The 72089-nt window shown below is 45.1% G+C and overlaps 1 protein-coding gene across 2 annotated transcripts; it reads left to right on the top strand.

Annotated features, from left to right (window-relative positions):
* Positions 1-25237: 25237 nt before the first annotated feature.
* On the top strand, positions 25238-50264 carry Slc14a1 (solute carrier family 14 member 1 (Kidd blood group)). 2 transcript variants are annotated; one of them, XM_036205100.1, is made up of 10 exons: positions 25238-26077; positions 29320-29471; positions 32591-32747; positions 33196-33385; positions 35401-35529; positions 37543-37735; positions 39911-40058; positions 40256-40390; positions 46721-46770; positions 48508-50264. In XM_036205100.1, the coding sequence occupies exons 2-10, from the start codon at positions 29325-29327 to the stop codon at positions 48679-48681; spliced, it is 1323 nt and encodes a 440-aa protein (XP_036060993.1). In that variant the 5' UTR covers positions 25238-26077; positions 29320-29324; the 3' UTR covers positions 48682-50264. The 2 variants fall into 2 exon arrangements, with proteins under 2 accessions (XP_036060993.1, XP_036060994.1); XM_036205101.1 differs by lacking the exon at positions 29320-29471 and having other exon boundaries at positions 25860-26077.
* Positions 50265-72089: the final 21825 nt, after the last annotated feature.

Genomic DNA, 72089 nt, shown 5'->3' with positions numbered 1-72089 from the left:
CACCCTCCTTTCTGTCCAATAATATGTAGTCACCAGTTGGGACACCCCCCCACACCCCCACTAAGATGCACAGAACTCATCAAAGCCATGTTAGTTTATACCATATACCCACTGGGGGCTCTTTGGGAACTCTCTCTGGGAGAAACTTGCTAGTCACCCCTTTCAGTTATTTAGTGGAGCAAAGCATGATGCCAGGAAATGTTGATTCGCCTTCAAGGCTAGAGGGCCTGATCCCTACCCTGCTCTACTACTAATGAGGTCCGACTGCCTCAGCCAGTTCTCCTCCCATCTCAACCGGTTTTCTTGACACCAGGGATTTCTTTAGGACAAGGAAGAACACCAGACTCCTTCTGCTGCAAAAATGTTTGTTCTTTTCCACCTCCGGTAAACTAATCAACTCAGCATAAGCAGCAAGGAATTGTCCTGAGCTGACTTACTTATGGGAGGGCTCCCAGAAGAGAGAGAGGGAAGTGTTCATGTCGTGGAAGTTTATTCTTGGGCAAGGGAGATGCCCTCCAGACGTGGGGCTAGAAACCTGAACTCATTGAAAATGCCGTGTACCCTTGTTGCACCATAGAAATATTTCCAGAAGCATTGTAAGGTCAAAAAGTGATTTTTCCAACATCCAAACCGGTATAAACAAGCATCTTTTGCTTATATAATATTCAAAATCATACTCTCATTAAACTTGAAATTTGCAAGTTGATATCTGGGTTTTCTTAAACTAGAACTTACCTACATGCTCATATAGAGTATACTTGGGAAGTTTTCAGACCCAAACATGTGTCTGGAAAAAGGAGATAGGGGTAAGAATGATCAGAAGAAAAGTCGATTATCTTGTTGAGAGTTATGCAGAAACGGCCATGCACACTGCTTCCTATGGTGTGGGTACAGATTAACAACACCCATCACTTCTCAGCATACAGTCTTTTAGCCTTATGCACCAAGACTGGTAACCCAGCCCTTCTTGAGTGGTCAATCACTTGTTGCTCTGAGTGTGGCTCCTGAGTGTGACTCCTACTGTGCTCCTGAGTTATGGTCATCCTTCATAAGAAACCACTTGGCCCAGAATTCCAGCCTTTCTCCAGAGATGAACATATTCTAACACCAGTGAGATAAAACCTGTGTTAATATTCTGATCCACCCACGTTGGGTGCCAGTGTTATGAATTAGCATGCAGGGGGAGGGGAAAACCCTGAGGGAAACATGCTGGGCAGATACAGAGCCTGGCTGAGCAGATACATGCCATGTGGACATGGTGGCAGTGGTGGAGGCCAGTAATTCACAACCCAGATGCTGCATACATGTGGAGAGTTTATTATAATAAAGAGATGAAGGAAAGAGATGATAGGAAAGAGAGAGACAGAGAGAAAGAGAGAGATCAAGGGTGTGCACCTGGTGGGAGGAAAAGCAGGAGAGAGAGAATGAGGCTTTTACATCAGGATGCAGGGCAGCACCAATGGGCAGGATTTCAAGGGGGAGATCAGAATATTAACATTACCCTCAATCTCTCTCTCTCTCTCTCTCTCTCTCTCTCTCTCTCTCTCTCTTTCTTCTTCTTCTTCTTCCTCTTCTTTGTCTTCTTCTTCTTCTTCTTCTTCTTCTTCTTCTTCTTCTTCTTCTTCTTCTTCTTCTTCTTTGTCTTCTCTCTTTCTCGCTGTCTCCACATCTCTTTTCTTCATCTCTTTATTATAATAAACTCTAAACATGGATGCAGAGTCTGGAGTGTGAATTACTGGCCACCGCCACCAGGCCCACATGGCATGCATCCACCCAGCCCGCCGCTGCATCTGCCCAGAATGTTTCCCTCAGGTGTCCCCCTGCATGCTAATTCATAACAACCTCGACACACACCTTTCCAGTCCAGCATGGTGAGGTGCTGAGATAACAAGGGGTCAGGGGCTGAGGAGATGGATCAGTCTGTACAGTACTTGCTGCACAAACATGACAGCCTGAGCTTAGATTCCCAAGCACACATATAAAAAGCTAGGCATGATGGCATGCACCTGCACCCCTAGCTCTGGGAAGGCAGAGATGGACAGACTCCTGGAGCTAGAGGTCCGACTAGTCTTGCCAAATTGGTGAGCTCCAAATTCAGCATATAATGATAAAGAAAGGCACCCAACTTCAACCTCTGGCCTCCATGTGCACCCACCCACCCACACACATGTAAATATACATACATACATTGAAGAAGACATTTAGGTGAAAGTGAGAAAACTGACTTATAAATGCAGAAGTAAGGAAGAACTACATTTTACCAAAATCCACTTTTTTTTTAAAAAAAAAAAAAAAAAAAAAAGCTAGTTTCTATATCTGTATTTTCATTTGCTGTATGCCAGAGACCCCAGCCAGCTTTTACCTTCCAGACCCCATCCAACCCTTTATGGCTTTTCCAGGAAAAAGGGGGCTTCTCCAAGCAGAAAAGTCCTCCGCCAAGGAAAAGGAAATGACTCACACTCCAGAGCTACCTCTGAGTTTGTGATCACACCTTGAGGCCAAGAAGGTCTCAGGCTGTATTTTAATGACCATGGAGTTACAGTTCTCTAAGGATCAAGCATTCAGGAATTTCACCCAAAGGCTGTTTATGCTTGAGGCTCACTCAGCTGCCCCTCAACCATCACGTGGTGATGTCTAACCATTAAAGAATGGGTCCCTGTGTGTTTCCACCAAAGTTTTATAATCTGATTTTAATAAGAGTAGGAACCCCTCCATGCATATGCCATGCTGATGACTGACCACTAATAAAATCCTTCAGCTGTTCTGAGTATTTCGCTAGCCTCACCTATAAAGCAAGCTGAGTTGGCCCAGAATCCCAAGCAAGGTGGAAACAGATGAGGTGAAAGAAGTCCTATGAAAATATACAAGGTCTACGGGATCCCAAAGTGCCCAGTCAAGTCTGGCACTTCAATTAAGCATGAAGCTGGAGCCAGCTTCACCAACTCCAGAGAGAAAGTTGTGCAAATGAGCACATCCTTCTCTAAGCCATTCAACAGCGTCATCCTGAGCACTTGAAAGCAGTCCTGGTAAAAGTTTTAAAGCAAGACAAATGGCAAATCCCACAAGTCTGAGCATACACACAAAGCAATACCATTTGTAAGCACATGAACAAACAAAACAGCATACTGGAATAAGGGAAAGGAAACAGTAAGGTATAGGAATAAAAAATATACATGCCTTCATTCGTTCATGAGAAAGTCCTTGCATGAACAACAGGGTTTATTTGCCCAGGTCTAAGGCTCATGATTAACTCAAGTCTCTCAGGGGAAAAAAGTTTACTTGGGGCAGACACTGTTCTATTTGTTGTTGATTCCTTAAACTAGCCTGTTGGAGTTATGTAGTAGCTCTGAGTTGTTATTGATAATTGACTAACACACATCTCCACTGCCTTGCCTTTGGCAGCATCCATTTATCTGTCCTGGATAGGATTTGAACTCGGTTCCACACACAACAAACACTAATGTACACATACAAGACTTTCCACCAACCCAGCCTATTGACTCTCTTCTAGAATTTAGTGCCTGGGACCAAGCAGTCGTGGCACATGCCTGTAATCCCAGTACTCATGAGGCAGAGGCAGGTGGGTCTCTGTGAGTTCGAGGCCAGCCTGGGCTACCAAGTGAGTTCCAGGAAAGGTGCAAAGCTACACAGGGAAACCCTGTCTCGAAAAAAAAAATAATTATTGCCTGGAACTTTCTTCCAACACTTATGTGTGGTGTTCAGGGAACAACCTGCAGAACAGTCCATACCAACTAACCCCAAGCTTGTCATCAGTTTATGACCAACAACTGTGAGCCCCTGTGCAGTGTTCCACAACCATCCTTTCCTTACAGATCCCCACAGTGGGGTGTGGCTCAGTGGTAGGGTACATGCTTCCCTTATAGGTGCTATATCAGGGCCAGTTGGAGTCCAGTGTGTGTTAGAATTATTGAAATTGCATACTTAAATCGTAGGCAGCCTCCCAGGATTTGATATGATGGTAGAGGTGTGGGAATGGGTCTTTCTACTAGTTCTCAGGTCATGGATGCTGTGGACCTGGAGTCACACTTTGAGAAACTCTCATGTAGATTTACAAATGAGATGCTGCCTCCAAAAAAACCTTTCCCTTTCTGATGCACACTGTGATGTATTGGCTGTACACTGTTGTGCACATAAGAATTATCTGAGGAGCTTCCTAAAAATATAGACCCCTGAGCCTCTGCCCAAAGATTTGGGATCAGCAAATCCAGATGAAGGCAAGAATCTGAACTTTTCTATAAACTCTTGAATGATATGAATTGTCATTTGAGATCCCTGCATAGGTTTTATTAGATAGATTTTAGCATCATCCAGTCCTGATGGACAAGATTTGTCCTGGACTAGCAGTAGGCATTGTCACAGCTGTGTTTACAAAGCTCCTGGGGTGTGCTCCTGTGTGTACCCAGGCTGGAAAGCAAAGGTAGGTTCTGGTTTTCCTGGGCCCTAATCTGCTTCTAAAAGAATCACTCCTGGAGACTGTTATGAACCTCAGTTCTCATCCTCATGAGGCAGAGTGAGGAACAGAAACACTGGGTACCAACAGGCAGGAGGAAGTGAGAAACTTCCAAAATGAAGTCTCTTCCTCAGTAATAGTTGGGGGCTAGCTCTGCACTCTAACGGAAACCAAAGAAAAATGAAACCACTAACCAGAAACATCCGGCTCAAGAAGCCAAACAGAGAAGCAAAGTTTTGCATTGGCCCCAGGAGTCTGCTGAGCATGCCCACTGGCCCTAAAGGAAAAGTACAGGAGTGGGGTAGTCAGCAGCCCCTCCAGCCATACTCTAGGGGCACAGCAGGAGCCAGAGGAGGACATGGCAGCCACTGAGACACAGCAGATGCACCCGAGAGCAGGTAGGAATGGAGGGCTGTCCCAAGGGTGTAGCTAGAGGATGGGAGGGCTGTGGAGGTGGTGACAGTGGCTATAGGCAAAGGAGCTCACCCTGTGGACACAAGGATGCAAGACGTCCCACGTATGCAGGGGCATAGTTTGAGATAAGAAGGAAAAGCAATGGTGAGAAGCAGGACACGGGAGACAGGGGAAAGAACAAGAGCATTTACCTCTGGCCTTGCAGGACCAGGACAGGAAGGGGGTTGTTGTTATGATGGAAGAGTGAAGGGGTTCCGATCAGAGAGTGGGAGATGCCTGGTTCACTGAGCTCCAGCAGAGAGGAGGTTGGGTTCCAATCCTTTCCCCAGCACTTAACTTCTTGAGGGGTCTGTCCAAATCACAAGGCACAATGCTGCAGAGACAGTTTGTCGTTCAGTGACCGGCCTGAGCAGGTACAGGGGAGTGTCAGGGGACAAGGACGCAGGCAGCTCTTGTGAGGAGCATGTAAAACTCCCTGTGTTCAAGACCCAGCATGGCCCCATCAGGATCTCTAGGGTGTGCCCTGGTGGGAATGGTTTTCAAAGCTCCCAGAGTAGGCCCATGAGCAATCTTGGTGTTATCAGCATTGGGAGGGTGTCCTCCAGTGGGAAGAGCCCAGGCAGCATGATTTTTTTAATGAAAATATTTTTTTCATGCAATATATTCTGATCATGGTTTCCACCCCCTTGTCTTCTCCCAGTTCCTCCCTACCTCAATGTATAAACAAAAGACCAGTAAGATATTTTATGCTCAAACAAAGCATTGTAAGACAGAAAGGGAAAAAAGACCATTGGGTTCATTCTGTGTTGGCCATCTACTGCTAGGCATGGGGCCTACCCTAAGTGTGGCTTGTCTACCTAGTAAGGCTCTCTTGAAGAAATTAATTTTTCCTTTGTGAGCAGTTGTCAAGTGGAAATAGATTCTTAGCTGTGGTGATATATTATGTACCCCAATACATTGTATACCCTAATAAACCTATCTGGGGATCAGAGGACAGCGCCAATCACTAGATTAGACATAGAGGCCAGACAGTGGTGGCACACATCCTATAGTGATAGTTTATTTGTACTGAAATGTGATTTTATTTGTATATTAATAAAGTTGCCTTGAGGTCAGAGCAAGCCATAGCAGAAGCTGGGTGGTGGTGGTGGTGGTGGTGGTGCACACCTTAAATCCCAGCACTTGGGAGGCAGAGCTAGGTAGATCTCTGTGTGTTCAAGGATACAGCCAGCATGGCGACACACGCCTTTAATCTCATTACCAACTATAGAAGACCTGGAGGTCTGTACAGACATGCAGTGATGAGGAAGTCATGTGGCTGGGTTTACAACCAATGAGAAAGCAGAACAGAAAGTCTATATAAAAGATAGGACATAGGAAGTAGCTCTCGGGTGGAGAGGAAAGACAGAGCAGCAGTGAAGGGTAAGGTTTTCAGCTCTTAGTTATTGCTCTGACCTTTTGACTTTAAACTCTGCAATTGGATCTGTGTTTCTTATTTAACAAGATGGTTACATTACATTTGGCACCCAACGTGGCAAGAATTCATTAAAAAATCACTTGGCTTGGCTTGGCAGTGGGTCCAGCTTCCTGCCTGGGCGGGCCTGGCTCCCTAGCTCGGGCCTAGCTCAAGCCTAACTCGGGCCTAGCTCGGCTTAGGACTCAGGCCCAACCTGCCTTATCTACAAGCGGTTACCTCCACAGCTGGAGTTACTTGCTTAAAAAGCCAGTGCTACGAACAACTCAGGCCTGCGGGAGCTGCCGCTAATTGCAGTAGCTACACACAACTGCAGATAGGCTGCTTTTGGCTGAAACGCCAGCGCACATGGTCGGTCAGCTTAAGGAAGCCAGAACTCAGGCTCGACTCAGCTCAAGCAGGAACACGTGGTTGGATTCAAGCTTTTAATCAGAACGTGGCTATGCTTTCCCTCTCTCTCTCTCTCTCTCTCTCTCTCTCTCTCTCTCTCTCTCTCAATTCCCACCTCAGATGGATAGGTAGCTGTTTTGAAATTCCCTCAGATTTCTACTGTTCTATGCAGAATTGGTAAGTCAATTATATCAGATATTTTAAAGGAAACTATTTAAAAGAGATTTTTTTCCACTTTAAAAAAAATGGGTTTTATGTGTACATTGGAAGAAAACTGGGCTTTGTTTGAAATTTTAGGAAGTCTGATAATGGAACAACTGAGACAGAGAGAACAGAAAATTCAGGAGAAACCATAAAGAAAAATTTTTGGCAAACTTCTATAAATGAACAAAGACCAAAATTAACAATAAAAATAAATGGTGTTTTGTTGTCTGGTCTGGTAGACACAGGTGCTGACGTGACCATAATTGCACCAGAATTTTGGCATCCAACTTGGCCTCTTCAGGAGGTAAATGTTCAACCATTAGGAATTGGAACATTATCTCAAGTGAAACAGAGTGCAAGATGGCTCGAATGTATAGGCCCAGAAGGACAGAGAGGCAGATTAAAACCATATGTGGCTAACATAGCTATGAACCCGTGGGGTCGAGACCTGTTACAACAATGGAATACTCAGATAAACGTCCCTCCAACCTCAGAAATAAATCATAAACTAGCACATGTTTCTGAGAGTAATATTTGAAGGTATTATTTTAATGAGTGGTCACCAGCCATCCATATTATACAAGAACAGGGCACAAAAACTGATGATCTTCCAAAGACACCAACAGCTCTACCTTTAAAATGGTTAACAGACAAGCCTGTATGGGTTCATCAATGGCCTTTAACAACAGAGAAACTCCAGGCTTTAGAAGAGCTGGTAGAAGAACAGTTAAATGCTCAGCATATTGAAGAATCTACCAGCCCTTGGAATTCTCCTGTATTTGTTATTAAAAAGAAATCTGGTAAATGGAGAATGGTAACACACCTTAGAGCAATTAACAAAGTAATTCAGCCAATGGGCTCTCTACAATCTTGAATTCCTTTGCCTACTCTGTTACCTCTCATAGTTATTGATTTAAAAGACTGTTTCTTTTCACTACCCTTACAAGAAAAAGACAGAGAAAGATTTGCTTTCACGGTACCTACTTACAATAATTCTCAACCAGTTAAAAGATTTCAATGGAGAGTTCTCCCACAGGGAATGCTGAATAGTCCAACCCTGTGCCAATATTTTGTACAACAGCCCTTGGAAGTGATACATAAAAAATTTCCTAAATCTATAATTTATCATTATATGGATGATATTTTACTAGCTGACTCAAACACAGATCCAACTGCAGAGTTAAAAGCCAAGAGGTCAGAGCAATAGCTGAGAGCTGAAAACCTTACCCTTCATTGCTGCTCTGTCTTTCCTCTCTGCCCGAGAGCTACTTCCTATGTCCTGTCTTTTATATAGACTTTCTGTTCTGCCTTCTCATTGGTTATAAACCCAGCCACATGACTTCCTCGTCACTGCATGTCTGTACAGACCTCCAGGTCTTCTATAGTTGGTATTGAGATTAAAGGCGTGTGTCGCCATGCTGGCTGTATCCTTGAACACACAGAGATCTACCTAGCTCTGCCTCCCAAGTGCTAGGATTTAAGGTGTGCACCCACCACCACCACCACCACCACCACCACCACCACCTAGCTTCTGCTATGGCTTGCTCTGACCCCAAGGCAACTTTATTAATATACAAATAAAATCACATTTCAGTACAAATAAAATATCACTATAATACCCTTAATCCTATCACTCAGGAGGCAGAGATCTATCTGGATCTCTGTGAGTTCAAGGGCACACTGGAAACAGCTAGGCAGTGGTGGCATACACTTTTAATCCCAGGACTTGAGATTCATGTCTTTGCTTGGGAAGGACACATGCCTTTAATCCCAGGAAGAAATATGGCAGGATATATATACAGAAAGGTATATAAAGCATGAAAAAACAGGAACTCACACTCTTTTAGTGGAGGATTTTGTAGGGGTAAGAACTAGTGGCATGCTCTCTGCCTCTCTGATCTTTCAGCTTTCACCCCAATATTTGGCTCCAGGTTTTTTATTAATAAGACCTTGTCTCTATAGAGTCTTACCTAGGGATGAGAGCTGGTCTCTATAGATTCTTATCTAGGGATAAGAGCTTGCCTCTACTTCTCTTGGTGCTGGGACCCATTCTGGCTTGGATCAGTACTGGCCCTGTACAGGCAGCATAATTTTTGTCATGGAGAAGTTGTTCCTATCCCTGGGGTCAGAGGTGGCCTGTGACTATTGAAGTCCTAAGTTCTGGGTCTGGGCATTTAAACTGGGCTTCTGGATCCTCTGAAAGACCAGCTGAAAAGCAAGAATGTTGGTGCACACCTTTGATCCCAGCACTCGGGAGGCAGGGGCAAGATGATCTCTGTGAGTCTGAGGCTAGTCTGGTCTACAAAGAGAGTTCCAGGCCAGTTAGGGCTACGTAGTAAGACCTTGTCAAAAGAAAGAAAGAGACAGACAGACAGACAGACAGACAGACAGACAGACTGTGGAGCCCAGTGAGATTAAACCTGCTTGTAAGCCCAGCACCAGGAGGCAGGGGCAAGAGGATACATGTGAGTTCAATGTCAACCAGGGCTACATAGTGAGATCACATTTAAAACTAAATTTAAAAAAATAAAAAATCATGGAATCCTATCTACTACGCTCATCTGTGTGTTGTATTTGTTCTTAAGCCTCCTGAAAGATGTCGGTGCCCAGATACACTTCTGGCAACCCTGGCCTAGAGCAAGACAGAGAACAAGACAGGATAGAGCTGGATCCTAGGCTGGCCCTGAGCCTTCCACCCTTCAGTTGCTCCTACAGGTGGCTTCCTCCTCCTTGACCTCAGCCCCAGGCTCTGGATGGGAACAGTATTAGTGTGGGCAGGAATGGGTTTCACATGTTCTGATTCTCTGTGCTGTCCCTAAGGACAGTAAGAGAGAGAGAGCCATAGAAAGAGAGTCATGGAGAGAGGGAGAGAATGTGTGTGTGTGTGTGTGTGTGTGTGTGTGTGTGTGTGTGTGTGTGTGGAGAGAGAGAGAGAGAGAGAGAGAGAGAGAGAGAGAGAGAGAGAGAGAAAGAAAGAAAGGAAGAGAGCCAAGCTGGGTGGTGGTAGCACACGCCTTTAATCCCAGTACTTGGGAGGCAGAGGCAGGTGGATCTCTATGAGTTCAAGGCCAGCCTGGTCTACAAAGCGAGTTCCAGGACAAGCTCCAAAACTACACAGAAAAACCTTGTCTCAAAAAACCAAAAAAAAAAGAAAAAAAGTGCCATAGAGATAGAGAGTGCCATAGAGATAGAGAGTACCATAGAGATAGAGAGTACCATAGAGAGAGTGCCATAGACAGTGAGTGTGCCATAGAGAGAGTGTGTGCCATAGAGAGAATGCCAGAGAGAAAGAGAGAATGCCATCTTTTCTCTCTCTCTCTCTCTCTCTCTCTCTCTCTCTCTCTCTCTCTCTCTCTCTCACACACACACACACACACACACACACACACACACACACCCTCCAGAGAGCTCCGTGTTCCAGGGGCCCATCCATGTTCCATGTGGATGCACTTGCTGGTCTGAATGCTACTGGTCTTTGAGGCTGGGCCACAGGACACTGTCGGTGGGCGTGTGGGGTTGCATGCTTTGTCAGCAGGTGGGAGCAGGTAAAGGCAGTCACCTTTGGATTTATTTTCAGAGCTGGTTGTGGGGATCCCATTCTTTATTGGGTATTGAAAATCCATCTTTAGAGGCTAAATATTAAGCAGTGTGTGGTGCTGTTTAGCTTGTGTTTTCTTTCCTGTTGTAAAACTTTTGGCCAGAACACAAAGACATGGGTTGCATTGTGACGTTTCCATATATGTGCTGTATTTTTATATTATTGCTATATTTTTTTCTTATCTGACTCCTTACTGCACTCCTCTATCCATCTCCTGCTTCTCCACCCCGCGACAAATAGCCCTCTCTTCTCTTTTAAACCTTTTCAGGGTTTATTTTTAACTTATGTGTATGTGTGCATGTCTCTGTGAGAGTGTGTGCATTTGAGTATGAGTGCACGTGTCCAGAAGAGGACCCTTGGATCCCATGGAACTGGAGTTACGGGGGATTGTGAGCTGCCCAGCATGGGTGCTGGGCCAAACAAGTCCTCTAGAGGAGCAGCAAGGCCTTTTAACCACACGGCCATCTCTCCAACAGTTCTCCCTTCTGTTTCCACAGGTAAACAACATTGTTCCCTCCTCCCCAACCCTTTGTACCTCTTCCTACACACACACACACACACACACACACACACACACCAACATTTGAGGGAAATTGTGTTCTCCTGAGTGTGGTTTATTTCATTCTTTCAATTAGCATAATAACCTCCAGTTGTATCAATTTCCCTGGAACTGTCGTAACTTCACTGTGTTATTTTGGTTTAGTTTTTGTAAGTGCATTCCAAAGCCACTTGAATCATAATCACTCAGATATGTTCAAAACTACAAATTCCCGGGGCCTCTTCAAACCAAGTAAGCCTGGACTCTGGGGCTAGAACCCACCCCAAACTGCATCCTCAATTCTCTGATGGTTGCTACGTACGTCAACGTTTGAGACCTGTAAATCCTTCAATTCAGAAAGAGCCCCCTCCCCACATCTGTAGAAAGATGAGGACAGAGGTAGCAGATGCCCAGGACTAAGAAGGCTTTTACATCACCTAACCTGCCTCTGCGCTGCCCCTTTGTCTGTGTTGACACATCCTAGGAAGCACCATGCAGCCATTGGGCTCAGGCATACAGCATGCACTAGAGGGCACCAGAGCACCTCCAAAAGCTATTTAAAGACCATTCCTCGTTCTCCTCAGCATCTAGTCCCCACTTGTCCCCACTTCACTGACGCAGTGGTTCTCAAAGGGACACTCGACTGCATGCGAGCGCACACCCGCTAAGAAACACACTCGTTAACTTGGGGATGAGGAACCTCCCCTCTGCCTTCAAGCCCTTATTTCTCTTCCCAAAAGGAATTCACAGACCTGTAAGTTATTTCCACAGTGAAATGAAGTGAAGCTGCTTGATCAGCTCCCAGCCAGGCTCCTAACACAAGGCAGTGGTTTGCACTGCTGAGAAACCAGAAACTGGGAATCACAAAAAGCAGTTTTTAACATTTTTATTATTAGTTCATTCTATGAGGACAATTATCATAGGTAGTCTAGTGGTGGTGACAGGGAAGAAAGTGGTAGCGTTGGTGGTGGGGAGGTGATGGTGACAATGTCGGGGCCGAATTGTAAACGGTGGAAATAGTAATGGTACCAGCAGAGGGCCCTCCTGACTGAAGGAGAAAGCCCAAATCCTTGAGTTTGACAGACAGGTTGTTCTGGTCCAACTCATGTTCATGTTCATGTTCATGTCCTCTCTCTCTCTCTCTCTCTCTCTCTCTCTCTCTCTCTCTCTCTCTCTCTCTCACACACACACACACACACACACACACACACACACACACACACACACACACACCAGATCTCTCCCTCATTAGAATACTGTTGAGCCTCAGTTCCAACACACCTTAATTTTATTCTTTTATTCTTTGCGTCCCTGTCTTCCACTCTCCATTATAAACGCTTCTCTATCTTCGGTCAATACCCAGCTCGTGGGTAGCTAGCATCTTTGATGAGTACCTTCCTGATTCTCAAGGCAAAACTGATCACCTTTCCACAACACATCCGTACTGCTTGTGTTCAAGCCACCTTTAATTTTTTTTCTAATCTGGCTTTTAAGAGGCTGGCCGAACTCCTTGCTCATCAGAGATGGCCTTTCAGTTGACCTCTCCAATGCCATTTTAGAAACCTGGCAGATGCCTCAGGCTGACCCTCATCACAATCTCACATGCCCACCGTGAGGCTGGGCAGCAGAGCAAGAGGCAAAGTGTGCTCCAGCCTCAGACAGCCTATAGCCAAGGTTTCTGTTTTGTTTTGTTTTTTACAGTTTATTAAAGTATAATACATATCCAGAATGGTGAACCATGTAAGTGGAGCCCTTTGGCAATCAATTCCCCATAAATCAACATACCTGTGTAACCACCACCCAGACTGAGGAACAGACCATAACCAGCCAGATGTCCCTCAACAACTGTACTTACAACTGTGTGTCTATTTAAACTTATGACGTGAAAATGAGCTATGAGGTTTCACATATGTCAGTAGACATATCAGAAGTTACAGAAGTCCAAACACTCTCCCTAACTGAGGGAAACTGCTAGCAATGGCTGGAGACCAGCATGGTGATGTGGGCATTGCAGCGGGGGTTCATGGAGGTGAGACTGAAACCAACTGCAGATGGCGATCTGCCACCTTCTGCTGGTCTCTGGGCTAGGGACCTCATGGGTGCTGTCTCAATGGTGCCATTGCGGTGCCCATCCCACTTTAAAGCAAAGGAAGTCAAGGGTAGTAGAACATATTCTACCTGACATGTTTTTATGCTAAGAAGTCCTGGTGCCAGGACTTCAATCACCTATGGACTTTCTAGAAGAAGCAGCATAGTCATAGATAGGGATGGGGACAGTTGTCCTGGAGCACTTCCAGAAGTGACAGAGTTAAAAACAGAAGAGGAGGGTAGAGATCAAGCCCTGAACACAGTCAAGGCTTGGGTAGCCTTCCGTCTACAGTAAAACATCAACTTATAAAGAAATGGTTGGTTTTGACTCATAGTGCCAGAGGTATCTTTAAGACGTACAGCAAGGCCAATCACCATGGGGTGGGGGTGGAAGCAAAGCTGCTCACCCCACAGTGGCCAGAAAATGGAAGGAGAGGAGAAGGGACCTGGTTCCCAACAGCCTGAGCAGACCCTCTACAACCTAACTTCCTTCTCCTGGGCCCCACTGTCTAAGGGTTTCACATCTCCCAGGAACACCATGGCCTCATCTAGTCTTCAACATTTCTAGGGCCTTTGGGGTGCATCCAGAGTTCAAACTACAGCAGTGGGCTTCTTCCATTCTTCCCATCGCCCCAAGCAGCTTCTTTGCCTTTCTTATCCTTCTATGCATGGTAGTAAGCATTCACCGTGGAGGAGTCCAGAGAGGAGGAATGAGAGGTGTTTCTTCTGCATTTCTGGGATGCTTTGATGCTGTGTGGGTGTTCTGTAGTCCTCCCACCTGGTATTTTGCGTTATAGGAAATGTATCATTTCTGTTATTGATACATCCTCTTAGCCTCCAGGATCCCACCAGTGTTTAGAATGATGCCCTGAGCACCTGCAAGTGAAACACAGCCCTTCACCCACACAAAGCTGGAGGGCAAGCCTGCATTGCTGAGTGTATACATCGCCCCTAATCTCAAGAGGCTCAGTATTTCAGGGAGGTGTGCCAGGCAGCATACTGCCCACCTGCCCACCTTGAGCTGACCTTCAAGGTGTTTTAATGAGGCTGTCCAAGCTAGCCAGGAGCCTCGCTGCCTTCTGCTGTTCAGGGCTGTACACCTGGAAGCAGAAGGCTGAGGGCGCTCTGCCTCCATTCCTCACTGTACAGTTCACATGTCAACTGTTTCCTTGGTTTTTCTTTGTTTCATTCCATTTGCTTTGTTGAGACAGGGTCTCAACAGCCCAGACTGGCCTTGAACACACTTTGTAGAAGACAGTGACCTTGAGGTACTGGTCCTCCTGCCTCCACCTCCTAAATGCTGAGATTATTGACGTGTATCACCAAACCCAGCTTGTATCAACTTTTTAAAGAGGAGCTTATCTTGCCTAGTATGTGTGAGGCCCAAGATTTGATCCTAGCATCTTCACAGAGAATAGGTGGCAGGGCATTATCTCCTGAAGAGACAAAGGAGCATCGTCTACCTCCATCCCATCAGGAAATGAGCTGTGCGACCAGCACTCAAGTCACTGTGTCAAGGGGTGCTGAAAAAGTCTCTAATGAGTGGCTTATTAGCTCATTCCTCCTCCGCTCTTCATCTGCTCCCCCACTGTTCTCCAGAGACACACCCTGCTCCCCTCTCCCCTGTCGTTCTCCCCAAGTTCAGTGTATGCAATCCTGAGTCTTACCCAGACCAAAGTCATGCATCGCTAATCACATTCTGGGTTTACACCTGCCTGTCCGGGCGTCTCAAATCATCCCCCCAAAACAGACTGCCAGCTGCCTTTGCTGCACTCCATGTTGTCATTCTATTTTTTATAAAGCGGGATAGACTTAAATTGAAGTGCACCTATCACACATACACACCCTCATGAATATTCGTGAGCCAACTTGCCCCAGGGAAGCAGCATCTGAATAAAGAAACAAACATTGAAAGCACCCATGCTCACCTTCCCTGAACCTTGGCTTCAGGGAGCTAAAGCCTGGTTTTGAACTTGGTGTAAATGGAGTCCTACAGTCCCCACTCCTCTGTGGCTGGCTGTTCTCCTTCAAATGGTGAGATCCACTCACACCACTGTGTGGAGACGCAGGCCTGCTTCTCTTGCTGTCAAAATAGCATTATTTCACACTATTGAGGGGCACTTGGCTTATCCCCCCCTGTGGCTTTTATGAACATGTAGGTACTGGTCACTGCTATGTATAGCCGTGGGAAGGAGCTGCCTGGCCACAGAGCACACAGAGGCTGCCAGCTGTTTCTAAAGGCCACTCTACTTCCTCACCAATATGCAGTCCCACTTTGATTCACCCTTCCTGTAACCCGAGTATCAATAGTTCGCTTCCTCCCCAGTTATCTCAGATGTACAGCTCTTTCCCCTGTACCGGCTTGCCCCCAGGGCTGTGGACCACTCCTTCATTACACAGAACTCCACAGCTCCTGGCCCCCTGGCCCTTTAGATCCAGGTCTGTTCACTCATCCTGTCTGACATTCCCCCAGAAATCTGGTCAGCAATCAAACTGACGCCACCTCTCTTTTCACGATTGGATGCTTTAGTCCGTCTTCTGGCAAGTCTGGGATGTCAGCTCTGTTGGCAGGAAAGCAGTCGTCTCTATTAGCAGCCTTTCAGCCTCACTCCCAGCCCACAGAAGAGAGTCGGTGGCAGCAGCTTCTCTGAAAGCTTGTCCCAACATTCCTGTTTTCACAGAAGCCTCAAGTTGTAAAGAACTGTTTTAAAAATCCTAATGACTTGGCCAAGTGTTCTGTGGCTTTTTAAAGTAAACCTACTTCTTCGTTAGTGGTGACCGGGTTTTGATCTGAGGGGGATGGGGGGCAGTAACACAAATTTCAGGTCCCCACTTTCTAAACTACTTTTCCATGAGATAAAACTCCTTGTCAGGTACAGCTGCCAAGCATCTTCCTCCAAGAGAAAAGTTCGAGAACTCCTATCATTGTAGAGAGCCATGGAAATGGGGGTGGGGTGAGTGGAAAGGTGGGGGTGGGGGATAAATAGCAAACAACCTTTTTCTGCTTTCACACCACATTTTATAAGGCAAATTAAACTGTCATGGTTGATGCTTGCTCATAGTTTATTACAGTTATTACACAAGCAAATACATTGTACGAAGGACTCCTAGGCATTAATATTAACCATATTTTGGAATTTAGCAGAATTTTGCTATTTTAAATATCCACCAAAGCTCACGTTTAGGCCTTTTCTTTTCTTTCATATGCAGCATTTTGTTGTGTCTACTTTTAATTTGATGCTGTTTTTCAAGGGCATCAGGGGAGGAAGAGCTCTGTACCTGGTCATAATGTTGTCTCACATGGGTGAATGGCCCATATATGCCTTCGGTAAATGCAGAGGGGCGTTGCTTTCCTGTGGACACAGCAGGGACAAGATTTGTGCGCCATGACTCACCCCACACACGCTGCAGGTTGATTCCAGGCTGCCAGTGACCCCGCATGACCCTACATTACCCTGCTTTTCCTCGCTGCCATCAGGTCTCCCATGGAAGGCTGTCCCCTCGACTGCCACCTTCATGCAGTGCAACTCAAATGTGAAGTCTACATCTTCGGTGTCCCTCCACCTCTTCAGGCATTGCTTATAAAGAACTCTTTAACCCTAAATCATATCAGTGCTTCATTGGTATCGTTGAAGAAGTCTGGACCTCTCTGTTTTAAGCCTGGAGAATGGGGTTCCTCTTTGATGACATTATAAATCCTGCAGAGATCGGTTCCACACACAGACTAATCACTGATCATATAACCTTGGTTTTGACACATGCGCACCTGTATCTCCTTGCTTTACCAGTCACAAGAGCTTGTCTTACCCGCCTCATCTGCCAGGGGCCAGTAGGATGGAAATCTAGGATAGAACAAATGATGGGAGAGCCCTGCAGGTGCCCTCCAGCTGACACAAGGGCTGAATTCCAAGCACTAAGAGGTAGTGAGCTGGCCAAGGCAATCCGAATTTGAAGCCACAACTAGGCTACAAAGGGAAGAGAGGTAGCTGTACCCCCACACTGAGGCCTTGGGGACTCCAGGTCTCCTGGGTTTGGTTTGGTCTGTGTTTAGTAGCTGGGATTGAGACTATCTTATATTAGCTCCTTGATCTACACCAAGGAGGCCCTGCAAAGCAGGCTTCCTTTCTCCCTGCCATCCTCAGAATGGCCTAGGTATCCCCAGAACTGGCTAGTCAACACCCCTGCTGCTGGAGGCTCAGCCCTTCCCAGTTGCGGGCCAGTCCTAGAGGCAAGCCAGAGGCAAAAGCACAGTGGACGGCTGTGAGGCTAGATTACTTGTGCCTTAAACTGGTTGACCTGAGGCAGGGGCATGGCTCCCCAGACTACACGTCCTTGGCATGACGCTGTAAGCCCTTTCCTTGGGCCTGTGATTGGGAGAAGTCTGCCCCAGGCACACTGCCCAGAATCTCATTCTAGCCCTTCAAATCCCCAGAGTCATTCACACATTTATCTCAGTGACTCAGCAAACCAGTCCCTAACTGTCAGTGGACTAAGCAATGCGTAAGACCAGTCCAGACTCTGGGAAGCTTGCAGGCCAAGAGGCAAGCGTCATAAAGCAAAACTGTATAACTGTAAATACTTATAAATACAATGGTGAAAAAGCAAGACACTCTGAGTGGCTTAGGCCGGTGATTGCAGCTTTTCTCATCCGTCAGTCTTAATGGGAGACATGAGCCTACCCCTGCCCTCAGTGTAAGGGGCAGCACTTGGGAAGACAGCTGCTCTTTGCAAAGGGATACTCAACACATCTGTTGCTGTAATGTAGAGCTGGAGAGAATGAGTTCCATGAAGTTTAGGAAGAGGTTTTAGCCAAAGGTGTGATATACTGAAATAGGGTAGGAATTACTGCAAAGACCCAGGATTGAGATGCCAAGAAATACAAAATATTGGCCAGGCAGTGATGACACATGCTGTTAATCCCAGCACTAGGGGGGCAGAGGCAGGTGGATCTCTGAGTTTGAGGCCAGCCTGGTCTACAGGGTGAGTTCTAGGACAGCCAGGGCTACACAGAGAAACCCTGTCTGGGGGGGTGGGGGGGGGAGAAAGAAAGAAAGAAAGAAAGAAGGAAGGAAGGAAGGAAGGAAGGAAGGAAGGAAGGAAAGGAAAGGAAGGAAAGAAAGAAAAGAAAAGAAAGAAAGAAAGAAAGAAAGAAAGAAAGAAAGAAAGAAAGAAAGAAAGAGAAAATAAAAACCAAGATTAGAAGCCACATAATGTGTTTGTGGAGATCTCAGAGCCCCTGGAAGTCACTATTGCAATGCAGGTGTCAGGCCCTTGGATGAGCGTGACACAGAAGCCTCTGGAAAGACCATAGGCACTCCCACCAGGCTCCTAGGGCTGGAGGAAGCAGCCCTGCTCCTCTTCATGTGAGTGGCAGCTTCCGTGACCTGTGGTAATCTCTCTTGGTGATTGATGGCCCTGACGCATGCACCAAGCCTAACCAGGCAAGGGCGAGCATCATGGGGACTTGATAGCATCTAATGGGATGAGGGGATGAAGGGTTTTGCGTATGGCACTGCCAGCTACAGGCATGGCCCAACCAAAGACAAGATGTTCCCAGTGCCAATTGGCATGACTCACTTGGACTCACTGGAGTGTCTCTAAGCAAGACACTGGAATATGTCAACTGTTACCACTCCAGGAGCCTAAATTGATTCTCCCACTGCCCCCTACCAAGTATGAAGGAACTAAGATGCCTTAGAGCAGATTCCAACTTTTTCTTTTTTTCTTTTTTTTCTTTTTTTTTTTTTGGCTTGGTTTGGTTTTTCAAGACAGGGTTTCTCTGTGTAGCCCTGGCTGTCCTGGAACTCACTCTATAGATCAGGCTGACCTGGAACTCAGAGATTCACCTGTCTCTAACTCTCAAGTGCTGGACTTAAAGGTGTGTGCCACCCCTGCCCAGCTAGATTCCAACTTTCACAAGTACTCAGGTGCCCTGGGGATCTGGTTGAAATGCAGGCTCTGATTTGAAAGGCTTCCGGGGACTGAGAAGGCCATCAACAAGGTCTGGGCCTGAAAAACTGCTGCTTGGCCATAGACCACACTTTGAACAGCAAGAGTTGTGAACAATCTTATCCAGGATGAGTGAAAATAAGCCTTCATTCCTGCTTCAAGGGGGGGGATGGACAATGATCTACCTTTTTTTTTTTTAATTTTTTTTTTTTTAGCTGAGGATAGAACCCAGGGCCTTGTTCTTGCTAGGCAAGTACTCTACCACTGAGCTAAATCCCCAACCCATGATCTACCATTTTATCCTCCCTCCAAAGCCCAGGCTAGCCTCAAACCTGCTTCAGCCTCCTTCAGTGTTAGGATTATAAGGTGTGTGTCACCACACTTGGCAGCAAGCACTCTTCTGAGCCTCAGAATTGACATATGATGGCATCATTGGCAGAAATAAGGAAGCCAGAGACACAGACTGTTTTAAGGAGGAACTAATAAAAGTTACCTTTGCTCAAATGCCTTATGCGCTTTGACCACTTAGAATCTTTGCATTTGGAAGAGTGGGCATCCTTAATCTCCATTAATCTCATAATAAAGTTGAAGTTCATAAAAGTGAACTAATTTCCCCTGTCGTTTTATTGCTGGCGGGAATTTGAACTTCGTTTGCCAAACTTCAGATTCCCTCCTGCCTTCCTATAGCCTAGGTCCCTGTTACACCATGTGAGAAATTAAGGTTAGGTAAATTCAGACCCATGTTCTCAACCTGGCCTACACAGTGAAATCACCAAGACTTTCTAAGTGCTTACACCCCAAACCAAGGTGGGGGGGAGTGAGATATCTTTAAAGCTGTCTAGGTCATTCCAATGCACAGCCAACCCTGAGAATCACGGGTTTCGCCAGGCTGTAATAAGTGAGGCAGCTGAGAGGCTGATGGATGAAGTGCTGATCTTGTCAGAGTCCAAACTAGTACATCTCCATGCCTACCCTGGGACTCCGTCCAGTGCACTAGCTAAACAAAGTGATGTTGCAGGAAGAAGCAGGACGGGAGGAGGATGGGAATGGGGTTGCCAAGGGAAACTGGAGAGAGGAGCTGAGAATTCAAGACAATATGAGTAACAACACACATTTAGGAGCTGCAAGATTCAGAGCAGTTGAGGAGTTTGCCAAGCCTAAATCATTAAAACGAACAACCCTCCACTCATCTATGAAATCTCCGGCACTTGGCCCACAGGACACTGTGGGTGATGAGAGAATATATGGGTCAAGAAAAATGGTGTGGGTCTAACGGGAAAGTTTGCAAAACAAGCACAGAAGTCACATTGGGACTGAGCAAAGGGATGATGGCATGGGCCTTTACCTCACACAGCCCAACCAAAGCAGAGTGAGAGCAAATAGCCTCCCTTAGGGAGCCGTGCTTTGAGATTTTATTTCTAAGACTGGGATTATTTTTAAATAACAAGATGGACTAGACCAACTATATGGGAGCAGGTAAAACAATGTGTTTGAAGGGAAAAAGAAAAGAATGAGCCTCCTCTAGGGACTTCGGGCATCAGCTCTTGTGTAACTGAGTGGCGGAGCTGAGTGTGTAACTATCTCCTCCACCAGAAATCTCAGCTATAAACTGAGAAGAGTCCCAGTCGCCCTCACACGCCCTACCACTTCCCTTTCTAACTCCACATGCCCCTTCAAAGACTGCCAGTGACTATTGTTTAAAAGTGAGTTTTTCCTGTTTAAATATTTGAGATAAAAAGCTATCAAGAATTTGTTGAGCTTGAATGGTAGCCAAATCTCTTTCTAAGATTATAAAGGAAAATGTGAAGTCAAAGAAGCCAAAACTCTAACTGGTGTTGGGCATTCCAAGTTTTCCATTACTGTAACAAAATACCTGAGGCTGGGTGTTTTATAAAAATGCAAATCACCAAAGAAATAAGTGACCAGTCCAAGAACTAATGATATAATGATTGGTCCAGTTTCAAGCAGGCTGAAGGGCAAGAACCAGAATCAGTTGCCTAGAAGTTCTACTTGCTTTGGCCTTAACACCGGTCTTGGCTCATGTCAACAGTAGGGAAGAAGGAGGAGGAGGAAGATGAGAGAGAGGAGAGGAAGATATTTCCAACAACCATGAAGGGTCCTTTAATTCAGTCGGTACATCCAGCAGCTATTACGCCTACAGCTGGAATTGCCTCCATGGCTTCAGTCTAACCCACATCCTTCCCATTCGAGCCAGACCCTGGTGATCCCAGGTGCTCAGAGAGTCCCATCACATCTTCTCTTTCCAAACCAAGTAAAGTTTCCTCAGCTGAGGTACAATATCCTTCCTCATGTCTCCCACGAGGAACCATCCCAGTGGCTGGTGAGTTACCTCAAGATGGAGTTCTGAGAAGTTGTGGGCTGTCACTCCCGTCCCTCACTTTCCAAAGCTCTGATCCCTCTCTCAGCTCTGTCTAATCAGGTTGAAGACATTCTCTCTCTATCCCTACCCTTTCCCCTCTTGCTCCTCATTGAGAAAGAGCAATTTAACCAGAACAAACAAACAAAAAGCATCAGCAGGACATTGTTAGTGAACATGTCCCCTTTGTCAAAGGTACCCCAACACTCCTCAAGACACTTTTGTGCCATCTGCATGGATTGTATGTCGTGCATTTGTACACTTGTGCAACTTTCATAGCTTTAAGCGTGAGCCAAAGACACTAAAGACCTACTTTAAATGCTACTTGCAAGTATCTGAGGAAAGCTGCAGGTAGATAGAACTGAGGTTTCTCTGTGTTCTGATTTGTGCTATTTGGAGCTAACTGCTGTGCTGTACTGAAGAGAAAAAAAAAAAAAAAAAAAAAAACACCACCTGTGGGTCCATCAGCGTCCCAGCCACCAGCATGCTCCTCTAGCAGGGGCATGGGCAGCCAGTGGAGGCTACAGTGAGACCTTTGCACTGTGAACCTGCTGTCCCCAAGGCACCATGTCTAGAAAATACCTTCCACAATGGGAGCCCACGTGGCGTTCTGGATCAGTAATCGATTTAACTCTCATCTAATGCCTTTTTGCCTGACTGTTTACCAAGCCCAGATATCCTTGGATCCACACACGCCGCATCGGAATATTCCACTGCAGTTTTGCTTCTCTTGAGGGGTGGGGAGAATGAACGAGAAAGAATGTTCTTCCCTGCCCTTCAGGACAGAGGTGCTCGGACACAGAAGAGCCAACAGGCATTCTCTGCAGAAGCCCTGTGTGCCCACTGCCCCACTACATAAGCAGACTGTTGGCAAAGTTAAACTGCCTGTGGATCGATATCAAGCAGTGGCCGAAGGAAAACAGTGCTGGGCTAGGTTCTGAACCAAAGGAGTATTTAGAAATACGCGTCTATGTACGATATCATAGGAAAACATTAAACTCCCTCTGGCCAGTTTTCTTCTCCCCTCCCTCTTCCCACTTCTTCATCTAATCCTTATCCCCTCTCACGTTAGATATAATGAGCTTTCCCAAAATCATTCTGGAAAGAGAGATTGTCATGAGCACACAGAGCTGTTGCGTCCTAATCTTGCTGTCCAACCCCTTCCAGCCCAGGTGAGATTTGGCAGCATTTAAAGGGTGGAGAGTATTTGAGACAGAATCTCATTATGTAACCCAGGCTGGCCTCAGACTCACAATCTTCCTGCCTCAGTGTCCCAAGTGCTATGGTTGCACGAGTGTGTGGCCACACCCAGGAAGCACTTAGAAGGCAATACCAGAATAGTTGCCAGAGGTGTGTGCTTTAACCTGGCCAGCAAGAAATAGGTTGTTTGGGGCTGGAGAGATGGCTCAGAAGTTAAGAGCACTGACTGCTCTTCCAGAGGTCCTGAGTTCAATTCCCAGGAACCACATGGTGGCTCACAACCATTTGTAATGAGATCTGGTGCCCTCTTCTGTGTACATAATAAATAAATAAATCTTAAAGAAAGAAAGAAAGAAAGAAAGAAAGAAAGAAAGGAAGAAAGAAAGGAAGAAAGAAAGAAAGAGGTTGTTTTAAGTTCATGAGAAATTCAGATAGATTCCGGCATAGTGTGAGTAGGAAAAGACTAAAGAGAACTTTCTGAGGCAGAAACTCCAGGAAAAAGGAGAGCAGGAGAGCTCCATGTGGCTTGTTTTTTGTAGCCAGAAGGAAGAAAGGAAGGTGGGTTTAAGATGGGAGACAGGAGTGATACTCGAGGGCTCTCGGGGGAGAAGGGGTGGAAAGGTACCTATGGAGGGGTAGCCAGCACAGCGGTGGGGTATTAGCACTCTAGGGAGGATGCTCAGCTCCTCAGGCATGGAAGGCACCTCCGGAAGCACTGAGTTAAGGCACTGAGCTATGCGATGGAAGGGAGGTGTCTCGAGACACCGGGAAGACACCCAGGCTCCCAGCGGTTCCTGGCTCTCTCTCTCTGCTTTTCGGATGGGCTCTCCCCAAAGCCATAGCATCTGGAGCCAGCAGGCTCTGATGTCTTGAGATCTTGCAGATGAGAAGTTAACAAACCCCAATGGCTGCCCAAAAACTTTAGTTTTGTTTGGTTTTGGTTTAGGGTAGTTGGTTGTTTGTTGTTGTTTTGTTTCATTTTGGTTTGTGGGGACAGGGTCTCTCTATGAATCCCTGGCTGTCCTGGAACTCGCTATGTAGACCAGGCTGGCCTCAAACTCACAGAAATTCACCTGCCTCTGCCTCCCCAGTGCTGGGATTAATTGATATGAGTCACCACACCTGGAAACTTTGGAGTTTTGAGATTGTTCTCAGAATTACACCTAGCCTGAGGACTAGAGCAGAAAGAAAGAACCGGGAAGGGATTCTGGAAGCCAAGCAAGTACTGAGAGATGGATAGGCAGAACAGGGCACTCCATGCATCAGGGGCAAGGCTTTACATACATCATCCTTCACGATACTTCCTAAAGAACGTAAGTCACCCCACTTCACAGTGAGAAGTCCGAAGTTCTGACAGGATGACACATCTAAGGTAACATTGGGACAAAACCAGGATTCAAACTCAGGTTTGGTTGCCTTGGAAACGCACATCCTTTGTATTGGCTGACTCAGGGCTGCATTTTGTGACCTGCACTTGAGGTGTGGCTTTACAGGGCTGGAGAAGAGGCCAGGGAGTAAGGGAGAGTGCAGGGGGAAGTGACTCTGTCCGAAAGATCTGAGACTTGCTCACTCCAGTCACCCAACCTGATAACAGCCAGAGAAAGCAGGCTGCATGCATAGGTTCTGGAAGGTGCAGCTCCAGCATGCACTACACCATGACCATGATGACGGACTTCATGAATGAGTTCAGCACACACAGGCAGAAGCTGGCGACAGTGAACAGCACTAGAGCTGCTGACAGTCCAGACCTCCATTCTCTGAGCCTTGGTCTCCTCACTTGCCAAACAGGAATAACGACTCCATTTAGCGTTTTGCTTGGTTTTCTGTTGTTTTGTGGGGTTTTCAGGGTTGTTTGAGGATTTTTTTTTTTTTTTTTTTTTGGGTGGGGAGGATTGTTTGATTTTTGCAGTACTGGGACCTAGAGCCTGATAGTTGGAAGGCAAGCGTTCTCTCTACCAGTGAGCTACAGCCCAGCATTCCACATAGGGATTTTGAGGTGATTGGATGGAGCATGCGTGCCAGGTGTTTAGCACAATGCTGGCAAGCAGAGGAAACACTCAGCCCCTTTTAGGTCATCCTTATCATTTTTATCACTATCATTTATCATTGTTATTATGGTCCATTATTATTATTGTGGTCCATTTGCATAACGAGCACCAGAAAAAAGAAATAGAATGGTTTCTTTCATTCCCAAAGCTGGCCCCACACCAGCAGCAGGGTGACTAGAAGGATTCATTTTCTCCTTGTTTTACCAGGGAGGGTGGGGGGAGAGTTTAAAGAGAGATTTGCCTGAATCTCAAAGTTCTCCTAGTGAACCTGGGCCCACGGGATCCCCACCCCCACCCCTGGGATTAGCCCCAGGCCCTGGAGAGGCCCCCTACAGAGAAGGAGCTCGGTGGTCTGGCACATGTCCAGCGGGTGGAGCCCGGGACAGTCCTGGGCCGCCTGGCGGAGGGCCGATAAGGAGAATCCGCACATCAGCGGGTGTGCAGGGGAGACCCTCTGGGAACAGGAAGGGTTTTTTTTTTTTTCCTCCCTAATTCTTTGTTCACAGCGGTGCCCCCGACGTTACTGTATTTCTGCCATAGTGGAACAAGACACAAAACTGAAGTCGAAGAAGAATGGGGAAGAAAAGGACTTTTCACTTCAGTGTGAGATTCTGCTCTGGATGTTTGTCTGCTAACACTTTAAAGCCTGTGCATCCATCCTGGGCTCATCACCTGCAAGAACAGCCAGGGAAGCCTTTGTGGTTTTGTTTTTTCCTGCACAGGCAACAGGTAGCTAGTTTCTAGAAGTAACTTGTGTTCACCTGTGCCTACTCCCTCCTCCACTGCCCTTGAGCCTTGCTGTCCTTATCCCAGGGCACCAGGGTCAACTCCAAGACACTTCCATCACAAGAGCAGCCACAGCGCTCCCAACCTGCACCGCTGTGGTTGGCTGGTTAAATGGCAATATGGGAATCCATTTTGGTTACAAATCTTTCCAAAAACATTTCAAGGTGGGGGTAGGAAATGGCATAGAAGAGGAAAGGTGAATTGGAGTTTGGTTGTCACTAAGTAAAGATCCTGGGATGCCCTGGAGACACGCCAAAACCGTTGGCACCTTGGCACCGTGTCAAGAGAAGAGACTTGAGGTACTGAAGCCAGCCGTCCCCTCCACCCCCCACCCTGCCCCGCCCCCGCCCTGTGGCCCTGTGTTGTTCTGGCTTTGGTGGCTTAAGTGGGAGGAGAAAGCCAGTGAAGTTCACAGACCTGAAGAGCAGACCGTGGGTATAAAAGGGTGAGGTCCTTCTCCTGCAGCACCTCTCCCTGCTGAGAAAGCCTGGCCACTCTTTATCAGGCACTGCCTTCTGCCACCAGGAAGCCAGCTGGAGGGTAAGCACCCCTCAATTCTGCTCATTCTAGTTATTCCTTGTTGAAGCTTGTCTTAGTCCTCTCCGATCTTGTCCCCTTTTCTTCTTAAAGACAGAACACAGGTTTGAACTTGGATGTGTCTAACTCCTGAGACTATTCCTCCTATTTATTATTATTATTATTATTATTATTATTATTATTATTATTATTAGATTAGATATTTTAGTGATGCAAGCTGATGGACTTGACTGCAACATTGATGCACAGACTGTATCTCGACCACGCTTGCTTCCCTTTCTGCTCTCTTGCCCACTTTTACCCTCCTGCCTTCCCATCTCCGACTCTGCCCTCTTTTAAGTGGTGAAATGTGCCTCTAACTGTTGGAACTGAATAGTTGGGGTTCTGGTAGACTAGAAGGCTATTCACCACAGTCCTCTTCCCAGAAACTTAAAAGTAATGCCTGTGTTATGATTCCTGGAGAGGGTGGAAACTGTGCCGGGCTGATGTGGAAGAGAGCTCCCACAGGGTGCCCACTCTGTATACTGAATGGCCCTGACTAATCGACAGGAAGAAGTTTCATCAGGCTGTGCTCTTAAAAAAAAAAAAAAAAACAACTAAGTAAAACTGGCGACTGCATTTTTATGACTCACAAGAAAATGTGGGGTAGTGGGAACAGCCCTTGCCAGTTACAGGCTTAGGGTTCTTGTGCATGTGCTGTCCTGCTGAAGGGAGTGTGCTTGTGTGCCCATCAAGAACTCTGATCAGTCACAAATGTAGCCAGAGATTTGGTGGCTTCCTGCAGCGCTCTGTCCCTGCACAGTTCAAGGCTTCGAGGAGTGGTGTCTGCTGTAGAGGGAAGCATTTTAATCAGGAGGCAGCAATACCTGACAGGCTTCTTTGTTTCCGATCACAGCTCTAAGGAGAACTGAGCCACCATCCCTGCCATGGTGATTGAAAACAACCTCAAATAAAAATTAGACAGAGTAGCAAATAAATGTCAGCGCAGGAAGTCTTTTTATTGTGACAGAACACAAAAATGTTTCAAGAAATTCAGATATAACGCTGGATATTATTTGAAGGAATACTCGAGGCTTGGAAGATTGAGGGCTTTCAAGGCCTCTCCAATTGTACCGATTGCTAATACATGCCTCAGTACAATGCGTTTCATTGTGCATAAGAAAATAGGGAAGACGGTTGAAGTGAGACCTTCACATTTGTCTCAGATTAAACACTGAGCCCTGCCTCGTTCCACTGGTGATCTGGGCTCTCAAACAAGCTTTCCAACTCCTGCCAGCAGGTCCGCCGTGTACAGCTTCCAGAATATTCTTGAAGGCTAGCTTGCAGCCTTGTCAGTGATGCACGAGAGAGGCTGGCTTTGAGGACTTGCTGGTATTATTTTTCACGGACAGTAATTGGTCCCAGAGAGGGCACAGAACCCCTTCTCTATCACTGTCTGACCCGGTGGCCCAGAGTTACTTCTTGGTGACTGTGAATTCGGTCTGCTGTGGCCTGCCACCCACTTCAGACCCTACCATGCAGAAGCTGCTATGGCCATTGGTTGAGTTAAACAAAATCCCAGGTGACACTAACTTGCCTGGTCCCAAACCGGAAGACAGAAGTACAGGACTTTATGCCTACAGAAGCTGGCGCTGCCTGCCACCAGCCGGGTAGAATGCAGAGGCACCACCATGGTTTTGTGTAAGATGAAACCATGGGGTCTCTAAACCCCACCTTGCTCACATATTGGTCTCTCCCTGTCTCTAAGAAAATATTGATGGCTCTGCGAGCTGTGTGCGGAGGAAGGCGGAGAGGACGGGAAGCAGTGGGCGCTCCTCCTGAGGAGGGACTGTGACCCTCCCCTCATGTTTCCCTTTCCTTTTGCTTTCAACCCTTTCGTCTTTTTCTCCTTTCTTGTCCCCCACTCCTTAGCATAGCACAAGGGCCTCGCCATGGACTGCTTGATGTTGCTTCGTATCAGCCAAAATTGCAAACACCAGTACTAGCCAGATAGCTTACTGTGACTACACACACACACACACACACACACACACACACACACACATATACACATACACACATACACACACACATACACATACACACACACACACACATACACACACACATACATACACATACATACACACACACACATACACACATACAAACACACACACACACACATACACACACATACACACACATATACACACACACATACACACACATACACACACACATACACACACACACATGCATACACACATACACACACACACACATACATACACATACATACACACACACACATACACACACACACACACATACACACACATACACACACACACACACACACACACACACACACACACACACACACACATTTTCCATAAGGCATGTCAGAAATATTTTCCACGACTGTGGATTCCTCAGGTCACTTTGGTAAAGTTTCCAGGTTTCAGACAAAGTCAGTAGAAGAATGTGAAGATAAAATAAATGAAAGAAAGAGACAGATACCACACAGAACATTCTAGAACTTCTGGGGGAAGACCTGTCTTTGCATGCAACAGAAAGGAAGGAAGAGGTGGGGGGGGAGGAGAAAGAGAGAGAAGGGAGGGGAGAAAGAGGAAATTATTGAAATCTGACACGCCTGTTAAATTTAACAAGGATTGTTCCTTGTTAACAGACAGGTGATCGATATTTAGTAATTATTACTCAGGTGTAAGGGAAATGGCATGTATCAGTATTTTAGAACGAGCTTCTGCTCTGCGTGGGAAGCGTGGATAGTGTTTTATTGCAGGAAGCAGAACCCAGGAGCTCTCTCTTCTCCTGTGTCATATGGAACATGACTGAGACACTGCTTGCCTCAGAGCTGGTCCCCAACACAGAGCATAACAGCTTCCCTCAGCACCCCAGAGCCTGAAGCCACCCTACCTCTCTGTAGAGGTCTCAGATGGCCTACCCTCCTGCAAGTCAAAAACAGAACAGGAGACCTAATCTCCTGCCTGCTCTCTTCAACATGGTTTGCTACCGTTTCTTAAAGTAAAACGAGTTTCATCTCCACCATCAGTGTGTCCTCTTTCCTCTCTCCCATGAGTGGGGACCTCTGCTCCAGGGGGCCAGGGCAGAGAATATTTCCCCTCAGCAGAAACTCACACAGGCCTGTCCATCTCTCCCAGTCTGGTTTTTCCTGTGCTCCTCAGAGCCAGGACACATCCTGCTGATTCACATCTCTTTGCCCTTTGTCATGTATGCAAAAGGAAGGATGAGTGGACAGTCTTTGATTGGTGGCACTGATGACGCCCATCACGGTCCTCTTTGGATAGACCCTTTTGGAAATAAAGCCAGTGAAGCAACACCAGGAGGCTTCAGACGGCTAAGCTTGACCCTGGCACACAGGTTGCAAGAACAGGTAGGCTCCCTCCCAGCAGCTTGTTCCTTGGGGGACCCGAGAGCCTGTTCCTAGCTTGCTATCTTTTCTGAGCTCAGGCTGGGGCATGGGTGGTCAGCAAGCTCTGCTGAGCATGCTGCTGTGGCCTAGCCACCCCAACAAGCTTAGAAACTGGACCACTGAGCTAGGGCATTTGAACAGCCTTGGAAAACCCAGGAAAGCACAGCCTGGAGCTTTATGACTCTCCTGCTTGTGTTAGATTCATTGTCCTCTCTTCTCCATGGAAATGCAGTGTGTGAGCATCAGCTAGAACGCTTCTCTCTTGGGCACTGCATCCAAGTTCCCAAAAGAGACACAGATTTTCGAGCATGATAACAATCTAGAGGGAGCTAGATTTAAACTACTGATTTCTCCTAACCAGCTCTCATTCTGGAGTTCTAGAACAGGTGTCAGGGACCCCAGGCGCTAAGGGAAGATTAGCAGTTCAGAATAGGAGGTAACCACTGTCTTCTCAGTCAGGATGGGTCCTTCTCTGGGGTAAGGAATGGTGGGGATTGATGTTACAGTCCTTCAGTGCATCCCAACGAAAAAGTATTGGAGATACAGTTGAGGTGTGGATTTGGACAAAAATAGTTCAGTCTTAACTTAGGGTGGTTCTGCAGAGGACACAGGCCATTCAGGTTCCCAGTCACGTCTGGCCAGTTATACTATCAGGTTTCGAATCTCTGGGGTGATATGGTATTCGAAACTCTCTAAAATAAATATAGGCTGGAAGTTTTGAGAGCATGCGCTTGTGTATTCTGGAGTTGATTTCTGTGGCAAATGGAAACTGCCACTTTCAGGGCTTGACACATTCGGTTCCAGCAACTCAGGACAACTGTCCTTTGGGCTTCTGATCATGGCCGAGACTGGAGCCTCTTGTAACTTAGTATGACTTTTAAAATGGGTCAGTGTCTCTGAGGAAGGGTCCAACCACACAATATTTTCAGTTATGAGCTTTAAAGAGGGAGAGGTCTGAAATAAGTGATAGCCATTGCTTGGGTTATGAAATATAAGATACTTTTTCACAAATGCTGGGTTACTTGCATGGATCTGTGAATGTGAAGTATAGAGCAGAGACAGCTGGGTTATGTGGATTTAGTTTAGGTTCTGCGACTCCAGCAGTTTTCAGTGTAAAAAATTCCCAATACAAAGGTTCACCAACAGACTCACAAATGTTAGTGTCAGATTGAATGTTGCCGAGACAGAATGACCTTGGTCTAGAATGAATTGCAGAAATAGCTCCACCTTTGTGTGATGATTAACGGCGCACCATTGTTTAAAAAACAGGAAGATAGCCAGGCATGGTGGAACATATCTGTTATCCCAGCACTTGGGGGGCAGAGGCAGGAGGATCATAGCGAGTTCAAGGCCAGCCTAACCGATAGTGAGAAGTAAAATCGCTATGCAGTAGTAAACCAGTAATAAAGCATTGGTTTCTGTACTGGGATTTGTGTAAGTCAAAACTAAGTCTAGATCTTTTGAAAAGATATAATTGTATTAGCTGTCAATGGCTAGCTGGTGAAGGTAGAAAATACAACAGTGATGGGACCAGAATGAACCAGAGGAACTCTGTCCACGCCTTGCCTTGAGGAAAGATGGACTGGCTTGTCTGTGCAGCTTTGGGCATTCCCTTGGTCTCGCCTTCTGTGGCTGAGGCTTCCACACATCCTCCACTGAAGCCTTTTAAGGTTGACGATGGAGTTGCCCCACTTCCTACATATACCTGTCTGCTCTGTGCTGCTTTCATACAACCAGGGGGACTTGGCTGTTGTCCTTCTCCCAGAGTCTACCTCTAGGGGTATATCAGTGGTAGTGCTCACTTCCTGCTGTGTCTGCAGGGTACCAAATCCGATGATGTTGGTTCTCTCTTGTTATAGACTTGCCATGAGGATTACACAGCCATGTAGTCAACATACATTAGGCTTCTAGTGTTTGTATTCCGACAAGACTTTCTGATGATAGTAACAGCCTGTGCATCCTTGTATCATGAAATCTCCACATCACAATCTCTGGCTTTGGCAGCCTTGTCCAATGGCAGTCTCTAGATCAATGTTTCTCAACCTTCCTAGAGCTGCGACCCGTTAATGCAGTCCCTCATGTTGTGGTGGCCCCCAATCATAAAATCATCTTCGTTGCTACTTTATAACTGTAATTTTGCTACTGTGATAAATCTTGACGTAAATGTCTGTGTTTTCTGAGGGTCTTAGGCAACCCCTGTAAAAGAGCAGTTCATTCCCCCCAGGGGGTTCTCGACCCATGGGTTGAGAACCATTGTCCTACTCCTTTGTGGTGTGTCTGTCTTGCTTTTTTAATGCATTTATATGACAGATTCCAAATTACAGAGTATCTGAGGCAACTTTATGACATACTAATGTATTCAAGCGATCTTATTCTTGGAGACTGGGGTCAGGGGATCCTTAAGCTATGTCAACAAACACAGACTGTTTTAATTTTTTTTTTTTTTATTTTTTAAAGAATTCTTAAATAAAATCAGTAGCTTGTGTATTCTATATGTTGGTGCTTTGTTTTTCTGGGACTGAATCTCACGTACCTAGCCTGCGTTTGAACCATTATATGCTGAGGCTGGCTTTGAGCTCCTGATCCTCCTGCCTCCAACTCTCAAGTGCTGGGCTTACAGGTGTGCACTACCACTCCTGCTTATAATTGCTATTTTTTTAAGAAGAAAAATACAAATTTTAAAGTTATCTTTTTTTTTTTTTTTTAGCTTTTTCTGTATTCTTTGATTTGTTCTGTTGACATTAATTCTTTTTCTTCCTTTTCAACAACACTGAGTCCCCTGAGTGCAGGAAATGGGGGCTCAACAAATATTAGTTAAGCTAGACACTGAGCCTTCTGAGGGTACAGACAAGAACCTTCTCAGGGTAGCATTAAAGACATCAAGGACAAAGGTTGATGTTTGGGCTTGGATAATGAGTTCCTCAATGATTCTTCAGAAGGAAAGATTCTCAGAGCCATGACATTGCCCTGGTCTAGGTGAATGCCTCCAAACTCATCTTCTAAGGCCAGTGTGCAGCCTCAGCTCGCCAACCCACAGAGTTCTCCTTCAGGATGCTTACAAACTCTGTCCTTCCTTCAAGGAGCCCGAGGAAGAGATGGCCATGGAAGACAGTCCCACCATGATTAAAGTAGACCGGGGTGAAACCCAGGTGTCATCGTGTCGGGGGAGACGGTGTGGCTTCAAAGTGCTTGGCTATGTCACTGGTGATATGAAAGAGTTTGCCAACTGGCTTAAAGGTATGTAAACATCCATTCCTTGGAGAGAAGGGAGAAGCATCTTTGAGGGAATCCTTTGCCTGTGTTTTCAGCGCTGTTCCCCAGGCACCACTTTCTCGTTTTGCATTTTCTAGCTTGCAAGCCTTTTCATACTTTTCTTTTTTCATGGAAATAGTGGGGTTCTTCATCCTATAATCTCAGTACTTCACAAAGAAAATCTTCCTTCTGATAATTTATTCCTTTGGCTTAGTCTGTGCCTCTGAGCATGGCCAAGGGGAGCCATAGCTGCTTTCTGAAGCTTGGGTTCCAGTAGGGGCAAGGTGGACTGACTATAAACAGTCCAAGGGGTCAAAGAAGGCCTCAAAAATATCTGCAAGTTTCAGCCCCCACAGATTCTGGTGACTTTGTTCAGGATAGACCTTGGGGTTACCTTGCCTCTGCCTTACCTCTGTTCATCTGGCCTCTCCAGACAAGCCCGTGGTGCTTCAGTTCATAGACTGGATTCTTCGTGGCATATCCCAGGTGGTGTTCGTCAGCAACCCCATCAGTGGAATCCTGATTCTGACTGGATTTCTGGTCCAGAACCCCTGGTGGGCTCTCTGTGGCTGTGTGGGAACTGTGGTCTCCACTCTGACAGCCCTCTTGCTGAGCCAAGACAGGTAAGCAAGCCCTCATATGCCAGCTCCCTCTCTTTCTGAGCCACCAGCTGGGCAGCTGCCATGGGCAGTCCTAATAAAGCCACACCCTCCCAGGTTAAAAAAAAAAAAAAAAAAACCTTCATTCCACAGAACTCTCTGTTCCTTCTTTTGTCAGAGGCCAGAGGATTGTGGATAGTCTTTTATTCTTCTGCTCTGAACAAGGGACCAGTCTGAGTATTACCAGCTGTGTATGGTAGCCAGAATTCATCTATCACCAGGAAAGAGCCTACTGAAGTCTCCTTTAGTGATACAATTATTTATTGCAACTTTAAGCAAAATGCTCCTGAGTTCTCAAAAAGACAGTGGCTTAGCAACCCCCTTTATGTCTTATGTCCATTACCAGTTTAACAGAGTTATCTCCTTTCATGGGCAATGCACAAGCCAGCTCGGCTCCCAGGCTGATGGAAAGCCACACATCCCAGGATTTGCCCCACATTGTTTTTGCTGCAACAAAACATGATTCTGGGCTAGGTGTGCCATTCAACAGTAGAGCACTTGTCTATCATATACGAGGCCCTGCATTTCATCCCTGGGACTGAGGAGTGGGGGAGCACCCTCATTTCCTTGGTAATTATTATTTAGAAGAGAAGTCATATTTTTATATTTACATGTGTTACTTCTCAAGCTTCTTTTACTTTTCTTAGTACTAAAAAAAAAAAAAAAAAAAAATCAACACAACAGTTCCGTTGAAGTGACTGAATCTTCCTGGGTCTGGCACGGTGGCATCTCTTGACTTGGAGATGTTGCCATCCCTTGTCCACTGACCAACACTGAGGGAGGTCCAGTCCACAGAGCTCTCCACCGTCCTCATGTGTAACTCCAGTTTCTGGAGGATTCCTGAAGAAAGACAAAGGACTTTGAAACTAGAGTCCAACTTCTGATGTCCTCATCACAATGAATAGATACAACATCAGCTCATTGGTTGTACTGGCACCTCTGTGCACAGTCAGATGAAAACCGAAAACTCTCACATCAGCCACAACGTAGCTCTCTGGGAGCTCCCCCACAGGGAGGCCCTGCATTTGACTAACTCCACCACCTTCACCTCCTAGGTCCCCACAGTCATTATCTCTGAGCATCAGGCCAGAAATGGACCCTCTTGTCCTTCCATGATGCCGTACATCTCCAACTCTCGGAGTCTGAAAGGAGGGAACTTGCCAGGCTAGGGGCTTACTCTACAAAAATATTCCCCTTGCTTCCTTACAGCTTCTACTTCCTGATTATGACCTAGACTCCATTACAGCCAGAGTAGAGGCTGACATATAAGATGGTCTTTGAAAGTGACATTAAATGCCAAACACCAATCGGGTGTGTTAGTCAGGGTTCTCTAGAGGAATTGAGGAGACAGACTGAATACTTAACCATCATAAAGAGGTTTTAACAAGAGGAGCCAAGCGTGTACATAATTAAATAGGTGCCATGGCAAGTAAAAATAGGCATTTTTCTGTGCAATAACCTAAAGTTGGACACTTAGAGTCCACAAAGTAGAATCACGAGAACACAAAAATGTCCGCTAAGTTGAAGTTGGATGTTTCTGAAGGCACTATGGAAGGACTTGCCTTCCAGGAATCAAACGTCTCTCACTGAGAAATAAGACTTAAGACTGTTTGAAATGCTAAAAGCCCTGATCTAGTCAAGGTCCTCAGTGATGTAAAAGAAATGAAAATTTTCTCAGGGGGAAAGGCTGAACGAAGAGCAGACTGCCTTCCCAGGTCCCTCTCCTCCAGCAGCTTCCTGAGGTCCTTGACATACGCTGGAGGTCATTGCTCCATGTACATATTCCAGAGTTGTAGCTGTGTAGATTTCTCTTCACAGTTTAGTTGTAGCTGCATGATCCATAAAAGGCTTTGAAACACATGCCCAGGTATGATTATGTTTTCTAAAGGGGATGCGGTCTAGAAGTTACAGCTATGGTTTATGTTTTGTCCTAAGGAAGTCCACTCAGGCTATGTCTGTGCTGTTCCTCATTCCTGTAGGTCAGCGATAGCAGCCGGGCTCCAGGGCTACAACGCCACCCTTGTGGGAATGCTCATGGCCGTCTTCTCAGACAAAGGCGACTATTATTGGTGGCTAATACTCCCTGTATCTGCTATGTCCATGACTTGGTAAGTTGTACCAGATTTTCAAAGTGCCCATGGAGGGTAGAAGGAATGAAGGTTTAGTGTTTGATGAGCCCACCTTTGTAAGGTGAAAAGTACTCTGTGAGTCCATGGCAGCTGTGTGACACTATGTCATTGGACTTTGCACTTGAAATAGTTAAATGGACCAGCAAGTTGGTTTATCCGATAAAGACACTTGTAGCCAAGGATAGCAATCTGAGCTTAATCCCGGGAACCCACATGGTAGAAGAGAACTGACTTCCAAGTTTTCCTTTGACCTCCACACATGCACACCACCCCACAAACACAAATTAAATGTGAAATGAACTGGAAGTGGTTCAGCGGTACCAGCTATGGTAGCACATATCTATTACTCCTGAATTTTGGAGGCTAAGTGAAGAGGGTTGCTATGAGTGTAAGGACAGCCTGGGCTTAGAGTGAGTTCTAGGCTGATCTGTCTAGAGAGGCTGTCTGGGGGGGGGGACACACAACATAATAATAAAAGGTAATTTTATGTATCTTTTGCCACAAATTAAAAAAAAAATACTTAAAAGAATCAGAACGAGGTTATACCTTTAGTTATAGAAACTAAAGCAACCACCTTAAGAGGTGTGGATTTTCTTACAACCTGTTATTTGTCCTTATGTCAAAGTCGGCTGCATGCCCCCTTCATCCAGACATTCTCAATCTCAAATACACATTCAGCACACACAACTGCTCTGTGCTGTCGCCTGTATGTTGAGATTTTTAACCCCACCCAGGTCATTCTAAATGAATAGCCAAAGGTGCCCACCCCCATCAGTGGAGTCACCTTGAAGACTTAACTGAGCTGCTCACCTCCTTTTTTTTCTTTCTAAATTCAGTCCCATCTTTACAAAACCAGAATCTTTAAAGCTAGCTTCTGTGCTGACATCATCTTAATTCCTCTTTCTAGAAACAAATTCATCTTTCTATATTGTATCTAAAGTATAAAGTGCTGATATGCTCACAAAGGAAACTCAAGGAGCTCTCTCTGGGCACCGCATGCAGGAGGGCTCCACCCTGGTGGAACCCATAGGTGTGTGGTGGCCCTGTCCATAGTGCCAGCCTCCTCAAGGAGGTTGGCAGCTGCTCTGAAGGATTTTCTCAAGGACAGGAACCATGGCCGTCTGGTGATCTACACCCCCCAAGTAGGAGATCAGTTCTGATCTTGTGAGGATGCTTCTCCATTGTGTTAACAAATGAGATTGACACAAGGATCCAGGGATCTGTCTACACCAGTGGTTCTCAGCCTTCCTCATGCTTAGCACAGTCCTCACAGTGTGGTGGCCCCCAACCATAACATTATCTCATTGCTACTTCATAACTGTAATTTTGCTACCATTATGAATCATAATGTAAATATCTGAAAGGCAGGATATCTCAATTTGACCCCTGTAAAAGGGTTGTTCAACCCCTAAAGGGGTCATGACCTACAAGTTGAGAACCATTAATCTACACCATCCAAAGCAAGCCTAAGTTTGCACACCAAGGAACGAGGAAGCAACTCTTTGTGAAGTCTCAAGTTTACCTATAGCTCAAGGACAGACACTCTGTCCACTCCTGTAAGACCCATTTTTCCAGCCCTAACCACCCAAATCCTTAGTCTTTTCTCCAAAATAGATAACTGTAGAGAAGACATGCAGAGTGCTATATTCCAAATTCAGGATGGTGGTGACTCTGGTGTGGAGGATGGACCCCAGGATCACAGGGCACTAACTATGCAGATAAGATTTCTCTTTATTAAGAGCACCAAAACTTGTTTTTAAAACTTTGATTAGAACTCACTCTGAGTCACCTTGTGATACTTTCTTTTTCAAAAGTCAACCAAGAGTTCATTTTGTGGTGTGTCTCTGAGATACGATTGGCCCCAGGCCATAACCCCCAACCCCTAACCCCTGTGGAAGGTTTGTCAGTACAATACTTCAGAGGATGTTAGCATCTGGAGGCTCAGCCTGGCTGCTTGTCACTGATTCTCATTCTTCTGCTGTGTTCCTTAAGCCCAGTTTTCTCAAGTGCATTGAGTTCGGTGTTCAGCAAATGGGACCTCCCTGTCTTCACTCTCCCTTTCAACATGGCGTTGACGATGTACATGGCAGCCACAGGACATTATAACGCATTCTTTCCAAGTAAACTCTTCACACCTGTCACCTCTGTGCCCAATATCACGTGGTCTGAGCTCAACGCACTGGAGGTAAAATATCAACTTTTTTTCTCCCTAAAAATCTGCAATGACAGTCCTCATGGATAGTTCATTGGAGATCAGACACTGTACCCTTCTTTGAGTGGCTGAGACAAGGCAAGTGGTCTCTCACTTGGGGTTAGAGATTTCATGATCAGCTTCTCCCAGTCAGAACTGTTATACATTCTTGGACTCTATAGAACCTGGCTGTTCTGCCCCCTTATAGAATACAAAGGGTTCTCAAGGTATAGTGGGACCTAAGAACCTATATCAACAAATTCCTCCAAACTGTGCTGGTAGACAGAGCTTGAGATCTGCTGAGTAATGGGGTGTGGATATGGTACAGCTCCTTACAGATAGGTGCAGAGAGCATGTGCTTTCAAAAACCTGCTTCTCCCAAATTGAATTCCAGCTCTTCCCATGGGTGTTTCTATAGGAAATGTGCAGGTTTTTTCAGTGTGTGTGTTCGTTTGTGTGTGCGTGCATACATGCGTGCATGTGTGTGTGTATACAAATTGCAATAGAGCCTCACATATACCAGGCTAATGCTTTGCTATAGAGCTGCATCTCAGTACCTTGATTAATGTTTCTTAATTTCTGAGAATAAGTAGTTGAAATCAAAGACAACAAAAGAGGCCTTCCTGGTTTTGTTTTTGTTTTAATGTGCAAAAGACTGGCTCTCCTACTGTCAGATTAGATGTGCCCTTTTGCCATTCTCTCTGCTGAGTGAGGAAAACATGGGAGACGTTTACATAGTCTCTGCATTATCTTTGACCCAGGAAGCAAATAGAAGTACTTGGAACTATTCCAAAATGAAAAGTAACATTGTAAAATTGTATATCACTCTCTCGGACTACATTGTCTCGTAAGACACCATTAGCCCTATGTGGTTATTTAAACTTAGATGTAAATGCATTCACAACTCAATTTCTCAACTTCACCAGCCGCAACTCAGATACTCAGTACCTCTGTGTGGCTAGTACCTGCTGTACTGGATATTTCAGATAGGGACTATCAACATGAAGATTCTGAAGGTCAGTTGACCTCTTCCAATTCAGGACTTTTATGGGATAGCTCACCCAACTTTCCCAGCCCTGACCACCCAAGAGATACCTAGGATACCAAGTTCAGAGATAAAAGTCTAATCAGTCTTCACCTGTGCAAAGTTCCCAGGTCTACAAGAGATGGGGAATGACTACGCACAGACAAGACTAGGAACAGAAAGCATTTAGAGGCCACCTTAAGGTAGACTCAGTGTGGTGCAATGCACCGAACAAGGGCCAAGCCAGTGTTTGGAAGCCCAAGGTGGGGCTTCCTTTGCCAGGCAGAGTTATTGCTTCTAGGGCCTCACCAAAAGATACGTGAGAAGTAGAGAGGCCGTCATCTTTCAGGAAATGTTTTGCTCAAAGGGAGAAGCAGTGTGTGATTATGTTTTCCTGGCCAAACCAAAAGTTTTATTAGATGGAAATGTTATTCATTTGAGCCAAATCCTGTGTTCTCCTGAGAACTGCCATGTTGTAAACACTTCAGATTGATTAAGGCCTCTGTCAGAAAACAGAAATGTAAAGTTTGTGTTTTCGTGTCTTGAGATCTGACAGACAGGTGTTAATGACTAAAATAAGCCAAAGATATTTTTACTAAATGGTACATGTTCCACTTGGTATCAGAAGGGCAAATGTGGTCCTGATTCATCAAGTTGGCTATAATTGCTTCTAAATTATGGATGAGCTAATCTTGTTCAGTTCACTGACCTTTTAAGTCTGGGCAGCCAACACAATTGTACTAGTATTTCTACAGACTGGGGAACAGCACTGATTCACTGCCAGCACTGATGGACAGCAGGAAGCAACTGACCTGTGTCCCTGACACACTAGGGAAGGTACAACCTGTCATCAGAGCCAGGAGCAGTGAGACCTCCCTGGAAGCCTCACATAGTGGGAAACTTAGTGAGCACAAGAGGTTTGGAGGAGCCGTGCTTGACGTGCCCCTGAGCAGGACCGGTGTAGCTCTCCAGAGAGAAAGCCAAAGAGCAGATGAGGTTTTCTTTTCTGTATTCATATAATATTGGCACTGATCCTGCAGGATACAATATACGAATTCTAACTGTCATGTCGTATGACGTTACGGTGTCCTGTGGTCTTTTCATCTGTTGTTTGAGTGTCTACAGTTTTGTGCTTTCCATTACAGCTGCTCAAGTCCCTCCCGGTGGGCGTCGGTCAGATATACGGCTGTGATAACCCATGGACAGGGGGCATCTTTCTGTGTGCCGTTCTTCTTTCCTCCCCACTCATGTGCCTGCATGCTGCTATTGGGTCACTGCTGGGTGTCATCGCAGGTGAGCATGAGACTCGCAGCCCAACATAAGCATTTTCTTCATCCCATGCATGTCTTGGGCATCTCTTACACTACAGAGCGTTCTTGGGGTCTCTGAGCAAGAAGAGCTCTTGGGATACTTCTCCTGACCCCACAACTCATTGGAGAGCATCGTTCTCTGTGCCCCAAGCTCTGACCACCCTTGTGTTTGCCTAACAGGACTCAGTCTTGCAGCTCCGTTTGAAGACATCTACGCTGGGCTCTGGGGATTCAACAGTTCTCTGGCCTGCATTGCAATTGGAGGCATGTTCATGGCACTCACCTGGCAGACCCACCTCCTGGCTCTTGCCTGTGGTGAGTATCCTACATATGGTGTGGGTGCCCACATGTAGGGGGTGCCCTTGAGGACTCAATCAAAATCGTGGGCAAGCAGTAAACAATCACACACAAAAATTCAAAGGGTCATATGAGAAATTCAAACTGGAACTTGAGTTTCCTGCCAGCTAACTGTGTGAGTGGAGCAAGTGTTGTTCCTCATCTGGGAGAATTAAAGTCATCTTTGCCTGCTACATTGGTTATTGCGAAGGAAAAGCCTGTGGAGTCTCAACAGCCATTCTATTTATTTTGGTATATATTTGAGGGAATAGATCCATGACATGTACTGTGGTTGTGTGTGTGTGTGTGTGTGTGTGTGTGTGTGTGTTTGCTTGTTGTTATGCCCCCTCAAAAAAAAAAAAAACCTAAAAATGTAATTTTAGCTAAATATAAAGCTATGTTGTTTGATGACCCAGGTTTCATGTGCTCCTTTGAGAGTCCATTTAATCAGTGGTTTTCAGACCTGAGCATGCACCAGAATCACACAGAACGTCAGTGAATGCTCAGACTGCTAGATCGGCCTCTGACACAGAGTTAGAGGCAGAGGGAGAAACCTGTTCCTCTGACATGGAGGCCTGGAGACTACCAGCTAAGAAGTGATTTATTAGCCCTTCATGATCCCCAGTAGACCCTGCCTGCAGAGCTAGACTAGACCCCAGCTCCTCAATTCCGTCCTTCTCATTGAACTTGGGTCAGGGAAGAGCTGAAATGCATCAAGTCCAAACCTAGAAGCCGTATCTGCCCATGTTCCACACAGTTGTTCCCACCACCCTGGGCTACTTCTTGGCTGTAGCTTTCAGACCCTGTGGCAGCACTTTAAAGTAATGTAGGCCTCAAGAGCTTTGGACTTGGAAAGCTGGGGGGTTCCCTAAGCTGAGGATGAGGGACAGACATTCACCCATAGCCTGTGTCATCCCTAGTTCAATACAAGTAAAACATTAAAGATAATTCTAGAGTGGAAGGAGTGACCCCCTGGGAGACAAAAAGGTAAAGGGATTGTGGGTTGTAAAGTGGAGTGGAAGAGGTGAGCAGGAGACTGGGAGTTTGTAGCACTGCTCAGTTGGGGTTTATGCTGGGGCATGGCCAACAGATCTCAAGCTGCTGGGTGCTGTTTGGAAGTTACTTTGTTGCTTTGTCATGACTCCGCTGAGCTCTATCTCTATTTGTTTCTCTACTCTTTATCTGTTCTCAAGTTCAGGGCAAAGCAGGCAGGGCTGGGGGCAGATTCTGTAGCTTAGCTGGGACGGAGTTGCTCACCCTCCGGCCCCTAGCTTTTCCTGAGATTGCTTTCACACCTTTATTGGGAGCGCGCATACTTTATGTTACTGTGTGTGGTAGCACAAATGCATTGACTGTGTTTAGATAGTCATGCTGTAGCCTAGATGGATACTAGAAAGACAAAGGGTTAGAAGCTTTGGGTCCCCTGTAATTCCTGAGCAGAGAACACTGGAGTAGAAAGTAGGAACCTGGTGATTTGGGGGTGAAGATCCTCAGGGAGACTCTCAAGGTTTGCACCAGAACAAGAAGAAATCAGTAGTACAGGGTCTGTTGGTGGGGCGATTAGAGTTGTCACGAAGTACTTCCTGGACAAGGTGACTTTTCTGTGAGCCCGAGCACAGGATTTGATGGGAAAGATGGTGCTGGTTGGCATGAGGACAGCCCAAGTCAAGCAGAAAGCATTTGACCACATGAAGAGTGGATTTGGATCTGGCAGGCTAGTGAAAAGGATGGAGCCTAAGACCTTTGCAAATGCTTCCCCCAAAGGGGAATCTTTCCTTCCATTGTTGTTGTTGTAGTTGTTGTTGTTGTTTTTTAATTGTAGTAATAAATAGTAGAGTTTCATTGTTAAGTCAATACAAAGTACAAAGAGATAGGAAGGGAAAATACTCCATCCTTCTCCCTCAGGCAACTTTGTAACCAACCTCCTTCCGCAGCTCCTGGTGATGACCCTGGTCTACTCATCCCATCCTTGATAATCTTCCAGCTCAAAGTCTTATCTTAAGCAAGGTTGCAAGTTTCTTTTCATAATCACAGATTCTAGATATCAGGGCGTGGACCCCAATGGAGAACAGTTTTCCGTCTGTCATACTCACTCTGCCTTCGATAGAACTTTTGAAGGTGGGGTGAAGTAGGAGATACACAGTAAAACCCTAACTAAAAAAAGAAAGAAAGAAAGAAAGAAAGAAAAAGAAAAACCCCAAACAAAAAACCAACCCTGACCTGTTGCCAGACAACCTGGGACTTAATCCCAGCAGCGTTCATAACACTTCTGGGCCTAGGTCTACCCATTTAAAAAGAGGGGTTGCATTGCCTCATAGACTTTGCCTAGGATTAAATAGTGTGTGCATAAATCGCATGAAACGTAAGTGGTATTCTGCACTTGTTTGCACTATTTAAGGGTATGGTAAACTTTTTTTTCCTGGTGGCTTTGCATAACTTAGCAACAATTAACTTTGTTTACTATTCCCCCTCAACGTCTTAACTTCATCCACACCTTTATCTTCCCTCCAAATATGAACAACACCTTAGCCCGCTTCAGCCCCCACTGGGAGGCCCGCCCCCGACAACCACTGAAACCACATTGGTGTTATACAGAATTTTCATTTTAGACCCATGCAAACAGGCATTTTTACACTTCTTTGTTTAGTAACTACTGCCTTTAGTGACGTGTGTATTCACCCCTGCCCTTGGCTCACACCGCCCTGTTGAATTGCTTCTTCAGAGACAGTTCTGTTGGGAGGAACTTCTAAGGCTCTGCACACCTGTGAACAGCTCCATTTCTCCCTGACTTAGGTTTTAGTTCAGCTGTCTGAAAACAGCACCAGACTTAAGGATTCTTTTTCTTCCCCTAACATTTTGAAAATTGTCCTCAAAGATGATTGCATTGTCTTTTTATATCCCAAACTGCCATTAAGATTTCTGGAAGAAAATAAAAACTAGTTGTTGTTAAAGGTAATTTTATTTTGCTCTCTGGACATTTGGAATTTTATCTTTGCATGTGAGTTGTTTTTCTGTTGCCTGTCTAGATGTGAGGGTTCCCCACCCCCTGTGTTACTAGCCACTCAAACCCTTTCAGTGTGAGCTCTCCTGTCTTTCTGAGATTTTGTCTGCTTTTAATTTTCCAAATAGTCCTTTTCTTGTGGGTTAGTTCTGTGAGAGCTTTTCCATTGCTGTGGACTTTTCTTATTATTTTCTGCTCTTCATCCCTTCACAAGAACCTCCAGTTTAGTTTGTCAAGTGAACCATCACTTGGCTCCATCCATTCATTAGGCTTTGTCCTGCTGTCTATTGCATTCTGGGCTTCTGGCTTTGACTAAGGCTCATCTGTAGTGTTTGCCTATTTATGTCTGACTTTCCTGGCATTTGCTCTCCTTAGATGTCCCCTTCCTTTGACCTAAGTTTGTTTCCCAAGGGATTCCAGCTGTTTGAATGACAGCTCTCAATGGGGACTGGAAGCCAGAGCCCTTCTCTTAGACTGCTCTTAGATGGGCAGTCAGGTTATGGTTCCACCTCTCAGGATGTACAGCTTCTGATGGTTGAGGTAATACGGATGCTTTAGATATGCCAAGCTTGTCATGCTGGAGGATAGTTACATGGCTTCTATTTTGGAGCCATTTCAGACACTGCTCCAATGAGTGCTTTTGGTATAAATATCCAAATTTGCACTTTATTAATATTTATGTAACATATTTCTGAATTCAAATTGATGGTTCAAAGGAATGGCAATTCTAATGTCCACAGATGTGGAGTTCATCCTCAGAGAGCCCTATCGGTTCCTTCTGAGTCTGACAGTATGAGAGTGTCAACTCCATCCCCACTGTGTCCCAGCAGACTTCCTAATACCCACAAATGAACTCTTGGGACAGACCTCCAGGCCCTCTTGCAAAGCAAGTCTTTTGTGTAAAATGCCACAGCAAGTTTCGGCTTGCTCATGTTGCCCTGTCACTGCCAAACAAAAGGCCCAGCTTGTCTGCCAAGGTAAACAAATAGCAGACACTGATTACAGAACTGTTCTTGTCTTCATTCCACATGTCTCCATCAGGGGGGACTTGGGAACCTGAAACAGTACCTGTCAGGGCTGCTTTCCTTACCTGGAGATCAGGAGCTGGGCAGCCAAGGAAGAGCCTTGTTTAGTCTGTCATCTTTAAACGCTATCAGCCTATTTTGTACCACTTATCAATAGCTGGGTTACTATAGTAGGACTCATCCATGACAGTCCACTGTCATTGCCCATGGAATCCAGGCTCTCATTGAGGTTTAAGGGCCTTTTCTAATGCAATCAGGGAATCACCTCCACACAGCCATGCACTATACAGAAGCTTCCCTGGCGTAAGCCAGTCCCAGCTCTGCACTGCAAGTCTTCATAGATGGGCAGTCTGCCATTTATTAGTCAGACTCTCACTGTAGAGAAAAGAGCAAGATGGACTTAGAGATTATTCCAAAGCATGTAACAGCACAAAACTCAAGAGAGTCAGAAGTATGCCTTAGCAGTATGTTGGGCCTTTGAAGGAGATAAGAGACAATAATGTCTGGCGTGCTCAGAGGAAATGAAGAGATGGTACTCAACAGAGCAGGCCAGAATGCAACTTATGCTTAGCAGAGTACCCGTGAAGAGATGCTGAATGAGTGACTTAGATCTTGAAAATAAATGAAATTGATGAAAGCAAAGATAGAAATCCTTCCCACTCAAGCCATGAGCATCCTTCTTCTCAGAGTGGTACCCTAGTACCCTGCCAAAAGAGAAATTCACAGCCACTCTGGATAAATATAAAATTTCATTTGAGATGTCATTATCTGCCTCCCTAAAGCAGACCTTTAAGTTCTGAATGACAAAAATAAAAAAGATTCTGAGTTCTGTAGGTCGAGTTTTCCCATCCTGGGAGCTACTTCCAAATTACCACACTGAGACTTATATTAATTACAAATGCTTAGTCAGTAGCTCAGGCTTGTTACTAGCTAACTCTTACACTTAAATTAACCCATAGTTCTATTTATGCTTTGCCACATGGCTCATGGCTTGTTATCTCATGTTCTACATGTCCTGTTTGCTCAGCAGCTGGCTGGTGTCTCCTGTGACTTCACCCTCCTTCTTCCCATCATTCTCAGTTTGGCTCTCCTGCCTAATTTCCTGCCCAGCTACTAGCTAGTCAGCTTGTTTATTAAACCAACCACAGTGACAAATCTTCACAGTGTACAAAGGGATTATTCCACAGCAGCGTTCATTCATTATACAGCAAATACTGTATAATGAGTATGGAATCCGAAGGCAGAACTGTTTCTGAATACTCACTCTCATTAGCATGAGAAACTAGGACATGAGAGGATTCATTGCCCTATTTAAGGAGCATGGTACTGGGGGAAAATATCAATAAAAGGACAAGCAAGTGATGATCAGAGATCCCATAGCTCGTGTGATTCATAAGGATTGACTGACTGACTGACTGATTGATTGATTGATTGATTGATTTGGTGACTGTCTAACAGTGTCCCAAATGACTATGTGAACAATATAGGAAAGTCATTTTTCATTTTTTGGAAAACCTGAGGACATTCCACACTCCTTACCTCATCCTCAGTCAAGACAGCGAATTTGGTGGTTAGCTGGTTCATGTGGTCAAAACATGCCACTTGCATGTTTTTTGTTTTGTTTTTGTTTTTTATTTTTGCTCAAAGTAAATGAAAATATCAGATGCTTACTAATTAACTTGTATGCCCACCTTTAGCGTATGAAAAGATATTACATGAAAAGGGTTTCAGGGGTATGTTCTGCTTCTGCCATGCTCCAAGCTGTTTGCTTCGTATTTTTAGATTGCATAATTTTTGTAGCTATGAAATCCAAACCATTAATATGAAGGTCCTACATGCTGTGACTCTGTAGAGAACCCAGGCTGCCTCCTCTAAATTCAGTCATTCTTATATAAAACAACATGGCAGTTTATTTGCCACGGAAAGCCTTTCCCTAAAGTGTTGCTACAACAATGAAAAAAGCAAACCACACTGCAAGACTACTTTTATTGAGGATTTACTATGTGCTGACTGTGTGTTGTTTCTTTCATGCTCACCCAGCCCTGTGAAGAGTTGGTCCTGTTACTTGATTGTACGGCTAAGGAGACAGAGCATAGAAATGAGACCAGTGAGTTCTGCAGGAATGAACCAGAATCTGAACTCATAGCTTCTAAGTCTAAATTCCCATTTATAACTACAGACCTGGGGTGCTGGGCTGACTGGTAGAATACAGAAGTGTACATACAGTCTAGGATGCTGATGAAAAGGACATCTACCAAACAGTGTTCTTTCCTCTTTTTGTAGCTCTGTTTACTGCCTACTTCGGAGCCTGCATGGCACACCTAATGGCTATGGTGAGTTCTTTGATCTCATTTCATCCTCAACATGACTCGTCAGTGACATAGAAGTCCACCGATGCCCACCTGAGCAGCGGCTGGTGGCAGGGTCCATGAGCATGATCGCCATTGTCCTACCGTGTGCTGCCTCTCGGCCACTCCCACCTTCTACCGTCCCAGCAAACTCTAGTCCAAACTACAGTTACCAGGCTTGTTACAAATGTCAGATTGCTTGGTTTAAAGAATAACTTTAACAATAGCTCTATCAACAACTCAGTACCATAGTATCATGTTCATAGTCTAACTCTGGTGTTTGATAAGATGACTTGAGCATATAGTTTACTTATTAAGAAAATCAGACCTGTGGAGTAGTTGAGAAATCAGAAAAGAGCGGACAAGGATAGTTGACTAAAGAAACAGGTGGTATTTTAAATCCAGCCATTTTTTCTTTAATTTTCACTCTCACCCACTCATCAATAAAACTTTTCAGACCTAGGTCCTACTTCTATTATTTCTGAGCAAATCTTTGCTCATTAGCTCTCTCCTGCCATGCTTCCTCATTAGTCCAGGCTGGCCTCAAACTCACTGTGTAGCTGAAGCTTGCATTAAACTGGACAACAGGTGGCCTGCTACTATGCCTTCCTTTCTAATACTGTCATCTGCCCTTTGGTCTTCTGCCTCTCCCCCAAGGAGCCAGATACCCCCTAACTGGACTGAGACCCCCTACTTCCTAATGCCTGAACTTCTTCCTCCTTTTCGCCTCTCATGCAAGTAACGCAGGACTCAGACAATGGAGATGCATTCAGGGTTGTTTGTGGGTCACAGTAGAATTTGATTCTCTCAGCAGCTCATAGAGATTTTAATCTGGGAAGGTCTCTGTGGAAACACAGCATCTTTGTGGTAGGAAGTTAAGATGCTATTGTAGCTCTGCCAGATGAGGGGTATATGAGAACATTATGGAGTCCTTCACACCTGAACAAAGAAAATCCATAAGCATCATCAGCCTGTGGATCAGAACTGAATGAAGTCTACCACTGAGTTAGCTGGGGCGATCTGGAAAACTTCCAATTCTGAGGGCTCATCCCTTGATTTGAGGATAAAGTATATCATGTATGATGATTGGGCATACTTTTTTCAGACTTCCCCCAGGTGATTCTGATATGCAGTCAGGTTTTGGTACCCTATCCCCCATCACACTTATGAGGCCCATACAAAAGACTAAAGCTAACCAATGTAGTATACTCAGAAATGTGTGAGTGGACATAGCAGCTTTGAAGCAGGGCACCTGCCCCCAAAATTTAAAAGTCTGTTTAGGAGAGAAAATCAAAAGAAATAAAGCAAGCTGAGTTAAATAATGGGGAGACGTTAAGGACAGAGCGGTCGCTATGGCTGACTAACAGAGAAGCCCTGGTGGGTGTGATGAGTGGTCAGGAGTTATCAGCATTTGCTGTCACCAGGTGTGCCCAGTGTCACCCTGGCACATCATGTTTGGGAAGTATGGATAAGTGAGAAAACTGGGCAGACATACAGAAGATTTAAAACTGACCACCATAAAAAGTTAACTGAAAACATTTCAAATGGTAGATGCCCTGACATCTTAGACACCATTAAGGTTTCACAAAGTAGCACAAGCAGATTCCAGAGCAATGCCCCCACCAATTCATGCCCTGGGTGGGAAGCTCAGGTGGTCCATTGTGTGGACTTGCTATCCAATGGGATCTCAGAAGAATGTGTGACCTGTCTCTCCTCTCTCAGGTCCGACTGCCAGCTGGTACGTGGGCCTTCTGTTTGGCCACACTACTGTTTCTCTTGATGACCACGACAAACCGCAACATCTACAGGATGCCCCTCAGCAAAGTCACCTACTCAGAAGAGAACCGCATCTTCTACCTACAAAACAAGAAAAGGATGGTAGAAAGCCCTCTGTGAAAGCAACCCCACACAACAGCTGTGGTCACGAGTCATTTCTACGTGCAGCACCTATTGGCTTCCAGATTCTCAGCAACTGCTTTTCATCACCAGGGAACAACTTTCAGACTGTCAGCGACCCATTCTTTTGCTTGCTTTGTATTTTTCTTTTTGACTGTATATCGTCAAGCACATGAGAGCCATGTCCAGGTGATGTTCTCTGGAATGGAATTTAAACTCTTCTGTGTGTTGAGGGGTGGGGGGTTGCGCTAAGATTGTAATGTATTTATAAAGTCAAAATGTTCCAACAGAAAGGAGAAATGGGAGCAGAATAACTATTATTCAAAGCTATCTTTGATGTCAGTATTAAAAATTAAGTTCTGTAACCATTTAAGCCTTACGGCATTCACAGGCACAGAAGCAAAGCCAACCCAAAGGTCTCAGATAAACAGTTTGCTTTCAGAATTAGTACAAGTTACTCATAGCAACTGTGACCAACATTGCAGTGGGACAGGTTGACCTCAGGACTGGTCCTCAGCCCGCCAGTAGCGTGACTTCTACACTATCACGTGTGTGACATTCTTATATTTTTGGTTGTGAGCCTAGCCTTCATCCCATGTGGCATTCTTAATGAGAATGGTTAGGGTTTTTCCAAACTGACAGAACTGTGGGGAGGACTTGCTGGTCAAAATAGTTTTGTATTGCCGCTCTTGGAATCTGAAAAATTCAGGTAGAGTTTATTTATTCTTATGAAAAGAAAATATTCTTTTCACCTATGTAAGTTTGCAGCTAGCCAATTCCTAGACATTAAATAAAAAATATATATGTATGGAATACTTAGCATAGTTGCTTTTACTCTAGTTATTATGTTATCTTTTTACTTTTTAGTTTTACTTTTTGACTGAAGGCCTTGCAAAGTAGCCCAGGCTAGCCCAGAACTCAGCCTCATTTTGTTTCCATTCCCTAAGCACTGGGACTATATGTTAGTTTTTTAAGTGCTTCAGATACATAGCAACTTGACTAACCTCAAGAGCCTTTTAAAGCCACATTTTTAACGAATTTGAGGACATCTTCTAGACATTGGCAGTTAAGTTGGATTCACAGTCTTTCCAAGAATTCTTTAATTTCTTAAAACAAACAACATTATTTTCTGCACACTAATGTTCTGTTTGGGAAACCAATGGTATTGGAACTACCTGGAAGAAATGCAGGGAGGGAATTCTCCAGATTTTCTTTTTAAATTTTTTAACTTAAAATCTGTGGTTTCTGTAAAAATTTTATGACCAATCCTGCTGAAGAGGACAGCAAAAGAGTCCCATTTGCCAACTGCCACCTGTCCAATAAAAGTTATTATTTGGAGATTGGGAAAGTGAAATTTTAATTCCTAAAGATTTTTTTTCCCCTATTGAGTATGTTGTTCATGCCTGAAATCCTAGCACTCGGACAACTGAGGCAGGAGGATCACAAGTTTAAGGGCAGTGTGGGCTACATTGAACGACCCTATCTCAAAAAACAAACAACAAAAAAGAAACACTTGAAAACCCTCTTTCAGTGCTAGCTGAGTGGTGGTGGCGCACACCTTTAATCCCAGCAGAGGCAGAGGCTGGTGGATCTCTGAGTTCAAGGCCAACCTGATCTATAAAGTGAGTTCTAGGACAGCTAGGACTACACAGAGAAACCCTGTCTCAAAAAACAAAAACAAAAAACAGTGCTGAGAAGACAATACACAGTCTGCTGAACAGCTGGAGTCGGGCAGCAGGAAAACCTATGCATATGCCTTAGGGAGCCAGTCGCTCTCCCTCTTCTCAGGAAAACAACCTGAGAACTGTGACCAAAGCCCTTTGAAGCCATGGACTGGCGGCTGGGAACAGCAAGAATAGAAGTGTATGCGAAGACACCCACACACACACACACACCCCAGAAGCAAAGAAGCTGCTTCCTAGCAGAGCGGACTGACGGGTCCACCATGCCTCTGAGCCCATCTCAGACACAGAGCTCAAATCCACCTAAGCCAGTGCAGCCTCAGATCTTCAAATGAGAACAAGCTTAAAGCCTTCTGTATTATTTTATTTATATACTATTAATGTCTTTAAGGTATTTTTGTTACTAAGTATTATCCTAAAGTTAAGAGAAAACTCTTAGGGCTCCTTTGTATCTTTTTTTGCTATTGTCTGTGTAACAGATTCCTGTGTAAACATATGAATAAATTATATTCACAGCTCAGTCCAGTCTCGTGTGTCTTTATAAGTTAGTAATGTTGCTATATAGATGTGAACATTCACATACATCATAGCTTCCCTTTGGCTAGCAGACTATGGGCTCCAAAGGGTTAAAACTTCCCCTCCCCAGTATGATGCTGGAGAAGGGAAGAGGTGAAGTCTGATGCCAGACAGATGAGGAGCATGCTCCCCCCCAGGAAGAAATTTCCCAGTTCTAGCAACTTATTGGAGCACCTTGTAGAACAGGCTGATGCCCAGACAGTGATGGGTAGAACCACACCTTGGCCCAGATTGCCTAGTTACATGTGCTTCCTGCCTTGTATTTACACCTAAACCTCATGCCCGTGCCCCTAGAGTGGACTTGGAGGCCATCCGATCTCTTTATTACTCTTCCGTGTGTGGCCACTTTAAATAGATCTCCTTGCATTGCTTTCCCCTCTTACTTGTCTCTTTGATTGGTATACTGGGGATAAGTGGGCATGCTTAGCTTGCTGAGACTGCCAGGGCCTGGGCTTTGATCCTACAAACTCAAGTAACAGAATCAGATGAGTAGTTGATCAAACTCTGCTCAGTTATAGTCCATCCCGTCTTCTCAACTACTCAAGAATGATTGACTGAGGGCAGTTACACATGTCTGGGACATTCTCCTAACTAACCCTGTGAGGTCAATGTCCTGAAAGCCATAGGTTCAGGGTACCCTGATCAGTGCCAACCCTAGAGTCAGTACTCGGAGAAAGCCACTTCTCAGCATGTGTATCATTGAGAAATGTTCCAGTCAGGCTTGCCTCTGTTCCTGAAAGTTCTTCTCTCCCTCCTCCTTTGCTGTGGTTATCATATCTGAAAAACATGTTGAGAATGGAAATGCACCTCAACGAGTCTCAATGGCAACTTTGAAAGAATCCCAAACAGAAAGCTAAAGGAGCCACTGGAGGATGCTCCCCCATCAAAATGCCCTCTGATGCCACAAGATCCCTCCCTACTTGTATAGAAACATTTATCTACATTCTCATGCAATGTCCCTTTCATCTGAGAGAGAAAAGATGAGACACTCTGAGGCCCCAGACACTATAAAACTTGACAAGCTACAGGCATCAGTTTGGCTGTTACCCACTTCTGGATTAAGTGTCTTAACCAAACTGTGTATGTTAGGAAGTTAATCCCCAACACAAAAGGGTTGGGAGGTGGAGTCTTTAAGAGATTAGTCATGAAGATTCTGTCCTCACAAATGAATCAATGTCCTGGACTGGATGGGTTTCCGCATGAGTGAGTTCCTAGCAAAAGGGTAAGATGCATACCCTCCCCCTTCCCAAAATGCTTTAACTTCTGTGTATTTAGAATATCTCCTGCCTGCTCCTGGCTACAAGTTTGGGAAAGCCCATGTATGGTAGGTATTGTCGGCTTTCAATGCAGTGGGTGAACTCTATCATACTGAGAAAAAGCAAACTGTTGGACAGACAGACAGCATGCCTGTCAGATGACAGATTACTAACCACCATACATCATATGATACCTGTGTGCCCATGCTGGACATGGTGATGTGATGGCTGGCAAGACAGTCTATTTCAGGGCATGTAGAGGAACTGGAGACACAGGTCTACAACAAACCTGTTTATACAAAGATTAATTGTAGAATACTTGCTGGAATGTTCCCGAGTACACTGGTATGCCCCAGCCTCATAAAAAGGTTCTGTATCTTCTCACTAACAAATTGTCAGCAAAGGATGAGGTTTGGTAATTATTAGGCAAGGAAAGCATAGGGCCAACTCATATGTTCAATAATTATCTTTAAGAAATAACATTCATTGATTTATGTGTATAAGAGATGGGGGACAGGGGTGGGGAGAGAGGCAGAGAGCACCCCAGTGTATATGAGGCTCAGATAACTAGTGGGTAGTCTGTTTTCTCTTTCTACCATGCGGGCTCCACTCAGATCTTCAGGACTGGCGTCAGAGCATTTATCCACTGAGCCGTCTCCCAGGCCCTCTATCTTGATCTAATGGTTGAGGCATCTAAATCATTCCACATCAGGAAACCTTTGGAAATCGTTGCATTTCATTTCATTTCAAGCTCAACGAGGTACTGAAAACAAGTGTCCAACATTTTCTGGTTCATGGTCTCAAATAAACAATGAGAAATCCTATTTCCTGTTTGGGTTGGGTCCATTGGATTCCAGCCCAACAAAGCTTTGAATTACATTGCAGTGACATGCAAGGACTTGGAAGGGAAGAAATGAGGCACAGAGGAAAGTTGGAACAGTCCCAGAAAATCTGGCTAAAATTAAGTCTCAGAGGAAATAATGGCAGCTAGGCCATGAGTCAGTGTCCCAAAGGCCAAGTGCACCTTGAAGCAATAAAAACGCAATGCACAGGACTCGCCAGCCTAACAAAGGAGCTTTCTCCTTCTGAGACCCCCCCCCCCCACCCCATGTTGGCCTCTCAGTGACAGTTTGCTCCACCTAATAGAATACAGGAGCAATGAGCAATGTGAATATCCTGGAAGAGAAATTAGTCCCAGTTGAAATTTACTTCAAATGCAAAGAACATATTGGATTTCAAACACTTAATGGAAAAAGGGGATTAAAATATCAACAAGTTTTGAGTTGATTAAATATTAAATTGATAACACTTTAGGTTCACTGAAATAAAATAAATTAATTTAACTTAACTTCATTTGAACTCTTTTGGGGACTGATAGCATAATTTTTATTAATGTTTTTATTAAAATATATATTAAAATTATATCATTTCTCTCCATTCATTTTCCTTCCTCCAACTCCTCCCATGCCCCTTTCCCTTCCAAATTCCTGGCCTCCTCATCCATAATTGTTTTATACATGTAATATATGCATATAAATATATAGATCCAACCTACTGAGTCCTTCAGCATAGCATGTATGTGATGTCAGGGATGACCACTTGGCATCAGATAATCAGTTAGGGGGCCTTTCCGTGAGGGAAGACCACTTTTCCCATGCTCAGCATATCTTAGTTGCCTGCAGCTCTTTATCTAGGGGTAGGGTTCTGTGAGGTTTCCCACTTTCATGTTAGCATGTCTGCTGCCGTTGTCCCTGTTAAGATCTTCTTCAGGCAGCCATATTGTTGCGGTAGCCTGAGTGAAGCTTCCCTATCATTTCTAGGAGGCACAGCCTCACAGCAGACTTCCCGGTTCTCAGGCTCTTGCAGTCTTTCTACCCTTCTTCCTCGATGTTCCCTGAGCTTCAGGTGCAGGTGTTGTGTTGTGATCATATCCACTAGGGCCGGGCACCACACCACGAGATGTTCTCTGCATTTCGACCAATTGTGGCTTTCTCCAGCAGTCTCTGTTGCAAAGAGAAGCTCCTTTGGTGGGGGTTGGGAGCGACACTTGTCTGTGGGTATAACAATAAATATTTAGAATGCAGTCAGGAATTCTGCTGCTTTGGTAAAGTGGTAGTAACAGGTTCTCCTCTAAGATCCGTGGTATCACTAGGCCTGGGTAGCTGGTTAGGTTTTCAATACTGGGCATGATTTCCCGCCACTATTTCACCTTTAGGGATATCGTGCCATGCTGGTTGTTGGTTCACAGGCTTCACAGCTGGGTAGGACTATTGGTTGCTTTCCTCTCTTGGTAGCTTACATAGCATCATCTGGTTCTATGATGGCTTGGACTTTTAAAACCCCAAAGCCCACCTCCAGTGACACACTCCTTCCAAAAACGCCACACCTACTTCAAAAAGGCCACACCTCCTAACCCCTCTCAGGTTGTGTCACTCCCTGATGACCAAGCACTCAATATAGGAGCCTCTGGGGCCATTCCTATTCAAACCACCACTCTCCCTGTCCCCAGTTAAAGCCTCTCCATTCTCCCATTTCCCTTCTTATATCACCTGCATCCTGCTAGCCCCCTCTCTGGCACTCCCCCACACCCTCTCACCATGAGATGTTTTTATTTGTCACTTGAGCATTTCAATGTGACCATTGTAAAAAATGCATATGTTAAACTGTTCGTGTGTGCCTGTATGCCCATATGTGTGCAGAAATGTATGAATCTCTCGTTGACGCCAAAGCTCAGCTTTATTCCCCAAAACTGGCTGAACAGCAAGTCCAAGGAATTCTCTCATCTCTGCCTTCCCAGTACTGGAATTACAGGAGCATGCTGCCTCATCTGGCTTTTTATTTATTTCTCTTAGCATGGGTTCTGGGGATCTGAACTCAAGTCCTCATACTTGTAAAACAAGCACCTTACCAACTAAATTACCTCTCTAGCCCCTAAAGATTTAAAGTGTGTGGTGTGTGTGTGTGTGTGTGTGTGTGTGTGTGTGTGTGTGTACATGCATTCAGGTGCCCATGAAGTCCCAAAGACAGCTGCTAGATCACCTAATATGGGTACTGAGAACCAAACGTGGGCCCTCTGTACACACTCTTAAGTCCATTTCTCCAGCCCCCAAAATACATATTTTAAAATAATCACAATACAAAGGGAAGAAATATCCTCTGTGCGGTATAGTTGTTCTGAAGGCAGTAGCTAAAGAGAGGCCTCAAACAGACTCGGGCAGCACCATTGGCACCAGCTGGCTGCCTCCCAAGGTGAGCACAAAAAAAGCAATGTCCCAGCAGCATGTATACGTCATTATTCATAAGCAATGAAAACTGTAGTGTGCCTGAGCATAAAGCAATAGAGAATACTGGTAACTGCCGCAAACTGACATTTGCACACCCTCACCTAAAATCGTTCACATTCAGCTGTTTTCAATACTGTCTTCCTTCCTTCAGAGGCTTTTCCTCCTGGAACACCAGGATCTGGCTTTTGGGTTCTTCCTGGATCCTTCAACTACTGACCTTTCCAGAAACCTTGCTAAGTCCAAAGAAATGCTATTACAAAGGGCCACATTTTGGCAGGTCCTGAGATTCCTAAGAGAAGCCATGTACATAGGAAATATGTAAGGATGCCGTTTAAAGCAAGGTATCACTTCTTTCCAAGCCACAAGATGGGGTCTCAGGAATGGGGATTCAGTGTGAGGTGAATAAGGAGTGTACACGCTCCTGACACTAGGACTGATGTAGAAGTACCCACAGTGATTCAGGCCAACATCACATGACCTGAGAAGAAACAACACTGGACCCTTCAGATGTATTCATCAGTGACCCACCATCTAAAGTTTCTGGGACCTAAAGTTATTCTGTTGACTCTCTAGTAAAAGAGTGTGTGAAAAGCAGCACATTAAGACTTCAGATATTAACTACTTTCTTTCTGGTCTCTTCCCACCTGATAGTATAAAGAAAATGCTACAGGAAAGAGATTCTTAGGCAAAAATTGTATTAATTGTATTAATTTCATGGACAAATCCGAAAATGGCAGTCATCTAGAATCAGAGCATTGGCCATGCAAAGAAAGGAACGAGGAGGAAGAATAACATGCAAGAGAAAACCAGGAGAGCACACAGTATAAAGCGTGCTCTGGGCTGACCCCATCAGTGATGGAGAAGCCAGCAGGGAAGGGCCAGCATCTGTGCCCAGGCTGACTTGTCCATCAAGCAGTCCTGTGGGTTACAGGGAAGCTTTCCTCTCCATGCCTCTTACAGTGTGGCTTCTTCCTCTTCTCCTTCTGAATTCTCAGAATTTCAGCTTGGCCCCTCAAGTGGCCAAATATGTTTGTCCCAACATGCTTCCCACCTTCTCCTGGTAACAGTAGCTTGGTTAAGGGATCTGTCCCTGCCCATGGGGTTCCCTTGGGGCTGCCAGCCTCAACACCTTACTATCAGAGAGTAGAGTCTGATAGCTCAGACCTCGTCAATCAGAGCACTCTAATTCCTAGGCACACCGTTGATCAAAGGGATTACCACCTGACTCAGATTAAACCAGTCATATTCTACCCTGAAGAACTTGGAATCTAAGTAGACACTCCAGACTAGGAGACCAATGTTGTGTCTAACAGCAGTCTGGAGATAGGCTATAAGGCTACCAGGACCACCCGAGTTTCTTCCCCTCTCAGGGCCAGGTTTCTATTCCTCGCGTACATTAAACTGCCAAGTGAAGAAGGGGTGGACACTCTTACCCCATGGCTGAACACTATGCTGACACTGTACGGAACATGACTAAAGTCACGTGCTCATTCCTGAATCTTTAGAAGATCCTTGGTAGTCCAACGTCCCGACGTAGGGAATTCTCTCTGTTTACACCAAAGTAGATCCATGGGCCTACTGAAGTCACCTCTTTCTGCCAGTCTCCAAGGCCCTAGGGCCTGGGTGGCCGCCATCTCTGCCTCTGCAGGTCCTTAAGCTACTGGGTCTCCGCTCCAGAGTCACTCTCACGTACTGTCGGTGAGTCTCTGGAACTCCACTGCTCGGGAGAACTAGCTGCAGGTACATGGGAGGTGGAAAGGGGAGGGCGCTTGCCCCCGACACTGGCAGTCCCCACACGTTTGCCACTCTCCCATCAACTGTATCGCATCCCCTTCTGTGACCCCAGATGAGTTTTGTCCACATGCCAAAATTAAAGTCCCAAGGGAAATAAGAAAGTGTGATCTTTGAACCCCTTCCAAGCATCTTCTATTGTAAGTTCACTCCTTGTGGTGTGTATGCGAATGCACGTGTGTGTGTGTGTGTGTGTGTGTGTGTGTGTGTGTGTGTGCATTGTGTGTGAGCCTGTGCGTGAGTCTGTATCCATGTATGAATGAGTGTGTGCGTGTGAATGTGTACATGTGTGCATTTGGATGTGCATGTGTGTTTGTGTATGTGTGTGTATGCGTGTGCATGTTTGCAGGGATTGGCCATTCCTGATCACTATCAAATGGCACTCCCCTGAGAGCAGCTTGACAACAAAGGTACTGACCTCTGGGGAAGAGGGGTCCTTTCCCAACCCCAAAGCTATCCTACTATAACCTGCTTCTGGCCCTGGCCACTTCTCTTGACTTTTCCTGTGGCCAATGGGAAGGGGAGCACCTGGAACCTGGTACCACCATCTAGACTTTGCCCCAAACACCAAGGATCACAGAGTATCCTATCCAGATGTCTCAGAGCCTGCTTCCTGGATCCCAGCAGACACCTTCCCTGAGTAGTTCTTCTGAGTGGACCATGAACTTCCACGTTACACATTTCTTAGCCCAAGGTGCTGACAGGTGACAGCTGACAGAAGGTGAACGCAGAAATGCCCCCAGACTTTTCCACACACATTCATGTCGCCCTACCAAGCATGGAAGAGTCTAGCAGAAAGACAAAGTGGGATGGGCCAGGGGCTTTGCTTAATGCTCTTACTCCTGCCCCACAGATGTCATGGAAGAAGCTGGTGGGAAATAAGTCACCTCTGGGCCCCAGGGGTAAGGAAAAGGACACTAAACTAAACTCTAGAGAGATGGCAAGATGCACACGTGCAGGAATGGAGCCACACTGAGCTTTATGGCTTAGCTAGCTGAACTCTGCAAGTGATGTCAGTGAGGGTATGAGGCCTGAGAAAGCCTGGGCTCAGCAAGCAGGAGCTTGTGACTGTCAACTCTAAAATGACCTCTGGGTCCTTGAGCCCATGCCGGGGCAGAGCGTGCCTCAAGGCAGGGCATTCTCAGGAGCAAAATCTTCCCTAGTGTTCCTCAGAGGTGGATAAGCTGTGCTGCTAATCCATGGACAGGAGGTTTCTGAAAGCAGGAATGCCAATACTGGCTGACCACTCACTCCTGCTGTAGGCAATGAGCTGACAAACATTTGTGTGAGTTCTCTGCGATTCTGACAGTTATGTTCTCCTCTGCCTCTTTATATACTATATATACTTTACCCTCTCAGAGATGAGCGTTTCTATTGTTCTTCCTCCTCGCTGTGGTTACACATTGGGTGCATTTCAGTGACACATCTATTCCTTTGTGAGGGCATGGGGGAACACATCCAGACCTAGTAGAGACAGGGAAGTCCCATTCAGAAGACCTGGGTTGTTTCCCATGGGGAAAAAGGTGTGAGCAACGTGTTATTATCATAAACAGGAACACTCTGAGCTTGTGGATATGAACGGGAAGGAGCTGTTGTCTTTGGCCAGTCTGTATTCGTGTTAACCCTGACCCTTCTGGTCATAAACTTTGAACCCCTGACTACAGAGAGGAGCCCATGAGGCAGGATGGAGCAGGCCTTGAACTCTGCCTCAACCACGGTGAGAGACTCAGAATGGAAATGTGGCTAGGCAGCGGTGGCTCATACCTTAAATCCCAGCACTTGAGAGGCAGAGCAGGCAGATCTCTGAGTTTGAGGCCAGCCTGGTCTGTAGAGTGAGTTCCAGGACAATCAGAGCTGTACAGTGAAACCCTGTTTCTTAAGGGGAAAAAATAGGAATGTGCCATCTGTTATTATGCTGGAGCTGCTGGGAAAGAATTTCTTTCTGGATGGAGTAGCTGTCAGACCACGAGCCCAAAGCTCTCTGTGACTCTGTTCCCTCGTGTGCGGAGAAAGATCATGTGCACTGGGTCCCCAGAGTCACTGATTCCTGCAGTCTGCTTTCACTGTCTGAGCAGCCTCAACTTTCCTTGTAAGCTAACCTGCATAGAACTAATAATGTGCCACACAGGAGCCTTGAAACCAATTAACTAAACCTCAGCGCGTGCGTGCATGCGTGCGTGTGCGTGTGCGTGTGCGTGTGCGTGTGCGTGTGCGTGTGTGTGTGTGTGTGTGTGTGTGTGTGAGAGAGAGAGAGAGAGTGGGGGGGAGAAAGAGAGAGAGAGAGGCTGTGTCTGTGTGTCTGTCTGTCTGTGTCTGTGGGGTGGGGGTGGGGCATGCACATGTGGGAACCTGCAGAGGCCAAAGCAGTGTTTGATCTTTAGAGCTGGACTTAATAACATTTGTGAGCCACCTGATGATGGTACTGGGACTTGAACTTTGTTCTTCACAACAGAGCAACACTCTCAACTGCTGAGTTATCTCTACAGCCCCCTCATTCTGTTTTCATATCCTCTGGACCAAATAAATTTAATTTTGCCTTATTTGTGTTTTATTGTGGGTATGAGCATGTGTGCATGCACACAGAAGAATAAAGCTAAATCCATAGTTTTACCCCGCACAAAATTCAACTCACAGTGAACCAAAACCTTAATTTATTACCATAAATGCTGAAACTGCAGCATTTTCCGCACAGCACACTCATAGCACAGGCACCAGCACCAACAGTCAATAATGGGACTACATGGATTATTAAAGCTTCTGTAAGCAAGAGAAGCAGTCAGCAGAGAAAACAGACAACCACAGAAAGGGAGAAAATCTTACTATCCACACTCCAGACAGTGGGATAACAGTCATAACTTATAAAGAACTTAAAAAGTAATGCAAAAAGACAATACCAACAACAAAACCAACAAAACCCAAAGATGGATTAGTAAAATGAACAGACAGCTTTCAAAAGAAGAAACACAACTTGCTGTTAAGTTTAGGGGGGTTGTTGTTGTTGTTGTTGTTTATTGTTAATTCATTTATTTGATTTTGATTTTCAACATCCCTAGTCAATGAGGAGATGCAAATTAAAACTACTTTGAGATCCCAGTTCACCCCAGTCAGAAGAGCTGTTATCAGGAAGTCTGACAGCAAATGCTGATGAGGATGTGGGGGAAGAAGGACCTTATTCACCGCTGCTGGGAGTGTAAACTGGCACAGCCTTATGGAGGTCAGTAGAGAGACTTCTAAAAGATAGAACTTCCATATCACTAAGCCAGTTATCCCGCTCCTGGACACACAAGGCATTCTATTCTACCACAGAGAGACTTGCATATCTGTGTTTTTTGATGCTTTATTCACAAAAGCTAGGAGATGGAGCCAATTTAAATGTCCATCAAAAAACAAGTAAATAGTGAAAATGTGGTACATTCCACAATGGGACTTTATTCAGCTACAAAGAAAAATGAAATCATGAAATTTGCAATAGATTGGTCTGGAAAGTATAATATTAAGCAAGGTGATCAAACTCAGACCAAAAAATGCATATTATATCACATATGCAGATCCTAGTCTATAATATTTAATGTATATAGTATATGCATGTTTGTGGATAGCCTAAATAATTATAAAAGAGATCACCAAGAGAGGGTCAAATAGGTGATGAGGTTGGATGGAGAGGGCAAAAGAACACATAAGGTGTGGGGAAAAAAAGGAGGCTGGGGGGTGGTTACAGGGTGGGGTTGTGGGTGTCAAGTTAGCAGGGAGGTGGGGAGACAAAGGGGGAGGAAAACCCCTAAAGTTCACTCTGTTCCAAAGTGCCATGATATCTAATAGTTTGTATGGTAGTTTTAAAAATAAAAATAAGCAGAGAAAATAGTAGGGATAATACACAGTAGTCTCCTATCATGCAAGAGATGAGGTCTGCAAATGAACTTATTAAGCCGGGGGAGATCTCTGCAGAGAAAAGGCCAAAAGGCTGAGAACCACAGTCCAGCTGGAGGCCTTCTCCGGCCCTCTCACCTGCCTGCCTGCCTGCCTGCCTGCCTGTTGGCCTGCACCATCAAGATTTATAGCCTCCCATCCCCCATGCACCATAGCCCCAAGAACATGGAGGCTGCAGAATCTAGACTCCCACCCATCCCCTACCTCTCACAGCACCATCTGGAGCCTGCTAGAGCCAGTGGGACCTGAGAACTCTGCTTTCCTTCCCAGATGGAACAGACTTAACAGACAGCTATAGGACATTCCATCCAAATGCTACAGAACACACATTCTTCGCAACAGCCCATGGAACTTTGTCTGGAATAGATCATGTATTAAGACACAAGTCAAGACTCTCAACAAATACAGAAAATAGAAGTAATTTCTTATATCCCACCCGATCCCTGTGGAATGAGACTGTACATCAATAGCAAGAGACACTCTAGAACACAAACTCATGGAAAGTAAATGGCACACTGTGAAACAGCGCAAAGGAAACCTCAGTCAAGTGAAGAGACAGAAAGTCAAGAGGCAGGAAGATAACCGAGTGAAGAGAAGAAAACCCTACAGGTTCCACGTCCAACAGAGGACTGCCGTCTAGACGGCAAAGAACTCGATAAACTAACACCAAGGAAACAAAAAAAAAAAAAAAAACCAATCAAAATATGGGCCATGAAACAAAACAGACTTCTCAAAAGGAGAGATACAAATGGCTAATAAACAGTTTAAGAGTGTTCCACATCATTAGCCAACTCACCCCAGGCAGAATGCCTATCATCATGAAAACAAAGCAGCAAATACGGGTGAGGATGGGGAAAGGAAGTGTAAGTTGGTGCAGCCACAGCCACTGTGGAGATTAGTGTTGAGTTTTCTCTGAAAGCCAAAAACAAAACTACCAAATGTCCAGCTATGCCCCTCTAGGCCACGCAGCCCAAGGTCCTCTCTCCTTCCCGTGGAGATGCTTGCACATCCGTGTATGTTGCTGCTCTGTTCACAATATAGGAAATAGAATCAGTCTAGATGTGCACCAGCTGAATAAATGCCCAGTGAAAATGTAGCAGAGCTGGATAAGAAAGTGCTCAAAGGTATGGGGCCCTTGGAGAATTCACCTGGATTTGTTATGTGCTCCTGTGCAGTCACATGTGGACCTCATAATACCAGTAAAGAAAGTGTTCCCAGTCTACAGGTGTAAAAACTAAACTGAGGCTAAATGACTTAGGGAAACTGATTGTTTGAAAGAGAGGACTCAACTCCCACCTTTCCTTCCTTCCTTCTTTCCTTCCTTCCTTCCTTCCCTCCTCCCTCTTCCTTCCCTCCCTCCCTTCCTCCATCTCTTCCTTCCCTCTCTTCCTTTCTTTCTCTCTTCCTCCCTCCCTCCCTCCCTTCTTTTCTTCCTTCCATGTTTTATAGCACCCTATCATGCTGGAGATCTAAGACAGGAAGTATAGAAATACAGAAAGAAGGTAGACCCTTATCTCCCAAGGCTCTGTTAAGTGTCTTAGCTCTTGGATGACTTCTGTACTTTATCACTTTTATCCAAATCCCATGAAGTCCCAAGGCAGGTAAAGATTCATCCTCTCAGTGAGGAAGGGCTGAGGTTAATAAAATGCCAGCGTCCGGTTTCAGCATGCATCTGCAAACATTGAGGCATTGTCTCATGGCTTCTAGTGACCCCCTTCACTCCAAGCTATTGGATCCTCTCCTCCCATAACTCCTACCAACCTTACCTACCCCTGGCACTTGGCCATTGCTCTCGCTCCAGTATGTATCCACTCAAGCTGCACATGGCCCCAGACCTTGTACCAGGTTCAGAAGTCCCACCATGGTAATCAATGTGGTACCTGAGAGAATGTAATCCAAAGGGAATCATCTGGACTTGCCCATTTACCTAATGGTAAGTACTCAAAATTATTTCTATATTAAAAACCAGCATGGAGGCATTATCAAGCAAAGCACATACACAAACACACACACACACACACACACACACACACACACACACACACACACACACAGCAATAAAAAGAAAAAAACATGAATTTCTGAAATAAAGCCTGAGATTTCTATCCAGCTATGGTTTAGAATGTTTCAGTGGAGAAGTATAAAAGGAATTCGGCAAACAGGATAAAGGGCTTAGGATGGAATTTCAGAACATCTCCTTGACCCCACTTGCCTTTCAGGCTCAGCTCACCAGCATCCCCTCAGAAACTACTGAATATTTCTACTGCACCCTTTCATCTTCCTGTCCTCGTCTCTTTGCTTCCCTGCAGCCTGGAATTCCCTTCTGCTCATTTAAAGACACACTTGTCTAGAGTATTAGTTGGGGTTCTCTAAGGGAACAGAACTGCTAGAATGAAATACACATACATATATACACATGGGGGTTGTGAAGGAAAGAAAATTTATGTCTCGTGACTGAAAGGCCAAGAATCCAGTAATTGTTCAGTCTACAGGGCTGGATGTCTCAGGCATCCCAATCAGGCACTGGAGCCCTAGAGGATTCTGGGAGAGCTGCTGATCTTCAGTCTGTATTGGAATCCTGAGGGAAGTTCTAATATAGGTGATGGATCACCTCGGCAGCAGGGCAGACGAACTTGCCAAGGAGAGTGAAGGCAAAGGCAAAAACCAAAAGCTTCCTTCTTCCATGTACTTTTGTGTGGGCTGCCACCAGAACATGTGCTTCTGATGTAGGATAGGGCTTCCCTCCTCAAATAACCCAAGCAAAAATATTCCTCACGGGCATGCCCAGCAGCTTAAATTTCTATTGATTCCAGGAGTTGACAACCAAGATTAGCTTTCAGGCCTCCCATGCAGTCTTCTAGGCTCACATCATCTCCCACTAGCCCTTGACCCAGCTGCTGTGCAGACATATTAGCCGTCTGTGGTATTAGGCTTGTCTCCTAAGCCGCTTGGTAATAGGAACTGTGTCTGCTACATCTTTGTTCCCTCATGCATGGAGTAGTAGATAGTCTTCCCAGAGAAACAAAAACATGATAGATTTAACAAGCACTTACATGTATGATGTCATTTAAGCCCCATAAACATCCTGCAAGGAAGTTTTCCTATTCTACAGATGTGAAAACTGACACTTAGAGGCTAAATGTCTCTTGCAAGGCCACACAGGTAGCAATGACAGCACCATTCAGACTCCAAGGCTTGTGCTTTCACCAACATAGTGTTGTTTCTTCCTCCTCTGAAAATAATGAGAAGAGAGATTAATACAGCATTTGAGAGAGTGCCATAGTCATGCTGTCCCCAGTATTTCTCCTCCTTCTTCAGTTCATATCTTTGCATATAAGTCAATAGATAACCATCAATTTTATACCAGCTATGAGATACCCATTCACATTCCTCTCCCCCAGTGGAAGGCCTTCATCAATACTTTATTCCTTCTGAATTCAATAATAACTTGAGACGTTTCCCTTGACATGATATTGCAAATGTCATTACCTCTCGGAGACAAAATTCTATTGTAATAAATAAAAACACTAATGTCTGCCTGCAGAGGTGTGTCTGTGGCTAAAAACACTTGCTGCTGTTGCAGACCACCCTGTTCTATTCCCAGCACCCACTTGGTAACTCACAACTGTATAAACTCCAATTCCAGGAGATTCAATGGCCTCTTCTGGCCTCCTTGGGAGCCAGGTATCCTATACAGGCAAGCATCCATATACATACAATTTTAAAAATAAATATTTTTTTTAAACAAGATCCTATATCAAACTAGTACTTTCCCCAACTACAATGCAGTGATATTATCCATCTGTGGTATTAAGTTTGACTCCCAAGCTGCTTGATAATGGGGACTGTAACTTTTATATTTGAACAAGGTGTTACTCAGAATGCCTCATAACAAACACATCAGTCCCCTCTGGAAATGTTCTTTCTTGTGATGATCTAAACACATCCCATTCTTCCCTCCCAGCCCTGCTCTTCTGATTAACAAACTAAGACTGTTTTTTCCATCTCTGCCTAGCTGGGGTTTGACTAAGCTATTAGCCATGTACCAACAGTTTCCTTAATTAAAAAAAAAAAAAAAAAAAAGACAACTTCAAGAAGACAAATGCCACTATTATGATGCTGTTTATAAAATTCCAAATTTCTTCCTGTTTCCTGGTTTAGACTTTATGTGCCTGCCCAGATCATGCACCATTTTCCAGGGTTTCTGGAGGAAGTAGAAAAGCCAGAGTCCTTGGTCTCGTTACTCTGTCTTTGTTCTAGGTCTCAGGTGGACCAAACAGGGAAGCAAGGTCCTATTCTAAGGTCTATTCTTACCAAGGCTATGGGTCACCCAACATACACAAATAGGACTCTGCTGGAGATGAGGTGTCACATACTGACATGCATTTCTCACCCATGTGAGTCTTTCCTCCAACCTTTCTTCACCTCACCTCCTTCTTGCTTCCAACCTAAACAGATCCATCTCTCCTAATCCCCGAGCTAATGGCTACCCAGCTCTCCCTCCTTTCTACACCTCCTTTCTGAAGTCGACACTGACCACTTAAACGGCTTTTCTTCAAACCTTCACAGTTCAGCACGTATTAGGTCTGTATCATTCCTAGGTATGCCAACAAAGTGCTGGAGTGAAATGGCTTGTACACTCTGCTACATAGTTTTTCTTCCCAACATCATCTTTAAGTTCTATGTTGTCCATGTTTAGATGTCCCACAATGCTTATCAAAGAGGAATGGAGACAGAAACCTCGTGATTATCATCTGATGAGAAAGAGGAAGGGAACCTCATCTTCAGTCATCGCTTAATATTGTAATAATATTAGTTACTATTTGTTTATTTGGGTTACTGTTGCTGTGGTGAAACACCATGACCAAAAAGCAAGTTGGAGATGAAAGTGTTCATTTAACTCACAGTTCCATATAACAGTTCATCATCAAAAGCAGTTGAGGGCAGGAACTCAAGCAGGACAGGAACCTGGAGGCAGGAGCTGCTGCAGAGACCATGGAGGAGTGCTGCTTACGAGCTTGCTCCTCAGAGCTTGCGCCTGCTTTCTTAGAGAACTCAGAACCACCAGCCCAGGAATGGCACCACATAAAATGGGCTGTACCCTCATCCTCCACTAATTAAGAAAATTGCACTCCAGAGGCAGAGCCAGGCGGATCTCTGTGAGTTCGAGGCCAGCCTGGGCTACCAAGTGAGTTCCAGGAAAGGCGCAAAGCTACACAGAGAAACCCTGTCTCAAAAAAAAAAAAAAAAAATGCCCTACAGGCTTGCTTACAGCCCAATCTTATGGAGGCATTTTCTCAAATGAAGTTCCCTCCTCTCAGATAACTTTGGCTTGTGTTAAGTTGACATAAAACTATCCAGCACACTATTATTAAATTTGCTTTAGAGAGACACAGTGATGTCCCATAAACCAAAAATCTCAGAGAACTCAATAAACCTAAGAAATCACTCTTTGGCAGGATATTGTGTTTGTTTGGGGAGCTGGGCAAGTCTGAGTTTCCCAGAGAAGAACCTCCAGGTAGATAGAGCCATCTGGCTGTAGTCAACCTGAAGGCTATGTGTGGAGGAGGAAGCGTAGGGAAGAGGCAAGGTAAAGCACCGAGGTACTGGAAGTGAAACGCTGTGTGACAGGACCATCACCTCAATCTCACCCCCGCACACTCCCGCAAGAAAGTCTCTTTAGAGGCAGTGAGTCAAGTCCTGCAGAGATGGGGCCAAGGTTGGTACTACAGAGCAGCAGCCTGGCTTGGGGAGGGTGTCCGGAAGCCACACAGGCAAAATGGCTGCTTCCAGCCGGGACTCTCACCCACTTAGCGGAGCTGGAGGCCAGCACACCGAGGCAGCGTACCAGCACCAGCCTAGTTCTTCCTGGCCACGTGGCCACTGTCTGCATTGTACGTTGTAGCTACTCATAGGTTTCCCATGCTCTAGTGGATGGCCCCCCACACACACACACATATGGACAGCACTAACCCGACAGTGTGTAAAAAATAATAATAATAAAGTTGGGGAGGGTCATGAGTGGAAGAAGTGAGGATGGATACAATCATATTGCATTGTACACATTCATGAATTTATCAAATAATGTTTTTATTCTTCACTCTTTTAAGATGAAGAATATTTTGAAAATTCACTCTTACAGGGGCTGAATAGATGGCTCAGTGGTTAAGAGTACTGACTGTTCTTCAAGCGGACTTAAATTAGATTCCCAGCACCCATATGGTGGCTCATAACCATCTATAACTCCAGTGCCAGTGGATCTGACACCCTCTTCTGGCCTCCATGAACACTATGCACACAAGTAGTGCACAGACATACATGCAGGCAAAACACCCAAACGCATAAAACAGTAATAAAAAATTAAAACTTCACTCTTACAGATGAATTCTATTGGGTTACAATCTCCCTGCCCCGTCTTCTGCAACGTTCCCTAAGTCTTGGGTGTGGGAGTATTTTGTAGCCCACTGGAACTGGGCTCCACAACTCTGCATTTTGATTGGTTGTGGTTTTCTGTAGTGGTCTCCATCTGTTGCAAAGAGAAGTTACCTCGACAAGGAGTGAATGCTACACTTATCTGTAGGAATAAGAACAAATGCCTATTAACTGTTGTTAGGGATTATGCTGGTTTAGTAAATTAGTGGTTGTAGATTTTCCTCCAATAACTATGACTTTACTAGCACTGAGTACTTAGCTAGGTTTCTAGTACCAGGCAAGGTTTCCCTCTTGTTGAGTGGGTCTTAAGCAAATTAGAGAGCCATTGGTTACCACCAAGATGTGTGCCACGACTGCACTCCATGGGACTATTGTTTTGCTGGTCACTAATGTGATTCATAGGCATTATAGCTGGATGAGCCGTGTGTCTTTTGACCAGCCTTCCAGGTGATTCTGATTTATGTTCAAGTTTACAAACTACTGGACTAAATAATCCTGAGGCACCCATAAGAAAGAGCAAACATTTATTAGAGTGTTCACCTTGGAATCTCACTAACCTGGTGTCCATGTAACTGACCATTTTTGTAAGTCAATGTAACTTTCTAAATCTTTAATTTGGTTTCATCTAAATCATTGGTTTAATGTTCTTCATATTATAAATCCCCAATGGCTGCTTGATTGATCCATCTCTGCTTATTACTCCCAGTAATTCTTTATAATGCATTATGTAATCCAAGTTCTCTCATATACATTAGCCCATCGGAGCGTCTCTGCAACCCTCTGAGCTATGTTAGAGTGGACAGCATTTTCACAGCTGAGAAATAACCCAGAGATACTTGAGTTCTGTAATTACCTATTTCTGTAAAAATTATTTAGTGTCTCCCATGTGAGGCTGTGTGATGAGCACACAGAAGGTACAAAAGGTATTTGTGGTACAATTCCAAGGCAAAACAAGTGTCCCAATTCGGAGTGGGTCAATCCATTAAGGCTCTAGGAGGTCAGTGTACAAAGTAGACACAGGGGGTAGAAGAGGAAAACATGAGTGTGGCAGGGGCAGGAGTCATAACTGGTCAGAAGTAAACTTAAATGGTTATGAGAAGAGTATCTCCCAGGAGAAGAGAGTAAGTTTACAGTGAACAGAGAGAGGAAGATATCACAGCTGTAACTGAGGGCTTGGTAGGTACTACATATACCACTGAAAGTGACCTTGGTGGGATTTCACATATCTGCATTCTTTAGTGACCTATCTTAACATCACAACATACACTTGCCAGATCAAACATTAATGTTAATGGGATATTATTAGAGACAGCATCTCACTATGTCCCCAGTGTTCTCACACTCCTTCAGTCTCCTGGGTGCTGGGTTACATACAGCAGGTACCACCACACCTGGCTGGCTACGATTTATCAAACACTGACGTTAAATTTTCCTTTCTCCAAGCAAATGTGAGCACCTTAGAACACTTTAACATCATTTACCCTCTCATGATTCGTAAAAAAATGTTATCATATGTTTTTTTTTTCTTTTCTAAGACAATGTTTCACTATGTAGCCCAGGCTGGCCTCAAACTTGTGACCTTTCTGCCTCAGCCTGCATAATGCTGGAAAGGCAGGCATGACCCTCCAGGCCTGGCTTGATTCTACACTTTAAACCTGATTGGAAAGCAAAGCATGGTGGTTCCCAATTGCCATCCTAGCACTTTAAGGGGCTAAGGTAAATAAATAAATACTGCTAGACATTATTGGTTTCATTTTCATCTGTACTCGTGCATATTCACTTTGATAGTTTCCATTTTCATCCCTTTTCATTTTTCCTCCAGCTCCAAGCTCCCACCTGGGGTCACTTTCTCTTTACCTAAAGAATACCTTTCAGAATTTTCATTAATGCAGTTTTCCAACTGCCCTCTTTCTGTTTCCATGTGGACGAAAACTGTTTCTGAGAGCTCTCTCTACCAGGTGCCAAGTTCTACATTGGCCATTGATTTCTTCCGGTAAATGAAGACATTCTACTGTCTTTCTCTTCCCACTGATTTTAGGAGTCTGCCCTCTTGGTGTTTTCTTCTTCTGCACCTCAGTCTGCCTTCACGGTTTTCCTCTTTGCTTTTGACCTTCTGAAATTTGACTACGACGTGTCTAGATATGAATGTTTTAGATTTATCCTGCTTGAGATTCATAGGACTTTAATCAGTTTGGGGAAATTCTCAACCATTTTCCTTCCTCAGATGACTCATCCTATCCTCTCCTCTGTCCCTTCCACTTGGGACTCTATTTGCATATAATACATGTTACTTTTGACTTCAGCTTTACCCTTTGCTCTCTTTCTGTGCTCTGTCTGGGTAGTTACTTTTTGACCTACCCTCTTGTTCCGTTGTTTGCTGCTAAGCACATTCACTGGGATCTTAATATCTGTTACCATCTTTTTTTTTTTTTTTTTCAGTTAGAGAGGCTTAGGAGTTTATCAAATCTGTACAACTATTTTTATAACTTATAGTCACCACTGGACTTTGGGCTCTCATGTGCTCTAGCATGTAACCAGCAGAGATGCTTTAAAGTTTGGGCATGGCAAGCCTACGTCAAGAATAACCTGAGCACGCTTTTGCACTGGACCCGAGTTTGGTTCTGTGCCTCCAGGTCGAGCTGTTCTTCTGCTGCTAACCGGTGTGCAAACTGGTCCAGTCACTATAGCAATCAGTATGGCGTTCTCTGGAGAAACTAAAATTAGAATAACTATATGAACCAGCTGTACCGCCCCTTGGTATGCAAAAACAAAGGAAAGAGTAAGGAAAACGTGGGCATATGTATAATGGAACTTTCTGCTTTTTTAATATTTAAAAACATATGGATGCATGTGTACACATGTGTGTGAGAACACAAGCATCCATTTGTACGAGTGTGGAGGCAGGAAGAGCATGTTGGGAGCCCTCTGTTTCTCCCCACCATATTCCCTTGGACAGAGGCCTTTCATTAAACAGCTAAATATGGCCACTCCTGGCTTTTTACATGGGTGCCAGGGATCTAAACCCAGGTCCTCATGCTTGTGCCAAGCCCTTCCATTCATGGAACCATCTCTCTAGCCATCACAGTAAATTTTTCTTCAGCCATAAAGAACACAGTAATGTCATTCACTAGAAAATGGATGTAACTGGTAATGATCACTAAGTGAATTAAGTCAGTCTCAGAAAGACACATATGATATTTGTTCTTTCATTTGTGGTCCCTAGATTTTATGTATCTACATAAAATCACAACTGGAAAGTAGAAGTGAGGTTGTCTAGGGGATGAGTGGAGGACTAACAGGGGAGAGGCGAGGGGGTTGGGGAGGCATGCAGTCCATTTGCAATATATGCAGTGTGAAAACATAACAATTCAAAGAGATGTTTGAAAAGGAAGAAGAGAAGAACCCTGAGCACTCTTGTGCCTCTTGTACGCGCTGGTTCTTATTTATCTGTTTCCTTCCTCTGCTCCTTTGTTTACTTTTATTTTGATCTGGGCATCAGACTTGAAAATGTGTCAGTAGAAGTTATTTGAGACCTCAGATAGCATCTTCTTCCAGGTAGGATCTTCATTTGCTGTGGTAAGCAGCTGGAGAAACTGACAGTCTGCAATGCCCTTAATCCAAGTTCAAGGCTTCAGACTTACTGTGATACCCCAATAACTAAGTGACAGCTAAGGAACTGAGGCTTTCTTTAACAGCAGTCTACTTTGAGTTCATGTTAGATCTATAGTACAGCCCTGAAGGGTCTTGGCTCTAAGTGCCAAGATGTTTTCCAGAAACCACCCCCCTACCCTAGTAAAGAAGGTGAACAATAGATTCCAACCATCGAATCTCGGTCACTTTGTAATTTTCAAAAATAACTCATTTCTCAGCCTCCTCTTCAGATCAACAAATGTTCCTTGGGCAAAAGTAATCATAAATGCCAAGCTGTGCCTGCTGGTGAGCCAGGCTCGTAATGCCACCTCACATCAGTACTTCTAATCCTGGTTAAACCCATGGCATTTCAGAAGCCAAGCAGCGCTGTCCGACTTGTCTAATTACTTCCTTGTTGAGGAGCCTCCCATTCCAACTATAGTCTGCCAAGAGGAAAAGAAACCTGACCATCCATAAGTAGATTGACTCCCACCCCCAGAGCTGAGCCACTGTCCCTGCCCCAGGGGCCACCCCTAGGCATGCCGGGGCCATGGAGAAGGCCCGAAGGCAGGTTACACTGTGGAAGCCTGTGGAGCTGGTTTCCTGGCTGCCTGCCTTCCACAGCTGCAGGCGCTGGAGCCTCTGCTAAATACGGAGGGTGGCATACAGAGGGCATGAGGTCAGACCTGCTGCTTGGCCAGAACAGCACCCATCTTCTGCCTCCTTTCTCTTTCACGTTTTCTACTGTGAAGCTGAAACAGTCTGTCATGTACTAGTCCAAGGTCCCTGCATCTTACAGTGGCCACAGTTCAAGGGTGGACAATGAGATA

This window comes from Onychomys torridus, chromosome 13 (genome assembly GCF_903995425.1).
Source record: "Onychomys torridus chromosome 13, mOncTor1.1, whole genome shotgun sequence".
Taxonomy (NCBI): Eukaryota; Metazoa; Chordata; class Mammalia; order Rodentia; family Cricetidae; genus Onychomys; species Onychomys torridus.
This window is presented reverse-complemented; position numbering and strand designations above follow the sequence as displayed.

Coding starts and splice junctions, on each gene's coding strand:
- Slc14a1 (XM_036205100.1), top strand. CDS start 29,325: ATGAGTGGACAGTCTTTGATTGGTGGCACTGATGACGCCCATCACGGT. Junction 32,748..33,195: donor GTTTGCCAACTGGCTTAAAG/GTATGTAAACAT, acceptor TGGCCTCTCCAG/ACAAGCCCGTGGTGCTTCAG. Junction 40,059..40,255: donor ACTGCTGGGTGTCATCGCAG/GTGAGCATGAGA, acceptor TTTGCCTAACAG/GACTCAGTCTTGCAGCTCCG.